The sequence below is a fragment of the Microcaecilia unicolor genome, chromosome 7 (genome assembly GCF_901765095.1).
Source record: "Microcaecilia unicolor chromosome 7, aMicUni1.1, whole genome shotgun sequence".
NCBI classification, from domain to species: Eukaryota; Metazoa; Chordata; class Amphibia; order Gymnophiona; family Siphonopidae; genus Microcaecilia; species Microcaecilia unicolor.
The window spans coordinates 241,134,735-241,206,823 of record NC_044037.1 but is presented as its reverse complement, the minus strand read 5'-3'; positions in this window follow the sequence as shown (position 1 = coordinate 241,206,823).

Sequence of the window (72,089 nt, the reverse complement as noted above, 5' to 3'; positions counted from 1 at the left end):
ACTTTCTCTGTCCCTAGAGGGCTCACAATCTAAGTTTTTGAACCTGGGGCAATGGAGGATTAAGTGACTTGCCCAAGGTTACAAGAAGCTGCAGTGGGAATTGAACCCAGGTGGTTCAAAGCCCACTGCACTAACCATTAGGCTACTCCTCCCCATACTGGATAACGCCAGTGGCGGTCAGCAAAAGGTTGATTTCTGCCAGATGAATATCAGGCCTGTAATAGTCAGGCCTGGATTTTGACATTCATAATGCAGGCAAATGCCTACAGCACCAAATTTTGAATGCTTCATTCTGCCATCTGGATATCACTTTGATCTTCAGCCAGTACCTGCAGTAACAAAGTCAGTGCAAGGCTTGTGAACTAGTACTTTGCCATAGACTCTGCAGCACTGACCCCCTCATGCAAGTGTAACTCCTGCCAGCCTAGATGTAGTCCTAGCAGAGTTATGCCTACTTAGAATATATGAACTTTGGGTTGGTGGGTCCAAGTCAGAGCCAATATCACTGAGGAGCCACTGTAAAACAATCTACATTCTCCACTATCCATTGGCACTCTATTAACTTAGCACAGGCCAGAATTTCTGGTTCTGAAACAAAAGGTTTACTTGAAGAAGCATTTACACAAAAAGGACAAAAATCTCAATGATAACAAAACATAGGTACAGGGCAAAAATAACAGCAAACAATTACCATCTCTTATTTTTCTGTCAGGACTCTCCAGATCCTAATAGACATCTCTTTTCTTTCTCTTATATGCCATCAGAGTTGGTGGTCATTGCTGTCTCTTTCTCATTACTGCCTGACTCTTCTCTTCTAGTCCTCTCTTGTTTCTTCAGGACCTGTGTCCCCTTGTGTTCTCTGTACTCTAAACTGCTTAACTAGAAATAACAGTGTGCTGGTTCCTCATTCCAGCTTACACTTCTGAGCAAGTGCAAAAGTTTCAGCCACCCTGTCACTTCTCATCACTTCTTTTCTCCTACTGGCATAATGGCTGAACTGGCCAAAAACCTTGATGCTCTTACAGAATCTGGTGTGGTGGTTGAGGTATCAGAGCTAAAGAGTCTTATCTTTGCTCTGCAGATCAATGGCTAGGGAAGCAGGAGACAGACAAAGACATTCAAACAGGGCTGGGGTGTTTCTAGCCATCTCCCACTTATTACCACACTGGCCAGGAGAGTCCTCCCTTCCTTCTGGACACTGTGGGAGTATTTCACAAATCAGAGTTCAGTATTTTAGTTGAGACACTAGAGGTCTCTGTTATCCACATACCGCAGAAGCTTAGAGGTTTCCACACACGTATTTCCTTGATAAAAGGCAGCCTTTGTGAGCTTGTGCTAGACACACAAGTTCCACCCTGACTTTGCTTTCTTTATTGGAGGTTACTGGTTGAAGATCTCCTTCAGATGAGGGAGGATATAAGAAAGAGTCAGGGGTTGAGGTTTGGACTTTCTGATCAGCTGCCTCCCAGTTCTCTGGGGGACTTCCCTCCCTCCACCGTGCATATGAGTGTTCACATTTTGGTGCGGTTGGTCTTCAACCAGTAGGTGGTAGTATAGTACTCCTTTCCTTACCAAAGAAAACTTTGGCTAACTCCTCCCTCTTGCCTGAGAAACAGTGGCGTAGCCAGACCTGAGATTTTGGGTGGGCCCAGAGCTAATATGGGTGGGCACGCACTGTCTATATAAGTATGAGCAGTGTCTCTTGGGATCCTACAAAATAATGCCTTAGAATTCATTTGATGATGGATTTCTAAGTAGTCTGCCCAAAAGCTGCCCTGCATCAGTATAATCACATACATACTTAATGGAAAAATTGATATTTTTAAATATAATTACATTATCCCACAATCGCTCCACTGCAAAATGCTATGCACAAACTTGTGCAAAAACACACTCATATCCTTACTAAACCATAACAGCACTAATTCCAAGGACAGGACGAGCTACAACCTTATGCTTGAAAAGACAGAACTGTAATTACACTAGGCTCTAAAACACCAATACACTACCTCGTGAAAAAAAAAAGCAAAACAAAAAGGGCTGCAAATACTACACGCTATCAGAATACTGCACCTTGATCACACATGAACAACACATGACACAACGGACATGACACAAGGATCTAGAAATCAAAAAATATGAAGGCAAAATACTGAACTGGAAAGTTAAGAAGTCAGACTCAGCATGCAGCAATACCAGAAAAATTGAAACTTACATGCAAAATATCACAGATGTACATTTCCAAAAGCTGACATATTCCAATTAATAAATTCTGAATAAAATACTTTTTTCTACCTTTGTAGTCTGATCTATTCGCTTTGGTCCCAGTGTCTTCTGTTTCATGCAATGTCTTCTTTCCATCTGATATTTTTTCTCTCACCATGTCCACCATCCTCTTGTGTCCTTGTGTGTCCTGTCTACCATCTGTAGCCCTGTCCCTATCCTTCCTCAACTCAGCAGTTTTCCTTCCATCCATATCCAGCATTTCTCCTCACTCCCCTCCATCCATGTGCATCTACTTCCTGTCTTCCCTCCCCTCCATCCATGAGCATCTCCTTCCTTTGTCTTTCCTTCCCTCCATCCTTGTACAACATTTTTCCTCTCTTCCCTGCCCTCCACTCCATCCACGTCCAGCATTTCTCCTCTCTTCCCTCCCCTCCATCCATGCGCATCTCCTCCCTGACTTCTCTCCCCTCCCTCCATCCAGCAACTCTCCATTCTCCCCTGCCCTCTCCTCCATCCACCCATATCCAGCAAATGTCCTCTGTCCCCTGCCCCCTCCATTCATCCATCCATGTTCAGCAAGTCTCCTTTCCTTTCCCCTGCCCTCCCCTCCATCCATCCATCCATGTCCAGCAACTCTCCATTCTCTCCTGCCCTCTCCTCCATCCACCCATATCCAGCAAATTTCCTCTCTCCCCTTTCCCCTCCATCCATGCACGCCCAGCAATTCTCCTCCTTCCCCTGCCCTCCGCTCCATGTCCAGCAACTCTCCATTCCCCTGCCTTCTCCTCAATCCAACTGCAGCAAATTTCCTCTCCCTTTTCCCCTCCATCCATGCCCAGCAATTCTCCTCCTTCCCCTGCCCTCCGCTCCATGTCCAGCAACTCTCCATTCCCCTGCCTTCTCCTCAATCCAACTGCAGCAAATTTCCTCTCTCCCCTTTCCCCTCCATCCATGCATGCCCAGCAATTCTCCTCCTTCCCCTGCCCTCCGCCATGTCCAGCAACTCTCCATTCCCCTGCCTTCTCCTCCATCCATCTCCAGCAAATATCCTCTCCCCTTTCCCCTCCATCCATGCATGCCCAGCAATTCTCCTCCTTCCCCTGCCCTCCACTCCATGTCCAGCAACTCTCCATTCCCCTGCCTTCTCCTCATCCATCTTCAGCAAATTTCCTCTCTCCCCTGTCCCCTCTAGCAATCCCTGTTGTCCAGCAATTCTCCTCTCTCCCCTGCCCATCCTGTTTCTATCCATCCCCTTCCCCATTCTATCCAGCATCTCCCTCCCCCTCTCTCCCCCTTCACAGCATTCCCATCTGTCTCAATAAAGAACCACAACGTGGATGCAGCTTGAGGCAGCTCACAGGTTTGCCTGAACGGCGATGGCTGCGCGGGGGAGTGGAATAGATAGGCTGCTGGCTCACTTCCACTCCACTCCCCAAGTCGCTGCGGCGAACGGACGGCCCTAAAAGCAGCGAGCAACCAGGCTCGTCGACTCCGTCTTTCCTTCGCTTCCTGCCCTCTCTGCGTGCGTCCCGCCTTCCTCTGATGTCATTTCCTTTCGAGCGGGCGGGACGCTGAGAGGGCAGGAAGCGAAGGAAGGACGGAGTCGACGATCCTGGTTGCTCGCTGCTTGTAGGGCCGTCCGTTCGCCGCTGCAGGTAAGAAAAAAATAACAGCAGGTCTGCGATTGGCTCGCAGACTAGGACTGGGTGGGCCTGAGCCAAGAATGGGTGGGCCTGGGCCCACCCAGGCCCACCCGTAGCTACGCCCCTGCTGAGAAATATGTATTTATTTATCTTCATTCTACTGATCCAAATTTCCTCAGCAGAACACAAAGCTAACATATGGAATATGTAATAATAGTTTAGAGGGGCATTAAAAAAAAGCCCAAGTCTGAATTGAGACATCTAGCTCATTATGTAAAAAAAAAACCCTCATCCATCATAGAGCCTCTTTCGAACAGGAAAAACATCTGGGGTTCTCTTTCGAAAATGGCTCCAAGATAGACATTTGTGCACAGAAGACATTTAAAAAGAAGAGCCATCTTCCAAACTGACACGTCCAACTTATAATTGTTAAAAAAAAAACCCAAACAAAGAAACAAACAAACAAACCAGGCACAAGAATATCTGTCTGGCATCATTTTGAGAGAACTAGCCATACAGATTTCTCTGTAGTTCAAGGGGCAGCCTAATGGTCAGTGCAATGGACTTAAAAAAATGGCACCCAGATACAATTCACACCATAACTTCTTTATTGTATTGTGAGCCCTCCAGAAACCTACTGTATATAACTGGTACACCATTACAATCACATATATTTAGGTACAGTAGGTAATTTGGTGGTTTTGGAGGATTCATGATTTTCACCACAAATGTACTAGGTAGAGTGGGATTTGGACCTGGATCCCCTTGTTCACAGTCCACTGCACTGACCACTAGGCTACTCCTGGGAGCTGCTTGCTGCTCTGTTATCATATAGCTGTAGGTATTATGGGTATACCACTTCTTATGGGGGTGGGAGGGAGACAGCATCCACTGGGGGATTAAGGACGGGTCAAGCCTTAAACCCTCTGGTCAGTCAGAGCACCGTTTTGTAACTTAGACATGAATGAAACAGGTGTAGATAAACACGTCCTTATTTTTTTGCCTTGGATGTTTCTTCCTGTTCCATTATTGCTGAAATACATCCTAATTTTGGGACCGCCATAGTCCTGCGCAAAACATGCCTCCAACCTGTCCCTTATTATTTGGACGAGGTACAGTGAAACACATCCTAATTTTGTGTTTCAAAAATCGCGATTTAGATGTTTTTGGTAGATGGATTTTTTTGGCCATTTGAGACATCTATGTGCTTTGAAAATGAGCACCTTAGTGATTAGAGAGCAGGTTGAGAACCTGGGAAACCAGCGTTCAAATCCTGCTTCTCCCACTAATGGTCTTTTTGACCTTAGGCAAATCTCTTCACCCTCCATTGCCTCAGGTACAAGCTGGATTGCAAGTCTCCTGGGACAATGAAATAACTGCTATACCTGATTATAACTCACCTTGAACTTAGATTTGGTAAAGGTAAATAATTAAATCCAAGAAAACAGATTAACTGAAATATCACCATAAAATTAACAATCACTGATAACCACCCAGGAAGATAATTACAACTTATAAGCATATGAAAAAAGATATGTTTTAACTTTCTTCGTGAAAGCTAGTATATAATTTTTCCAGATGTATTTCTATTTGTAAGCAAGTGGAGTAAATCCTACCCAAACAGGAAAAAGTAGGGATGTATGAATAGCCGACAATGGAGATGTATAGTAGTGATGAAGATACTTTATTGATGAATATCATAAATATGCAAGCAGACTTGACACGGACCCATGTTTTGGTACACAGTGCCTGCCTCAGGAGTCATGTATCTGGAGCAAAGCTTACTTGGTCACAGTATATCAAAACAAACACCAGAAGGGTGTAATAGAAGCAAAAATGTCCTGTCACAGACCTTGTAATCATTTGCTGCTATTCACCAATAAAACATCTTCAGCACTACTGTATGTCTCCGTTGTTGGCTATTTGTACATCCCTACTTTTTCCTGTTTGTTGTTTTTCCTTTCCTTTTTTTTTTTTTGCTGTATAAATCCTACCCAAACAGTCCATGTAGTGCAGGAGGCTCAAGGAAGGAGGGGGCTAACTTAAAACCACTCCCACATTTTCTGAGGTAAATTCCCCAGCCTGGCATCCCTTGGTATTTTGTGTGGGATCCTTTGATTTGAACTTTAGTTACTTCCCAACAGTCTATCTTCACTAATAGACCCTGTTCAATAAATCAAAGCATTCAAACTGGAACATATTGGCAAACTGCCAACTTCAAATACCAACAGTGCCTTGTACTGATGGTCTAGCTATGTGAGCACATTGGGCTCAGGTCTCTCCTCCCCCCCATCACTTTGAGCACATAATCTTCAGGAAATGATTTTGCAGTGCATCATTGTAAGTTGAGGATTTCTTGCAGCTCAGATGTCCATTTCCAGGCTATGTCTAGTTAGACTGAATTTGAGATAATATCGGAGAGCAACCTTTTGTCTATTTTAAAATCTCTGAACCTCTCTAAGGTGCCATTGTTCACCTGTAGTGTTGAGACAGACCCAAAACTCAGTCCTGTATTGTGCAGTGGCGTAGCTAGGGTAGTTGACACCCGGGACGGTTCATTTTTTAACACCCCCCTCCAAAATCCAGTACTAGGCATACCGAGAATACAAAACACTCAGGATCTCTAGAACAATTTTACCATACCATAAGCAGTAATTTCTACGAGTCACATAAGGAAAAGGAAGGCATCTTAAACACTACAGTGAGCACTAGAACATCAATTCGCCTATTGTAAAACGTAACCAGACAGAATAGTACAGATCGTCGATCCTGCATAGTCAATGCCAACTGAAAGCCGTGTCTTTTTCACAAACACAGATAAACCCTAAACCACTATAGAATAAGTAATCAAACTTTCGATTTAGACAAAAATTAAACTGAACCCCCAAGAAGCCAGACTGAGCATACAATGCAACACCACAGAAACAGAAAATAAAATACCACCATTTTATTGGACTAATACATTTAGCTTTTAGAGACCAAAACCTCCTTCCTCAGATCAGATCAGTACAGTATAGTGATTTTACAATATCCTAACCTGAGGAAGGGGGTTTTGTTCTCCGAAAGTTAGTCAAAATATATTAAAATTAGTCCAATAAAGATTACCTTATTTCCATGTTCACGCTATCCAAAAATACTAGGACTAGAGGGCATGAGTTGAAGCTACAGTGTGGTAAATTTAAAACGAATCGGAGAAAATTTTTCTTCACCCAACGTGTAATTAGACTCTGGAATTCGTTGCCGGAGAACGTGGTACGGGCGGTTAGCTTGACGGAGTTTAAAAAGGGGTTAGATAGATTCCTAAAGGACAAGTCCATAGACCGCTATTAAATGGACTTGGAAAAATTCCGCATTTTTAGGTATAACTTGTCTGGAATGTTTTTACGTTTGGGGAGCGTGCCAGGTGCCCTTGACCTGGATTGGCCACTGTCGGTGACAGGATGCTGGGCTAGATGGACCTTTGGTCTTTCCCAGTATGGCACTACTTATGTACTTATGTACTAATACTACTTTATCCTAAAGCAAAAAAATAAAAATATATATTTTACTTGCAGTTTGTTGTCTCTGGTTTCTGCTTTCCTCATCTTCTTTTCACTGTCTTTCTTCCATCCAGCATCTGCCTTCTCTCTCTCTCCCTGCCATCCAGTGTCTGCCCTCTCTCTCCTGTCCCCTCCATCCAAAGTCTGCCCTCTCCCCCTGCCCCTTCCATCTAGGATCTGCCTCTCTCCATGTGCATCTCCTTCCTTTGTCTTTCCTTCCCTCCATCCTTGTCCAACATTTCTCCTCTCTTTTCTCTTCCTTCCATGTGCATTTCCTTCCTGACTTTCCTCCCCTCCATCCATCCATCCATCCATGTCCAACAACTCTCCATTCTCCCCTGCACTCTCCTCCATCCACCCATATCCTTCAAATTTCCTCTCTCCCCTGCCCCCATTCATCCATCCATATCCAGCAATTCTCTTTCTATGTCGAGGAACTCCTCCATTCTCTCCTGCCGTCTCCTCCATCCACCCATATCTTTCAAATTTCCTCTCTCCCCTGCCCCCATTCATTCATCCATGTCCAGCAATTCTCCTCTCCTCTGCCCTTTCCTCCATCCATCCATATCCAGCAAATTTCCTCTCTCCCCTGCCCCTCCATCCATCCACCAGCAATTCTCCTCTCTCCCCTGCCCTCCCCTCCAGTGATCTCTTCTCTCCCCAATCCATCCCCTCCCATCCATGTCCAGCGATTCTCCCTGCCCTCCCTCAGCTCCCCCACAGCCCTCCTCTCCGTTCCTTCCTGCCCTCCCCTCCATCCATCCACCCACGTCCAGCAATTCTCATCCCCTGCCCTCCCCTCCAGTGATCTCTTCTCTCCCCCATGCCCTCCCCTTCAGCGACCTCTTCTCTCCCCCATGTCCAGCAATCTGTTCTCTCCCCCTGCTCTCCCCTCCCATCCATGTCCAGCATTCTCCTCTCTCCCCTGCCCTCTCCGTTCGTTCCTTCCCGCCCACGGCAGCCCTCCTCCTCCTCCTCTCTCCCCCCTCCTCCTCCTCCTCTCCCCCCCCCCGTATCATAACCCTTTACTTCCCGTGGTAACAGCGGCATCAGTTCCGTTACGAAGAAGGCACTGCAGGCTCCCCTCCGGCTTTAGCTTTTCCCTTCGCTCTTCACACAGTGAGTGAGTGTCCCGCCTTCGCGGAAACAGGAAAAGCGTCATCGTGAAGGCGGGACACTCACTGTGTGAAGAGCGAAGGGAGACGCTGAAGCCGGAGGGGAGCCTGCAGCCTTCTTTGTAAGTAACTGACGTTGCTGCCACTACGGGAAGTAAAAGGTTATGATACGGAGGGGGGGGGGCGGAGAGGAGGAGGAGGGTTCTACAAGGCGCCCATGGGGGGGCAGATTTTGGGTGCGGGGGGGGGGGGGTGCCTGGAAGCAGCGGGAGCGGCGGAGCACCCCCCTTGTGCTGACACCCGGGGCGGACCGCCCCCTCCGCCCCCCCTTGCTACGCCACTGGTATTGTGTGTTCTGGTTCTCTTCTATCCTCATTGAAATCAGCCACAGTTCATCTATTATTGAAAATTATGTCTTCGGATCTAGGTCTTTATGTAATTATCGCCCAGAATAAAAAAGAGAGAGAAAGAAAGAGTAGTGTTGTGTCAACTGACCAATTTTGCTGAACAATCTTGAATTCTTAGTCCTTTCAAATTTGGTTTAAGATTGGTGTCTAGTGTTGAATATTTTTTATTGAGCTCTATGATATGATCTGTCAAAGTCATGATCCACGTTCATGCTTTTTTCTAATTTGCATAGATGTTTTGTCTGCAGGGGCATTCTGCTGCATGTATGTATAAATTAACTGATAGCAAACTGCGTAATGGCCATAAATAAATATTAAAGAAAATAGGCAATGCAACTGATCCCTGCCAGACCCCATAATTGACATTCCAGTCTGAAAAAGTACCAGTCCTCTGATTTGTTGCTGAAAGACAAAATAAGTCTGAGCATAGCGTCCTTTCTCCCCCTCCCACTCCCCTCAGCAGAATAGCTGTCAAAGGGATAATAGCATGGTATGGCTGATGAAATCAGTAGTGAACTGATGCCTTGATCAAGATTCATATACAAGACATCTGTTATGGTCAATAATATTGATTTGACATTGTATCCTCTCCTAAATCTTTTTTTTGGGGGGGAATAGATCTAAAATACAGAATTCAAATAATCATGCAGCTGAAGTGATACTACCTTCTCTGTAATTTTTCTAAGAAAAGATAAATTAGATATTGACTGGAAATACTTTACAGACTGAGTGGATATTTCACCATTTACATTGGCATGTAAATTGGAAATTTTAGTTGAAAAGAAAGAGGCAATTTTTTACAGTCTACTGTCACAGCTACCTAGACAATTGGTTGCATAAAACTTATCTGTACCTCGGTTCACTGAGGTGGTGTTTTGAATATGCCAGCTCCAACATTATGCAAAAGAATTTATTATTATTATTGGGGATGATATTTAAAGGCACTAAGTGTACCCAATTAAGGGGGGAAGTTATCGAGGTAGCATGAAAGGTGAGCTTTTACCACACCTTGATTTACCATGGAAGTCAGCAACCTGCGGTATAACAATCACAGAGCTGTTGACTACCATGTTAAATGAATAACACTGCTTGCAAGCCACCTCACAAGCAGCATTATTCCTGCGGCCTGGGAGCATCGAGCCTCAAAGCTGCAACCCGATGCTCCCGAGACTAAAGGGGATGGTGCCATGCTTCCATTCCCCATTCACATCTCCCCAACCCCAAAGGACCCCAGACCATCTTAGTGAGCCAACCAGCCCTGTACCTGGTGGTCCAGTGGTCGTCGGACAGGAGCAATCCACAGTCACTCCTGCTCTACTAGTGCTGTCTCCAAAATGGCACCCCTAGTAGTAACCTTATGCTACCACCACTAGGGGTTATGTTTCTATATAATCCCTTTGAGAGCTATTCTGCAGGGGGAGAGGGAGGGAGGGGAGGAGTGATTGAGGAGTAGGGGTATGCCATTGTGGGGGATAGCAGTGGTCCCTTTAGGCGCCAGCCCAGGAGAACCAAGCTTTGAGGCCCGAAGCTCCAGGGCTGCTGGAAATAACACTGCTTGTGTAGTCAGCAACCTGTGGGACTGTTATACCGCAGAATGCTGACTCCCATGAAAAATCAAGGTGCAGTTAAAAACTCCCCTTTTACCGCACCTTGATAATAACCACCCCCCCCCCCCCCCTTAGTGATCAAACTCAGGTCACTAATTAGATGAGTGGCCTAGTGGTTAGGGTGGTGGACTTTGGTCCTGAGGAACTGAGTTCAATTCCCACTTCAAGTACAGACAGCTCCTTGTGACTCTGGGCAAGTCACTTAACCCTCCATTGCCCCAGGTACAAATAAGTACCTGTATACAATATGTAAGCCGCATTGAGCCTGCCATTAGTGGGAAAGCACGGGGTACAAATGTAACAAAAAAAGATAACAAACTGGATAAATTTAAGGCAGCAAAAAGGCTTTCCTAACTTTATCTAGTTAACAGCCTGAATATTACTGTTAATCAGATAGAATTTCTGGATTGGTGCTCAAACTGAATATTCAGAGTTGGTAGATATCCAAGAACAAATTCTGAATATCCAGTTTTATTTTAACTGCAGTGGCTGGCATTTTGCTTAGACACTGATCACTGCAGTTCAATATCAACTGAATTGTTTTCATGTATTTGATTTTCATGTCTCACTAAAAAGGTATATTAGCTTTGGGTGCAAGGACTTACGCCAGCTGAAATCTGGTGTAAACCCTGGTGCACAAGTTGGACGTGGACCCCACGATTCTGTAACACTGCGTGCATGTTTTGTGATTGCCCCTGTCCTCTCTATTCTCCTCCCATGGTCAAGCTCCCTTTTGAGTTGCACGTGATCATTGTTACAGAATAGCGCGCAGCCAGATCAATGCCCAAATCATAATTAGTGCCAATTAAGGGGGCCCAAAAAATGGCCTGCACTGGTGTAGACACATATATTTACCGTGCGCAGGTCCATTTTTCAGCATGCCTGAAAAAAAAGGTGTTTTTTTGCCAAAAATGGACATGCAGCAAAATAAAAAATCAGTGCACATCCATTTTGAGCATGAGACCTTACCACCACTATTGACTTAGCGGTAAGGTCTCACGCACTAACCGGGTAGTAATCATCAGCGCACACTGCCGATTACCGCCCAGTTGATGCCATGCAGTAGAAAATAGAAATTATTTTCTTCCGCGTGTTTTGGACGCGTGTCAAAATTAGAATTACCGCCTGGGCAGTTCTAATTTGACACGTGTTGCATATGCATAGGCGCCTATGCATCTTAGTAAATGGGCCCCTTAGTGCTTGTTAACGCCAATCATTAAGCTGTTGGAGCCCATTAACTAATTATTTTGGATGCGGATCTGGGATCCACGCCATTCATAGAAACCAGGGGTTAGTGTACAACTGCACTGAGGTATATATGTGGCCAGAGCATGTCATGGAGCATGTTATCAATCAACATGTGCAACTTATTGAATACTTTCAGTTGCACACGTTGCATGGTACATTTAGGTGTACCAACTCACTCCATCCATTGACATGTCATACGTTGGCACACCTAACTTTTGATGTGCCAATGGATTCTTTGCTTCGGTCTTCATCGAGGAAGTTGTGGGAGAGATACCGGTGCCAGAAATGGTATGCAATGCTGATGAGTCAGAGAAACTGAATCAAATCTCTGTAAACATGGAAGAGGTAATGGAGCGATTTGACAAATTGAAGAGTAGCAAATCACCTGGACCGGATGCTATACTTCCCAGAATACTGATAGAATTTAAAAAATGAAACTTACAGAGCAATTGTTAGTAATTTGTAATTTATCTTTAACATCAAGCATGGTACCAGAATGTTGGGGGGGTGGCTAATATAATGCCGATTTTTAAAAAAAGGTGATCCGGGAAATTATAGACTGGTGAGCAACAAAATTACAGAGCACATACATAAGCATGGATTAATGAGACAAAGCCAATATGGTTTTAATCAAGGGAAAGAGACTGCTGAGGGAAGATATGATAAAGGTTTATAAAATACTGAGGGGAGTAGAGTGGAACAGGTAGATGCAAATCGCTTGTTTACTCTTTCCAAAACTACTAGGACTAGGGGGCCCACAAAGAAGCTACTAAGTAGTAAATTTAATTCGAATTGGAGAAACTATTTCTTCACTAAATATGTAATTACATTTGCCAGGTACTTGTAATACTTGTGACCTGGATTGGCCACTGTTGGAAACAGGATGCTGGGCTTGATGAACCATCGGTCTGTCCCAGTATGGCAACACTTATGTATTTATGTATGTACTTATGCAAGAAACTCAGCCAGGTTGTTTAGTATAAGCATTCCTCTCGCAAATAGGGGAGATCCAGGCAAGAGCAGGACCAGTAAGGAGGGAAATGAGATAGGCCACTTTGGCCCTATCAAAAACAAAGTCTCTTGTTTGTAATTCGAATATGATTTGACATTGGTTCAAGAACCCCAGGCATGTCTTTGGATTACCATCAAAGCAAGGAGGTGGAACGATTTAGATCCCCACGCCACAGGGGACAACATCCTGTCCCGGTTCTGTGACAGGAAATGACAGGAAGCTACATCTGGCCCTTGAATATTGTCCATCCGATGGGTCAACGTTTGCACAGCCGTGGATAGCTGTTGAAGCTAGAGCGTGAGATACTGCAGTAGCTGTTGAGCAGGTGATTGTCAAGCTCATGGCCTTCACAAGCTGTTGTTTTCTTAGGGGGGGTTGGTCCTAGGACCGTAGCCAAAGTACCAACCATGGCAGGCAGGTCACTTCTCCCATGGTAATTTTTTTGCAAGTCCTGAACACTAATGAAAAATTAGCACTGGACCTAAAAAAAAAAAAGAAGGGAAAGAAAGAAAGAAAAAAAAAGAAAAGAAAAGAAATACTTGAGTCTTAAATATGGGCTTAGTGTATAGGAAAGTCCCATGTTAAAACATGCTAAGGGCTAGATTCTATATATGGTGCTTAATAAAATCCACATAGAAAACATTTCTGCCTACGCATATTCTATAAGTGGCACCTAGATTTAGGCGCGGAATATAGAATATGCTTAGTTGATATCCCAGCGCCTAAAACTACATACTTCCATTTACACCAACATAAATGTGGTGTAAATCCCGGCACGTAGATTTAGGCGCAGATGAAATAAAATCCACATAGAAAACATTTCTGCCTACGCATATTCTATAAGTGGCACCTAGATTTAGGCGCGGAATATAGAATATGCTTAGTTGATGTCCCAGCGCCTAAAACTACATACTTCCATTTACACCAACATAAATGTGGTGTAAATCCCGGCACGTAGATTTAGGCGCAGATGAAATAAAATCCACATAGAAAACATTTCTGCCTACGCATATTCTATAAGTGGCACCTAGATTTAGGCGCGGAATATAGAATATGCTTAGTTGATATCCCAGCGCCTAAAACTACATACTTCCATTTACACCAACATAAATGTGGTGTAAATCCCGGCACGTAGATTTAGGCGCAGATGGCCGTATTCTATAACAATACGCATACATTTTGAAACACCTATGAAATGCCCATTTCCCCACCCAAACCATGCCCTTTTTGCCTGCGCGCATCAAAATTTAGGCGCAGTGCATTACAGAATACATTTATGGAGTTGTGCATGTAAATTCTAATTATTGCCAATTAGTGCTCATTATTGCTTATTAAGTGTTGTTAACAACACTGATTGGCTTGTTAAGCTTGTTAACTTACATGTGTTGTTATAAAATACACTTAGATTTTGGCGCAGAACGCTAGGCACGCTATATAGAATCTAGGGGTAAGCCCATATTTTAGCAAGCTTTAGTAAAAGAGCCTCTAAATCTGGTCATCAAGGGCCAGATTCTAGATATGGTGGCAAAAAAAGCTCTATTCTATAAGCCATGCTTAAAGTTAGGCACAGTTTATAGAATAGTGCTTATGCCAGGGAGTTGTGCCTAATCTTAGGCATGGCCATTTGCACCAACTGAAACACGGTACAAATGTACATGCCTACATTAGGTGCACATCCAGTTATTCTATAACAACACGCGTTAATGTTAGGAACGCTCTTGTTACACCCATGACCCTCCTATTTCTGCACCCCCTTTTTCAGATCTCACATAAGTGTCAATTAAATCTAATTAGTGTTAATAATTGCATGTTAAATGCAGCTCCTCAGTTACGTCATTATTTGAAATCACTCCCTCCCTCTTCCATGAACCCGACAGTGTGGGATAGGCTGTTAGCTATATTGGCCTTGGATGCTCAGTTGGCAGTCCCCCTAAAATATTTTCATGCTTGTCTTAGAGAATAACTGGGGGAGTTTGACTACACCCGGCTGGCGGTTCAGTGGAACGGGGAGTTAAGGGTGGGTGTCCAAGCAGAGCAAATAAAGGCGTGCATTTTGGAGATTGCTAAAATCTTGGTGAATGTGGTGTTGCAGGAGGCGTCATATAAATTCTTTACCCGAATGTTCATTTCACCACACAGGGCGTGGAGAGCCTCTATGAGGGAAGATGACAGTTGCTCGAAATGTGGTTGCTCACCTGCTGACCTGGGACATATGTTCTGGAGCTGCCCGGGTGTATTGGAATTCTGGAAACAAATATGTTGCCAGGTGTCTCAACTGTGGGGGGGTCACCTGGCTCTGCAGACCAATGTTGTTATTTAATAAATTCCAGTTTGTACAGCTACCGCCGAGGGGGTTGAAGTCCTTCCTCAAAAAAGCCATCATGATGGGGAAGAAATCCATTCTTCATCTAAGGATAGTGGCGGAATCTCCGGGGCTGTCCCAATGGCGGTCCAGGATGATTTTTCTTTGTTCCTTGGAGCACAGAGAAGTTGGTGATTTAGCCTCACCCAGAGGAGATGCCTTTTGCCGTATGTGGGCCCCGTTTTGGGACTCGTTGACCGCAGTGGCGCGGAGTAGAATTTTAAATTCTTAGTCCCACACGACATGACACAAGACGGGGAGGGGATGGGGGAGGGGAGAATTTTGTGCTCGAATGGAGTGAAGAAACTCCAGATGGTTATTGGAAATGGTTGTTTGTCTTCTTCTTCAAGACACCTGGCTCCACTGATTTCTGTAAAGTTGTGCATTGTAGCAATAGAAGAATAATGTGTTAAGGGGAAGAAGTGGGGAGGGGAGAGTAAGGGGGGTGGGATACCTGTTTGGGGTGGAGAGGGGGGATATTAAACAGGGGGGAAAATTGTTTTTTGATGGCCAATGTTATGTCATTGTTGTTGTTCCATTTCTTCTGATTCTGGTTTTGATTGGTTGTAATTGTTCTAAGAATGATGTATGAATTATGCCATCAATAAAAAATGATTGAAACATAATTGCATGTTAAAAAGTCAATTATTGGTGTTAATTAGCTTGTTATTAAAATAAATTGCATGTGCAAATTGGGTGCATGCCCAATTTTGGGCGACTTTTACAGAATCAGGGGTAAGTATCACCACTGCATACTGCCCACACCCCCTGAAGCTGTGAGTGCCATTTCTGCAGCAGCCCCAGCCCTAGCCCTAGCCAGTCCGGGGAGTGGAAAACCTGGTTTACAGATTTATTGAAAACTTCCTTCATGACAGTGTGCACAGAGCCACCAGACTGGCCCATATTGCTCTTTTTTAAGTGTCTATTTTTGGTTATTACTGAGAATCAGAGGAGGTTTCCTCCAGCTAGCCTTCCTCCCAAGAGAAAATAAGTTTACAAAGGTACCAAAGTTGCTGTATAACAAGTGATGGCAGCTGTGGAGCTACAACAGTGATTTTGTATATATTTATATAAATTGAGGCAAGAATAAATATATTTGGGTCCATTTGCTGCTGGAGACAAACTGCAAACTGCATATGTGTTTGGTCAATGGGTATTTGTGGGTATTTCTGTGTGTGGAGTTGGGAGCATTGATGGATCCACTTTCAGGACCTTCTACTCAAAATAATTCATACGTCTTTTTTTTTCTTCAGGATGTGATGAATATTTTCTCTTCCTGGATAGCTTCCAAATATCAACTTAAACAACAGTTGCTATTTGGGTGTTTCCAGAAATGTTCCTTCCCAAAGGTCAGAATGAATTTGGATGAATCAAGTCCTCTGTGCATAATCAACACACACTGAGAATATATTTCCTGTAGCTTCTTTGATTGTAAAACCAGCATGCCAAGATTAATTTTCATTCCTGAAGCAGCTGCACATGTGGAATCATACAGAACTGGTCACAATATTTTCTATTTTCTGTATAGCTTCAAGCTTTTGAAATATAAGTCCCAGAAGGAAGCTGTAAGGGACTTTCAATAAAAAGAGTAGCATACATATGCTTGTTCAGCTTGCTGCATCATGCAAGCACACACAACAATCTGGCCTCTGTTCTGAAGATCTGTAGCTTTTTCTTCTTTCTGCTCTGATATCATGTTTTGGCTTTCTTCAGAATCTATCTAGAATACAATCCATACTTGTCCAGAAGAATATTCAACTGCTGACTCACTCTTACCCCTGTTTGATCCAACTCCTATGTCACTTTAAACTTGAGACTGTGAATGTCATCTTTGTTCTCCTTCAACCTGTTGAAAAAGCTGTGGCCAGCATACAGAAGTAAATGCCACTAACATGATAGGTTATGAATAGGTAGTTCTCTACTCCCACCACCAGCCTGACTTTTTCCCTCTCCACCTGGGTAGCAGTAGATAATGTGCCCATCTGCAGTGAGTGAGAGAGAGAGAGAGAGAGAGAGAGAGAGATGTTCAGGCTTCTTCAGAAGTCTTTTTGAGAGATTGCTATTTCTAAGGGGACAGAAGAAGTAAGGACAGAGAGAAAAGGGAAAGGGAAATGGGACTTGATATACCACCTTTCTGAGGTTTTTGTAACTACATTAAAAGCAGTTTACATATATTCAGGTATTTATTTTGTACCAGAGGCAATGGAGGGTTTATTCAGGTACTTATTTTGTACCAGGGGCAATGGAGGGTTAAGTGACTTGGCTGGAATCACAAGGAGCTGCAGTGGGAATTGAACTCAGTTCCCCAGGATCAAAGTCCACTACACTAACCACTAGGCTACTCCTCCACTCTGAGGAAGATCCCACTGCTGGAAAATTTACATAAAGTGATTGCCATTCCTCATTCCCGTTACTAGTGTCTCTTGGTGGTTTAAGAGGAAACATTCACAAGTACGGATAAATAGCAGAGTGTATCCCCAAAAGGGGTGGATATGTCTATACCTAGTAACTGACATCTGATACCAATGTACAAATGGGATGTATCCTAAGACTGATATATGGATAGAGTATAAGAATGCCTAGAGAGAGTGGTTAAGGGCTTCCTTCTGATCTTAGCCCTCTGGTGATAGGCAGGCATGAGAACAGCCTGTAATACTAGAGTGGTGCACTGGGCAGCTAGGCCTGTGGTTTTGGGACGACAAGGGCTCAAAGAGGTCTCTACATCCAAGTAAGGGCTACAAGTGTTAGTTCCTAGATTCACTGGTGCAAGGAACTGAGGGCTTTAGATGCCAGTTCCCAAGTTCACTAAAGTGTGGGTTGGAGGGTTGACTTCCCAAACCCACTAAAAGAGATGAACCCCTCAGTTGGGGCTGAAGGAGTGAGTTCTCAGACTAGTCCTGAGGAAAAGCTGCAAGTTGAAAGGTGGAGAGGCTTGCTTGTGTTTTACAGAACTGAAGGAAGAATAAGAGGAAGATTACAAGTCCGAGGAACCTGTGGAGGAAAGCTGACTGCTCATCCAATCAGTAAAGCCTAAGATGAGAAAGAAAAGAAGAAGATTCTGACTACCCTATAGTGTTTTGTTAGAAGATTGTGCCTAAAGTATCTCTTGTGTCTGATGGCCATTTTACCTTGAAAAGAAAATCAAAGTGATAAATAATATTTTTATTTATGAGACCTACCTCAATGCAGGACTTTTGTTGTATACCTGAAGAAAAGCATTGGGACATGCTAAGAAGCCCACTTCCCACAAATGTAAGGCCTTTTAAGTGACTTTAGGGCTCAGAAGCTTCATTCCCCCCCCCCCCCCCCCCCCCCCTTTCTGGTGTCCGGGTATCCAACCCCCATGCCTAGCTATACATTGTTCCAGAAATCTACCTACATTTTACCTACATAGGAACTTTCTACAGGAATGCTTGCAAAAGGAAGGCCTCACTACCACTAGGATTGACCATATGACTACAGAGGGAGAAGTTTAATAGACGCATATGAGACTGAATTTAAGAACAGTCTGTAGCTCAGTCAGAATCAAGCTCAGTCAGAACCAATATGCTTGAATGTGAGTTGCCAACTCAGGATGGAGAGAAGTTAAAGAAACCAGGGAATTCTGCTTCTGCCATGGACACTCCTTGTGATCTTAGGCAATTTACTATATTTCCCATTGATTCAGATACCTATTCAGACTATGAGCTCTTTGGGGAAGGGGCATGCTCTACCTAAATACTTATCATCACTGTTTAATGCTGCATTTGTTCAGTAACACTACAAAAATGATACATATTATTATGGTTTATAATGATACTTAATCTTTGGGCTTCCCTGTCAGCTCTTGTAATGTTCTTGCAGCCTAGGACTCCTTTGTGTCAGCCCATTCCTTTAAGTCTACCAGGAAACTAACTTCCAGAAAGGCAGGATCCTTAGCACAGAACTCAGGGGTCCTTTTACCAAGCTGCAGTAATAATGGCCCTGCACTAGTGGCGGGGGCCATTTTTGTTGCAGTGGGTAAAAATGCCTGAAAATAGCCAAGGCCACACGGTAAGATTACTTTTACTGCACGGCTATGTGAGGAGTAGCACTTACCGCCACCCATTGAGGTGGCGGTAAGGGCTCCCATGATAACATGGTGGTAACTGGGTAGTGTGCAGCATTGCGCGATTACTGCCGGGTTAGCACCATGCTAGAACATAGGCAGTTATTTTCCCTAGTGCGGCAAATGGGGGCCGGCCCAGCAGTAGTTATAGATTAGCGTTCTCCTGCATACCATTTTCTGTGTTATTATGATGACGGGAATGTACCTCACTCTTTATTCAGGGTATTTGGAGTATGATCTTAGTCTCTCAAATTTGCTGCTAATGCTTGCCATAGTACTTGCTTTGTGCTTTATTTGGAATTCTCTTCCTACTCTTATTAGAACTGAAACCAATTTTTTGTTTGCCTAAATTCATATTATGAATGATTGGTTTTGTTTCTAAACTGATTAATGAGTTCTAATTTCACAATGTATTATCATAATGGGTTTATTGTAATTTAATTTTATATTTTTATGTGATGTAACCGCATTGAATGCTTTTAGGGGAGTTATGCAGTATAAAAGAACTGAATTGATATTGATATTCTCATTATAAGATGTCATTTGTATAGGCAAGAGTTTAGGGGTCCTTTTACCAAACTGCGGTAAAAGGGGGCCAGTGCTGGCATCAGCGCATGTTTTTGACGTCTGCTGAGGCCCCATTTTACCACAGCGGGTAAAAGGCTGCCTTTTTAAAAACAGAAACGGCCATGCGACAAGTGAACCACTGCCGTGCGGCCATTTTGGGGGGGGAGGAGCACTTACTGCCATCCATTGAGGTGGCGGTAAGGGCTCCCACTATAACCCGGCACTAACCGGGCAGCACACGGCACTGCCCAATTACCGCTGGGTAAACACCAGCGCTATAAAACTAAAAATATTTTTGTAGCACTGGAAGTGGCATGCGCTGGGAGGGTGGGAACTACTACTGGGCTGCTGTGGTAGCCCAACACTAGTTCCAGATTAGTGAGCGGTAAGCCCAATGTTGGGCTTACCGCCGCTTTGTAAAAGACCCCCTTAGTGCACAAGGAAACTGTGTGTAAAGAATTACATAGATATCAGCACACTGTACAGTAAAATGCAATGCTAAGAAAGATATTAAGGGAAAGAGAAAGGGAATGAGACTTGATATACCACCTTTCTGTGTTTTTTTTTTGCAACTACATTCAAAGCGGTTTATGTGTTATATACAGGTACTTATTTTGTACCTGGGGCAATAGAGGGTTAATGACTTGGCCAGAGTCACAAGGAGCTGTAGTGGGAATCGAACCCAGTTCCCCAGGAAATCCTAATACAAAGAAATGCGTAGAACACCCAAAGGCTGAAAGCATGGTATTTGAGGCTGAGGCTTTGTCATGTGGTCTGAGGGGATAACTTGCACTATTGAAGAGTTTTATGCCACTTTCTTCTCTTTTGTGCCAGAACAACATTTTTCTTGTTTTATTGAAGGGCATGGGTAGACAATGTGTGAATATAATGAAAAAAAAAATCTGCAAAGGGCTGAGGAGCTGAAGTGATTGTATCACCAAATGTGGAGTTAATGGGAGCTGCTGCAGCTGAGAAATGATTGGCAATGCAACCAACTGCAGAAATTTACACCATATCATACCAATAATATTTATGTGCAGAATATACATTAGTATTGTAAAAAAAAAAACAATTGGAACTCAATATTTTATATACATAAGTACATAAGTAATGCCATACTGGGAAAAGACCAAAGGCCCATCAAGCCCAGCATCCTGTCCCCGACAGCGGCCAATCCAGGGAAAGGGAAGGGGCCTTTTTACCTAGCCACAGTAAAAAGTGGCCTGGGCTAGTTTTGGTGTGTGAAATTGGCCCATGCTGGGCCACTTTTTACCGCAGAGGGGAAAAGGCTTTTTAAAAAATTAGCACATGGCTATTTACTGCCTGAGCTCTTACTGCCACGTATTTAGTAGGCGGTAGGGGCTTACATGCTATTCGTGCAGTAATCAGGCCGCACGTGACAATGTGGCCACACTGCCAATGACTACCATGGGAAACTACATGTGCCAGCTTCAGGACTACCAATGTTACCCCGGTGGTAGGGCCAATTTGGCACAGGCTACCTTTAGTAAATGATGGAGGGGATATTCAGTTAACCAACCGGCATTGCCGCGCGTTTTAGTGTAAACAGAGGGACAAGTCACCTCCAAAGATTTCAGAGCTCAATTTATTTATTTATTGGGATTTAGTAACTGCCTTTATGAAGAGATTTACCCAAGGTGGTGTACAGCAGGTACAGTTTAACATAAAACCTATAATTTTGTTAACAGCATATCAATAGTAAAATGACCAAGTATAAACATAAATACGATAAATGAGGTAAACTTGAAAACAACAAATTGAAACCTAATAATAGGACTACCATGAAACAGGATCAAAAATATACACATTTTACAGCACTGAAATTCAAATAACAGAGATATAACATTATGTCAGCATAACACTAATGAAACATCTAATTTATGAACCGATCGTTAATTACAGCTCCTCATTACAGCTCTTATACATCATTTGTCCCTTTCAAGTACTAGTGAATATTAAGTGAATATGTGCTATATGCAAATAATCAAGTGAGTGCCTTTTTTTTACTAATAGTTTGATTAATACACCACTTATTTAACAGAGTCAGACAAGTTCATATTAAGGTACTTTTCCAAAATTAAATATAATAACCTATCTTCTACTTACTGACATTGGCATGTCCAACAGAGTACCCCATTTTGGTGATTCCTTCTTCAGGGGCAATTGTAATACAATGATACCCTTCTCTAAAGTCTGTATTTAAATCAAAACACCAACCATGTCTGCTCACAAATCTGACACATGGCTTAATGGCTCTGGAAAGCACCCCATCTCTACAAAAAAAAAGAAGAAAATGCATTAACATATTCCCACCTTTTACTAAGGGGGTCTTTTACTAAAGCTTAGCTCGAGTTATCTGCAGCAGGTCCCATAGGAATAAAATGGGCCCTGCTGCAGATAACTCAAGCTAAGCTTTAGTAAAAGACCCCCTCAGTTCCCACAATTCACTAATCTACAACTTGTCCTCCAGGGAGACGTATTGTGTTCCTCAGAGGCACAGTTCTTGAACTGTTGTCAAAATGTTTGGATCACTTTCTAAAAGCTTTTGTTATCCAAACACGTTCTTACGTTAATGCCGCAACTCATAGGCGGTCGGTGGCCCAACTGTTTGGAGAGGCTAAAGGGGGTGGGGTTAAGGGTGGGGCCAGGGGCGGAGCTTACCTCCATAACTGTCTGACAACACACAGAAAAAAAAATAAGTAAAAATAATAGTCACAATTAATACCTTTTATTAAATTTAAATATTAGATATGCATCATATGTCAAAGAATAAAGTGGTTGCTCAAAGCATATACTAACTACAATTGCTCAACTGCAAAACACTATGCACCACATTGTGCAAAAACACACTCAGAACCTTACTGTACCATAAATATTACACTGGGCAGAACCTAATACACCAATATACCACCCATACAGAAAATGCAGACCGTCAACAATATGAAACAAGGGATCATGATATCACAATTCTCATGTAGAGCCATTGAACATCCTTTTAGGGTGGATAGTGTTCACAATGAGCTCCTTTTATTAACGACCATATGTAGATCCTTCAAGAGGTAGTGTGTCATGATTTAGGCTCTAAAACCCTTTCTGATGTTTTGGTGCCATCTCAGTGGCACCACACAGGCCAATACAGAATCTCTCCACCACAAAACACTATACACAAACGTGTGCAAAAACACACTCATAACTTTACCAAACCATAACAGCACTAATTCCAAGGACAGGACGAGCTACAACCTTGTGCATGGAAAGGCAGCACTGTAATTACACCGGGCTCTAAAACACCTAGTGAAACAACCTAGTGAAACAAAAAAAACAAAAACAAAAAGGGCTGCAAATACTACACGCTAGCAGAATACTGCACCTTGATCACACATGAAATACACATGACACAACAGATATGAAGGCAAAATACTGAACTGGAAAGTTACCTCAAGAAGTCGGACTCAGCATGCAGCAATACTAGAAAAATTGAAACTTACATGCAAAATATCACAGATGCACATTTCCAAAAGCTGACATATTCCAATTAATAAATTCTGAATAAAAAATGTTTTCTACCTTTGCTGTCTGAGCATTTAGTTTTTCTATTAGTGTCTTCTGTTTTATGCAGTGTCTTCTTTCCATTTGATATTTTTTCTCTCACCATGTCCTTTTTCAAGATCTTATTTCCATTTTGTTTCTTCATGACGCCCAACTCCTTTCTTTTCCTTGCTCTCCTTTCCTATATCTGTCTCTGACACTGATCTTTGTTTCTCATCTATGTTTTTATCCCTCCTCCAGTCCTCAGTCTCCCTCCACTTACCTCTCTAGTCCTCCCATTTTCATGTCTCTCATTCTTTCTCAGCCTCCTATTCCCTTGTCTTTCAGCTACTTTTTAGTTCTCCATTTCCACTCTTTGTGCTCATCCTCTTTCTAGACTCATCTACATTCATCTGCCTCTCATCCCTTCACACCCCTTATCTACACTCCTACCCCACTTTTACTTCCCCATTTCTAACCTCTCACACCTCCATCAATGACTTCTCACTTTTGTTTGTCTCTTACCCTCTTAATAGCCCTCTGCCTCCTTCTTTTCATCCCTGTGTAATCAGAGGTTTAAAAAAAAAAGAGGGAAAAAAAGTTACTGTCCTTCTGATGGCTGCAATTTTTTTTGAAGGATGGCTAGCAAGAGAGAGAACCCTGGGAGCACAACTGGCTTTGGGGGTTGCTTTGTAGCTGTTTGGCTGAGGTGGAAGCCAGCAGAAGACTGTCAGCACGAAGAGAAGGTAGTGAAGGCAACAGCCACAAACCAAAAAGTGACCATGGCAGTGACGTCAATCATGAAAAAGGAATTACAGGCTCGCCTCCAGCTTCTCCCTTCACACAGTGTCCCGCCTTCGTGGAAACAGGAAATGCATCATCACAGAAGGCAGGACACTGTGTGAAGGGAGAAGCTGGAGCCGAAGGTGAGCCTGTAGTGCCTTTTTCTCCAAAGACAAGCAGGCTGATATTCTCACAAGTGGGTGACGCCACGTCGGCCCCGGAGGATTTTAAAGCAAAATCTCAAAATCTCTTTACGGCGTTCCGACGCGCGAGCGATCGTACTGCGCATGTGCGCACACCTCTTCCCGCTCGCCGTGCGGACACGCCCCTCAGTTTTTCTTTTTCCGCGTCTGAGGAGACACGGAGTTCGTTAGGGCTTCGTGTTTTCTTCAGGTCTTCGGAGTTAAATCTCTTTTTTATTTTTTCATTATGTACTTTTCATGGCAGGCTCATTGTGGCTTATATATACAGGTATTTTTTGTACCTGAGGCAAGAAAAAATTTAAGTAATTGCCAGAGTCACAAGGGGCTGTGCCTGAACAAAGCATTAAGCTTCTCTTTTCTTTTTTCTTGAAAGTGCTGGCATATTGTTATGTGTGGGCTCTCTCTAGCCAGCAAACTAAACAAGCCCACATTTTTATGATCCATTTTTTAAAACTTTACAAACGGCTCTCCAGAGCTGTGACAGCCTGCTCCAGCACACCACTGTCTTTAAGCCTCACAAGTGATAAAAGGTGTATGTCACAGGAAAAACCAGGAACCTAAGCAGGTGCATCCCTGGTCAGCCACTGAATGGGCAACCTGGTGACACAATATCAGTGGTGTAACCTTTGAAGTGAGTCTCCACCCGCCTCGGCGCCTCCTGCTCTGCAGGTCATTCGGGCGCATCGGAGGATGTGTCTTGGGCCGGATCATCTCCCTGTGAAGCGCAAGTAGTGTCTCAAAGAAACGAGACGTATTCTACTCTGCCAGGGATGCCCAAAGGAGATCATTCTGGAGTCCGACAGAGACCGATGCACGCTGGGTATAGTTATGCATCGAATAGGTCTCCACCTGCCTCGGCGCCTCCTGCTTGGCAGGTCATTCGGGCGCATCGGCGGATGTGTCTTGGGCCGGATCATCTCCCTGTGAAGCGCAAGTAGTGTCTCAAAGTAACGAGACGTATTCTACTCTGCCAGGGATGCCCAAAGGAGATGCCCAGAGCTTTGCTCCCTCGGTTATGGAGGTATCCGGGCTTCAGACATCAGTCGGTGCCGAGAGCGTTGCTCCCTCTGTTATGGAGGTATCCTGGCATTGGACGTCGATGCACCGGTACGTCGGTACCAGGTATCATCGGTACCATGGGTCCCGTCGGCACCGGGTATCATCGGTACCATGGGTGCCGTCGATGCCGAGTGTCATCGGTGCCATGGGTGCTGTCGGTACCGGGTATCATCGGTGCCATGAGTGCCGTCGGTACCGAGTATCATCGGTGCCATGGGTACTGTCGGTACCGAATATCATCGGTGCGTCGGTACCGAGGAGTATCAATACCAGGAACATTGGTACCATGGTCGGTGTCATGGGTCCCGTCGATACCGGGTATCATCGGTACCATGGGTCCCGTCGGCACCGGGTATCATCGGTACCAAGGGTGCCGTCGATGCCGACCATGGGTACTGTCGGTACCGAATATCATCGGTGCGTCGGTACCGAGGAGTATCGATGCCAACTACATTGGTACCATGGTCGGTGTCATGGGTCCCGTCGGTACCGGGTATCATCGGTACCATGGGTCCCGTCGGCACCGGGTATCATCGGTACCATGGGTGCCGTTGATGCCGAGTGTCATCGGTGCCATGGGTGCTGTCGGTACCGGGAATCACGGGCACCATCGGCACCAGGTATCATGGGCACCATCGACTATCGGTACCAGGTATCATCGCCCATCGGTACCGAGTATCATGACTGCCATCGGTACCATACTATCAGGTATCGTCGGTACCGTGGATACATGGGTATCAGGTATCATGGATGCCGTCGGCACATGAGTACCATCGATACCAGATATCATGACCAGGTACCATCGGTGCCATGGGTGCCATTGGTACCAGGTGTCATGAGCACCGTCGGTGCCACGTGTACCATCGGTACCGTCGGTGCTGTTGGTGTCGGATATCAGGGGTACCATTGGTACCACATGTCATGGTTACCATCGGTACCAGGTATCATGGGTACCATCGGTACCGGATACCATGACTATCATCGGTACCAAGTACCATGGGTACCATTGGTACCGGGGTCCATCGGTACCATGTGTATCATCGGTACCGTCGGTGCCATGGTCTAGCAGTCTGGTTTCGATTCCCTTGCATTTCCAGACTTTGTCCTTGGCTTCGGGACCATGGGTACCATTGGATGCCATGGGTGCTACCGCCTCCTGCGGCATCTGGCTTTTCACCTGGTCTCCTTCACCGATGCTGCCTCTGGTATGGGTGTTCGTACCCTACTGGGGCAACTTCTCGACCCATATTAGCCTCCATATCGGACGTGTTTGGATCTGTGCTGCTCTGTTTGAGTAGTTAGTTCAGTTCAATGATGGTCATCTGACATTACAGTGGAGATTGTGAATCCCAATGCCCAGATGCTAGAGGTCCTGGACTACTATCTTCACCTGAGTCTTCTGCACTCAGAACAGATAGGAGTTCTAAGAACTTACTTTGGCGCCCCCAGGGCCAGAGCATACATCCTTAGCCTCTTTTGGAGAATGGCGTACCAGGCTGGCATGATCGCATCCCAAATCAAGTCTTGTCAGATCTTTACGAGCATTCCCACCGGAATAGGCTAGACTTTTTCACCAAGTGGTCAGGTAGCACACGGTGTGTCGCAGGTTCCTGTCCAAGGGCATTTTCGACACTTGTAATGTAACACCTAGATTTCTGCTCTAGGTACAGTGACAGACTCTCATGACTGTGTGCCTCTCTCCTGGAGGAGGAGACTCAGCAGAAAACTATAGATATGCTGTACATACACTTCCTCATCTTGGAAGTTCTTTAGAGAGAGGAGTAGTTTTCCTTGTGCCTTAAGGGGTCGTACCTATACTCCTACTTCTCGACAGCCGGTTCGGGCTATGCCTCAGCACGCTCGTTCTAGTCAGCGGCGTGCACCTAATCAGGCCCCTGCAGCTATTCCCCAGGAAACAGAGGGGTTTTTGACTGGCTCCAATTCAGTATAGCCACTAAAAAAAAAAAAAAAAAAAAAAAAATGTCCGTACCGGCCATTCTGCCTGTCGGGGGGGGGGAAGTTTACATTTTCTCCACCAAAGGTGACTTCTTTATCCTCCAACCGGTAGGGTTTTTCAACTAGTCCGGTTAGGATACATTCTCAATCTGGAATCAAACCCTCCACATTGTTCATTGGAAGCTTAATCCTTTAGCTTCCATCAAAAGTGAGTACTTGCAGAGGAACTCTCTGCTTTTCTCAGCGCCAATGCAGTCGAGCCCGTTCCACCAGGGCAAGAAGGGTTGAGATTCTATTCCAGGTCTTTCTTTGTGGGTTGCGTCCCATCATAGACATAAGGGGCCTAAACAGATTTGGTTCAGGATGCTTTCCCTGGGCATCCTTCTTCCCATACTTCAGGAAAACGATTGGTTATGCTCTCTGGATTTACAGGATACTTATACTCTCTTTGCATCCAGAGTATGTTTTTTCCTAGTGCCTGGCTGTTGTTGCAGCGTATCTTCATGGACTGGGAGTGCATGTGTTCCCTTAACACGATGATTGCCCGTCTCAACAGATTACAGCACAGTACATATTGAGACTTCTAGACACATGGCTTCCGCAGTTCATGTAACTCCCATGGCACTTTCGCACATGACATCCGCTCAGTGCATCCTAGCTTCCCAGTGGTATCAAGTTTAGGGTATCTAGAGGATGTAACCCGACTGTTCACCAGTCTTCGGTATTCCCCTCAGAGGTGGTTAATTCTCTCTATTTTGATTCTGAGGCATCTTACTCAGTCAAAAGCTGCTGACGAAGGTTGCATCCCTCCTGGCTATCCAACCAAATTATTTTAATTCAACCAAACAATCGGGTTGTGATGTACTCGATAACAAAGGAGTACTGGATCTTGCCCTCTGAGTTAGGATGCCATGCAGATGTAGCGGTGGGCCCGCAATGCGGCATGTTTTCTCCAAGCCACTTATCTAATTGGTGTAAACAGCAGTCTGGCCGACAGGCTGAGCAGGATAATGCTACAGTTGAGCATGCCTATAGTTCGAAAGACCCCTCAGTGGATCTTTTTGCTACTTAGTCCAATCGCAAAGTCCCTCAGTTCTGTTCCAGGCTGCAGGTTCACGGCAGGCTACCATCGGATGCCTTTCTCCTTCTTTGGGAGACAGGTTTTCTGTATGCGTATCCTCCCATACATCTGGTGGAAAAGACTTTGCTGTTTCTCAAGCAAGATTGTGGAGCCATGATTCTGATTGCTCTTTTCTAGCTGCGTCAGATAGGATTCCCTCTTCTTCTGGAGTTGGAATGTTTTCCAGCTCTCATTACGCAGAACGAGGGGGCACTTCTGCATCCCAACCTCAAATCTCTGGCTCACACGGTCTGGATGTTGAGAGTGGGGTTTCGTTGAGTTTTCCAGAGTGTCTCCCGACTCTTGCTTGCTTTCAGAAAAGATTTCACAAAGAGGTGTTATTCTTTTTCATGGAAGAGGTTTGCCGTCTAGTGTGACAGCAAGGCCCTAGATCCTGCATCTTGTCTTATACAGACCTTGCTTGAGTTCTTTCTACACCTGTCTGAGTCTGGTCTCAAGACCAACTCTGTCAGTATTCATCTTTGTGCAATAGAGCTTATCATCAACGTGTGAAAGGTCAGCCTTTAGCTGTCCACTTCACGAGAGGTTTATCTCTCCCCCAATATTGAGAGAATTCCTTGTATGTGTCTAGGGGAGATTATTTCTGTTGGGCTTACCACCCACAATAATTTTGACAGTTGGCTCTTATGCTTCGGTCAGAGTTCCTATCACTCCTTATCCAGTATCTTGGGGTCCCAATGTCGTTTTCATCCAGCTGCTGCAAGCTCAATTCGGGCCACTGGATTCCTGCCATCTGAAGTATTGGACCTGGAAGGTCGTTTTCCTTAGTGGCTGTTCCTTCAACTCGTAAGGTCGGTGAGCTTCGGTCTCTAGTAGCTCAAGCGCCTTACCTTACTTCTCATCTTAACAGAGTAGTTCTCTGCATGCAGACAAAGTTCTTACTGGCGCTGGTATCAGAGTACCAGCTGATCCAGTCAGTTGTCTTACCAACATTCTTTCTCCCTCATCTTACAAGCCCTGGCGAAAGCAAGCTCCGCACTTTTTGCGTGAAGCAGACGAGCTCCCTCGGACGGTCCGCCCAGTTGTTTATTTCTTTTAATGCCAGTTGCTGTCGGAAACTGCATAATTTCTTCTTGGATAGCAGAGTGCATCTCCTTCATTTTTGTCCAAGCTGGACTGACTCTAGAAGGCCATGTCACGGCTCACAAAATTAGAGCCATGGCTAAGTCGGTGGCTCATCTAAGATCAGTCACTATTGAAGAGATCTGCAAAGCTGCGGTGTGGTCATCAGTCCACACATTTTCATCTTACTACTGCCTTCAGCAATAGCCGACTCGTCAGTCGGTTTGGGCAGTCGGGGCTGCAGAACTTCTTTGGGGTTTAGAATCCAACTCCAACCCTCCTAAGCCCATTTTTGTTCTGTTCCAGGCTACACTCATTTAGATATTTCTTCTTTTCAGGTCAATTTTATTCTGGCCTCGCCGTTGCGAGACTCAATTGACCACTGTTTGTTGTGTAAGCCTGGAAGCTAGGGATACCCCACTTGTGAGAATATCAGCCTGCTTGTCTTTGGAGAAAGAGTAGTTACTTACCTGTAACAGGTGTTCTCCGAAGACAGCAGGCTGCATATTCTCACAAACCCTCCCACCTTCCCCTTTTGGAGTTGTCTCCTCCATCTTTTGGATTTAACTGAGGGGCGTGTCCGCACGGCGAGCGGGAAGAGGTGTGCGCACATGCGCAGTACGATCGCTCGCGCGTCGGAACGCCGTAAAGAGATTTTGAGATTTTGCTTTAAAATCCTCCGGGGCCGACGTGGCGTCACCCACTTGTGAGAATATGCAGCCTGCTGTCTTCGGAGAACACCTGTTACAGGTAAGTAACTACTCTTTCTTGATTGACGTCGCTGCCACGGAAAGTAAAAGGTCAAAACGCGCACGCGCGGGGGGGGGGGGGAGGAGGAGGAGGGCTGCCGATCGGGAAGCAGGTGATGCGGCGAGAGTGGGAAGGAAGGAGGGAGAGCTATCTGACAAAAGCGCTGCGTTTGTGAGGGCAGCAGCCAAAGGAAGTCCACAATTGGGCTGGGGAGGCTTAGCCTCCCCAAGCCTCTTATACGGGGCGCCTATGACGCAACTCACTTTCTTCATAAAATACAGAAATACAGAATTTGCACATTACAGACATTCTGGTTATGATGGACACTGAGGCATTATATACAGACATTCTCAAAATGAGGCTTTGAAAATTGTGGAAAATACTCTCAACCAACATTCTGATTTGATACAGGTCTCCACAACGTTTCTTATGGCCTTGATAGAATTAGCTATAACTAAGAATTATTTCAACTTTGATGGCAAGTTTTACTTTCAGTGCCAAGGAGTGGCAAATGTATTTGTTTCTCATTTTGAACAAGAACTAGTTTATCCAGTGACTTAATTTTCTTCCATTAAATTGTGGGTCAATGATAGTAGTCATAGTAGGAGGTGAGGCGTTATAGCCCCTCCCAGGCAGCTGAGGTTTATTTTCTTAAGTATTCTTTAGTCCAGTATTCTGATTGCTCATAGTCAATAATAGCAAAATTTAATATTGTGTAGTCATAGTAACATAGTAGATGATGGCAGAGAAACACCTGTACGGTCCATCCAGTCTGCCCAACAAGATAAACTCATATGTGCTACTTTATGTGTATAAATGGCCTTGATTTTCAGGGCACAGACCGTAGAGGTCTGCCCAGCACTAGCCCCGCCTCCCGACCACTAGCCCCACCTCCCACCACCGGCTCTGCCACCCAATCTTCGCTAAGCTTCTGAGGATCTATTCCTTCTGAACAGGATTCCTTTATGTTTATCCCACGCATTTTTGAATTCCGTTACCGTTTTCATCTCCACCACCTCCCGCGGGAGGGCATTCCAAGTATCCACCACTCTCTCCGTGAAAAAATACTTCCTGACATTTTTCTTGAGTCTGCCCCCCTTCAATCTCATTTCATGTCCTCTAGTTCTATTGCTTTTCCATCTCCGGAAAAGGTTCGTTTGCGGATTAATACCTTTCAAATATTTGAACATCTGTATCATATCACCCCTGTTTCTCCTTTTCTCCAGGGTATACATGTTCAGGTCAGCAAGTCTCTCCTCATACATCATGTAACGCAAATCCCATACCATTTTTGTAGTTTTTCTTTGCACTGCTTCAATTCTTTTTACATCCTTAGCAAGATACGGCCTCCAAAACTGAACACAATACTCCAAGTGGGGCCTTACCAGCGACTTGTAAAGGGGCATCAACACATCCTTTCTTCTGCTGGTCACACCTCTCTCTATACAGCCTAGTAATCTTCTGGCTACGGCCACCGCCTACACTATTTCATTACCTTCAGATCCTCAGATACTATCACCCCAGGATTCAGATTTATAGATGACATATTTTTCATTTGGTTTTCCACAGACAGCAGCTTACTGATTTTTTTTTTTTTTTTAATGGTTAGATACATTGGATGCTCATTTACATTTTACAATATCCTATAGCTTTACCAACGTCTCTTTTTTTGATATACTGGTTGAAAAAGTTAGGACCTATTTACACATGACAGTGTACCATAAGGACATGGAGAAGAATAACTACTTGAGCTATAATAGCTTTTACCCTAAACAATTAAGGAAAGCTATACCTATAGGCCAGTACCTTCCGATTCATAGGATATGTACCACTGTTTCTGAATTTAAAAAACAAGCTGACATTTTAAGTCACACAGGGCCCCTTTTACTAAGCCACGAAGGCGCCTTTGTGTGCCCAACGTGCACCAAAATGGACTTACCACACGACTACCGCGTGACTCTTGCGGTAATTTCATTTTTGGTGCGCATCCGCTACGTGCGACTGAAAAATATTTTTTATTTTCTGGCACACATAGCGGAAGCTTGCCAAGTGGCATCTGATGTGCATAGTTCATTACTGTCCAAATTCTTTACCGCTAGGTCTATGGCTGGCGGTAAGGGCTCAGATGCAAAACAGACGCATGGCAATTTTGATTTTGCTGCATGTCCATTTTTTGGGAAAAAAGGGCCTTTTTTTACAGGTGCGCTGAAAAATGATTCTATGCGCGCCCAAAACCCACACCTACACTACCGCAGGCTATTTTTTAGCATGCCTTTGTAAAAGGACCCCACATTTTGGCAAGGGTTTATCCATATAATACTGCTCACAAGGCATACCTAAGAGCATTATATGCAAACCCTTACTTGTTATTACAGGATAAGCCACGAGAACCACTTGACAAACAAGTATGTGTTTTATGATCATACTCTCATTTGGTCCCAGCCATAGCACAAAGTTATCAGCACTGGCACATTTTGCTATTACATGACATCTTTCAGGAGGGTCCATATATTGCTTATTCAAGGGGGAGAGGGGGGGAAATATAGGCAATTATTTAGTATCCTCGAGTTTTTCATCTCAGCCAAGTGAATTGGTGACAGTAAAAGGACAGCGTGCTTGTCTGACATTGCTGCCTGGATGTCTCAACGCCACCTGAAATTAAATATGACCAAAACCGAGCTTCTCATTTTCCCCCCCAAACCCACCTCCCCGCTCCCCCCGTTTTCTATTTCTGTTGATGGCTCTCTCATTCTCCCTGTCTCCTCAGCTCGAAACCTTGGGGTCATCTTTGACTCTTCTCTCTCCTTCTCTGCTCATATCCAGCAGACCGCCAAGACCTGTCGTTTCTTTCTTTACAACATCCGTAAAATCCGCCCCTTTCTTTCCGAGCACTCTACCAAAACCCTCATCCACACCCTTGTCACCTCTCGTTTAGACTACTGCAATCTGCTTCTTGCTGGCCTCCCACTTAGTCACCTCTCCCCTCTCCAGTCGGTTCAAAACTCTGCTGCCCGTCTCATCTTCCGCCAGGGTCGCTTTACTCATACTACCCCTCTCCTCAAGACCCTTCACTGGCTCCCTATCCGTTTTCGCATCCTGTTCAAACTTCTTCTACTAACCTATAAATGTACTCACTCTGCTGCTCCCCAGTATCTCTCCACACTCGTCCTTCCCTACACCCCTTCCCGTGCACTCCGCTCCATGGATAAATCCTACTTATCTGTTCCCTTCTCCACTACTGCCAACTCCAGACTTCGCGCCTTCTGTCTCGCTGCACCCTACGCCTGGAATAAACTTCCTGAGCCCCTACGTCTTGCCCCATCCTTGGCCACCTTTAAATCTAGACTGAAAACCCACCTCTTTAACATTGCTTTTGTCTCGTAACCACTTGTAACCACTCGCCTCCACCTACCCTCCTCTCTTCCTTCCCGTTCACATTAATTGATTTGATTTGCTTACTTTATTTATTTTTTGTCTATTAGATTGTAAGCTCTTTGAGCAGGGACTGTCTTTCTTCTATGTTTGTACAGCGCTGCGTATGCCTTGTAGCGCTATAGAAATGCTAAATAGTAGTAGTAGACGTAATCCACGTGGACAAGGTAGCGTTTGTGCTACTTCAACATGTACTCAGTGGCAACATCCAAAGGGGCCCTTTTACTAAGCTGCGTAGGCACCTATGGGCACCCAACACATGTTAATTTGGAGTTACCGCCTGGCTACCACGTGTCCCTTGCAGTAATTTTATTTTTTGACGCATGTCTGCTATGCGCACCGGAAAATAATTTGTATTTTCTGGCGAGCAACAGAAACCAGGCAGTAATTGCCATTCTACGTGCGTAGATGATTACTGCATGGTTACCACATGAGACCTTCCTGCTACATCAATGGCTGGCAGTAAGGTCTCAGACCCAAAATGGACGTGCGCCAATTTTTATTTTGCCACACGTCCATTTTCGGCAAAAATGTTAAAAAGGCCTTTTTTACAGGTGCACTGAAAAATGGATCTGCGTGTGCCCAAAACACGTGCCTACACTAGCGCAACCCATTTTCGGCGCACCTTAGTAAAAGGATCCCTAAGACTCATAAGATCAATAAATAGTTCTTTGCTACTACATTCATTTCTAGTATATGTCATCATGTGTCCCTGCAGAAATCTTTATGTGTGAAGTACTACTAGACCTATACAACTCAGACTTAATGAACATCATAGACATTTGAATGCACAAATCTTGACAGCTCCTTTGGTTGCCCATTGTCTTGAATATAATCATCGGTTTATTCAAGTGTTTTGGTTTGTTATAGAACATATTCTTACCACCTGTCAAGGTGACAGAATTACTCGCTTGACATGAAGGGAACGATTTTGGATATATGAACTTCAAACTGTTACTATACAGGGATTGAATAGAATGGTCAGCTTTTGTTTGAAGGGTATTGTTCATAAACCTTTTAAACTGGTGTGACATCATCATGTTGATGTGTTTTCTTCTTTTTTTTGTTTTGTAGAGATGGGGTATTGGCCAGAGCCGTTAAGCCATGAGTCAGGATTTGTGAGCAGTCATGGTTGGCGTTTTGATTTAAGTATAGGCTTTAGAGAAGGGTGTCATTGTATTACAATTGTCCGTTAAGAAGGAATCACCAAAATGGGGTACTCTGTTGGACAATGCCAATGTCAGTAAGCAGAAGTAAGTTATATTTAATTTTGGGAAAAGTTAATATGAACTTGTGTGACTCTGTTAAATAAGTGGTCTATTAATCAGACTATTAGTAAAAAAGAGACTAACTTAGGGTGATTAATTACATATAGCACGCATTCACTATTACTTGGAGGGACAAATAATGTATAAGCTGTTATGAGGAGTCGTAATTAATGGTCAATTCATAAATTGATCTCTCAAGTCATTGGAATGACTTGGTTAACTGAATATCACCTCCTTTATTTACTAATTTAGTGTTCTTTTTCACTAATTAAAATATTGAGTTGGGATTTGTTTTTCACAATACAGATTTAGGTTTATCTCTCCTACAGTGGGGTTATTATTTTGACAGAATATACAGTCAGCATTCCAGATACACACATCTGATGCACATTATGGAGGTAGTTATTATGGTGTGTTATGGCCCTAATGCATGTTATTTTCTCCTTAAAGTGTGGTATAGGTCAATAACACACATTATATTACCATCACACATGTTAATATTAGGTACCACGGGCTATATAATAAGATGAAGAGCATGCAAATGCATGCTAAATGGCTCATTACTATATAAATAAAAAATATTATTTCTAGAAAAACACTACCTTCAAAAAGCTGGCAAAGGGAGAGTGGGGGTGAGCCAAGGCTTTGCTGCAGGCACCTGCTGGGAAGCTCAGAGGCTCCTCTGATGTGGAAGAGAGACCCAGTTACAAATTTTAAGAGTCCCTGCCGTGGTGCACCGGGGGAGCTGGGAGTGAGCTGCGACTTTGCTGCAGGCACCTGCTGGGACACCTAGGGGCTCCTCTTACATGGGAGAGAGGCCCAGTTGCCAGATTTAAGAGGCGATCCCTGCTGCGGTGCACCGGGGGGAGCTGGGGGTGGGCTGCGGATTTGCTGCAGGTGTCTTCTGGGATTCCCAAAGGCTGTTCTGACGTGGTAGAGAGGCCCAGTTGCCACCATTTAAGGGGTGGCCCCTGCCACAGTGCACCGGGGGAGCTGGGGGTGGGCTGCAGGTGTCTGCTGGGATGCCTAGAGACTCCTTTGATGGGAGAGAGAGGCCCAGTTAGCACCATTTAAGAGGCAGTGACATAGAATTGTTCCTGCCCATAGAAGACAGGAGTATGAAGGCGGGGATCCAGAGATCTAAGAGTATCCAGAAAGGTACAGGGGGGGCCATGAACATTTGTGGAGGTCCACCATGGAGAGAGAGAGAGAAAGTCAGGTAGACAGGTGAAAAATGGTGTTAAAAATAAAACTGGAGTCAAATAAAAGATCAATCTGCCCAATATTTAGCGCTATTTAAGCAGTCAGAACAGATGCTGACTGGTTAAATAGCACTTAACCAGTTATCTGCAGATATTCAGTGGGGGATAACCAATTATCCTCTGCTGAATATCCGTGGTTAGCGGCTAGTAGTAGTTTTTGGAATTCCAGAATCTTGCTACTTTTTGGGATTCTGCATAGAATCTTGCTGCTCTTTGTCCATATCCCTTATTTGTCCTGTTCGTCTGTTCTGATTAGATTGTAAACTCTGTCGAGCAGGGACTGTCTCTTCATGTTCAAGTGTACAGCGCTGCGTACGTCTAGTAGCGCTATAGAAATAATAAGTAGTAGTAGCAGTAATTTCCTAGGGGAGCCCTTACCATCTCTTATTTAAGAGGTGGTAAGGGCTCCTGCACTAACCCAGCAGTGCATGGGGTTGCCCGATTACCACCACGTGAGCCCCCGGTGCGAAAAAAAACCCCTCTATTTTTTTGAGCACCAGAAATGGCGCACAACACACACCAGTACTACCACCAGGCTCCTGCAGTAGCCCGGCAGTAGGGCCCATTTGCCACACGCTATCGCCACGGTAGCCCTACCGCGGCATAGTAAAAGAGCCCCTTAGTTTTTTTGTTTCATTTCATTTTATAAATAAAATAGGAAATATTAACAGTAGACACGTAATGCTTGGCCAGGCACTTAGATCAAGATAGAGAGGCATTTTCAATATGACATCCAAATCTGATTTTGGTCATTTTGCGAGAAACATCCAGCAATCCAGTGCCAAACATGGTAATTTTCGAACTAAAAAAAAACGTCTTATCTTTTTATTTGAAAATTGCCCTATTTTAGATATTTTTGTGCTCAGTGCGTCTTTCTATAAGGGCCATTTTCAAACAAAATATGTCCAAGGGAAAAACACACAAAAACAAGCCATTGGGATGTCTGGGGGCCAGCAGTCTTACTAGACTGTCCACAAATATATCCCAGCAGAACAGTGGGGCAGCCTAGGGAGCAGTGCAGTGAACTTCAGACATAGGAAACAACTTTTCAAAATTATTGAGGGTGCTAAATCCAGTGGAAATAACCCCTCCCTGGACACATACAAGGAATTTTCTCAATATTGGGGGTGCTCAAGTACCCACAGCACCCACAGAGTTGGCTCCTATGACTTCAGATAAAAGGTCCAAGGTACTCATCACATCATAACCCCCTTATATTATATGTTGAGCTCTCCAGGAATAGCAAAACAAATGCACTATTCCCATCTGTACACACTACAATAGCTCTTATGCCTGCAGGTGTCACCTATATATGGGTTTAGTAGGTATTTTGTGTTTTTTTTTTGGGGGGGGGGGGGTGCTAACACTTTCCACCACAAGTGTACCAGTCAGAGTGGGATATGGGCCGTGTCCCCCTCTCTACAGTTCACTGCACCAACCACTGGGCTACTCCAGAGACTAGCTTGCTGCTTTAAGAGGAATGGCCATTATATCTGTAATCCAAACTATTCATACGTATCCAACATCCCAACATCTTGATAGGTCAGCTATATTGACTTCTTAATTTTTCAAAACTTATTTATATTTGTCCGAAGAAAGATGGATTAAAAAGATAAGTTAAATAAAGTAGTTCAAATATAAATAAGTTTTGAAAAATTAAGAAGTCAATATAGCTGACCTATCAAGATGTTGGGATGTTGCTAATGTTGCCATAAAAAACAACAGTTTACTGGCAACGAACATCGCTGAGGTCAATGAAAAAGAATAAATGAAATGTGATTTGATGGTTATTTAAATTTTTGTTGTTTTAAGAGGGGACTTGTTTGGATAAGCTGTATGAGTACACTCTAGTTGGATACATAGGAATAGTTTGGATTATATTTTAGTGGTATCCAAAATTTTTTTCTAAAAGTGACCATTTGTTGGAGCATTATATCTGTAAGTCATAGAGCCTGGTATGCACTGTCACTTTCACCTGGAGGAGAATCAGTGAGCATTGGGGGATTAAGGGGAGGGTCTTGCCTTTATCCTTCCAGTGGTCATTTGGTCAGTTTGGGCAATTTTTTAGCACTTGAAACAGGTCTAATCAAAAACATCCATAAACTTGTGAAATACACACTGAAGATATGATTGGATGGGCCTGGCCAAAATCAAATATGTATGCTTTTTCATTTTCTTCATGTTTCTCTCTCTCTTTATGCTGGACTTGATTGAAAGTCATGATATAATTGGGATTCCCAAATGTTCCTTTATTTAATATTGTCAATGTGTATGTTGCAATGATTTGCATTTTCTTGTAATGCAAATGGAATGTTTAAAATGTGACATTTTCAATTTAAAACAAAATACCCTGTAGTATTATCACAACGGAATAAAGGGTTGCAAAACTGGTGACAGCATGGATTATTTATAGAGAGAGAGAAAGCATTGACAAAGGACTGATATAAATAAAGATAAAACAGATTGTTTCCTCATCGCCATCATAGTGCCAGGGAACCTCTCTCTTCATGCCAATGCTGGGAAACTGCATTTGAAGAACCACCAACAGGTCTGCTCTTACAAAGACGTGCAATGAATATTCAGTGAATAAATTCAATCCAAAGTACACGTATAAATCTTCAATCAGGAGGAGGTACAAAAATATCTTAACACATCAAAACCTTACTCCACAGTATTCAAAAATATAATTCAAAGAATATAATTATTGGATCCATCAGAATCGCATAATTCAGCCCTCAGAGAGTAACTTAGCCATTTGACAATAGGGAGGATATGTAATTGTCATTGATCCTACAGTGTGTGTGTGTATATATATATATATATATATATATATATATATATATATATATATATATATACACACACTTTATCAAAAATAACAATTAATTTTTTCTTGGAAGTTTTTTTTAAGTATCAGGTATATGTGAAAATACAAAGCAGGAAACCCATCTTACCGCGGGAATAAACCTGAATGAAGAGAGACCTTGAGACAGCCTCTGGGCGAAATGTGAATTCATGTCGGTGTGATACAAAAAAAGAAAAAAACTATTAAGAAAAAGATATGTTATTTTGGATAAAGTGTGGATATATATACACCAGTGGCGTAGGAAGGGGGGGCGGGAGGGGCAGTTCGCCCCGGTGGCACGCGCTTGGGAGGTGCCGGCCCTGCTGGTTCCCTGCTTCCTCTGCCCCGGAGCAGGTTACTTCCTGTTCCGGGGCAGAGAGAGCAGGGAACCAGCGGGGCCGACGCAGCTCCGAGTGACGTGCACTCGGGGCGGATCGGCCCTCCCGCAGGTAAGAATGCGGTCCGGGGGGGGGTTCGCAGTCCGGAGGGGGGGTGCGCCGCAGAGGGGGGGGTCTCGCCATGCTGCACCCGGGGGGGGGGGGGGTGTGCAGCGGCGACCCGCCCCGGGTGCCATTAGCCCTCGCTACGGCATTGATATACACTGCTGCGTCAATGACGATTACATATTCTCCCTATTGTCAAATGGCTAAGTTACTGCCTGAGGGTTGAATTATGTGATTCTGATGGATCCAATAATACTTTATTATATTCTTTCAATTATATTTTTGAATACTGTAGAGTAAGATGTTGATGTGTTATGAATATTCATTGGGCACATTTGCATACATGTGGTCTAAGAATCCAACTGATTTGTATGTTTTGGCTATTCTGAAAATAAATGAGGTTAGCAATGGGCTCCATTTTTAAGGGCATGTTGCATATACGGACACGTAGTCCTTCCTCTTTAAGGGAAATAAGAACTCCAGGCCCTTGTATGCAATAAAGCAATGGAAGGAATGGCTCTGACTGTCCTGAAAAAAAACCATTGAAGCCAGTTGGCAACATTATGTCTGCAACAATTTGTTTTGGCTACCTGGGGGGGGGGGCGGGGGGGGCATGGTTTGCTGGCCCTAGTTTGTTGTGGTTTGCAAATTATGAATGCAATTTTAAAACAGCATTTGAGACATATTTATGAGACAGATGCAGAACAATTATTTGAACAAGCGGAGGAATGCAGCCTGGAAAAATATGGAAAGCACTTCCTGCATGCTTTCCACTAATAATCACTAATGATATAAAATATGAATGCTTCTAAGTAACCCAGAAACTGAAATCTTCCAAATGAATACAAAGAGTTGTATTGCTGCTGCTGCTGCTGCTGCAAGGCAATAAGTTTTTCACATCATATGTAGGAATACGCTTTGAAGAAGGCTTACAAAACTGTTCAAAGCCTCTCCTGCCTTCCTCTCCTTCCAGGAGGAGCCAGTGCTGATTTAGCAGTTCCTGGGTGTGTTTTATATTCTTTTTCAGTGTCTACTGGAAAAGTGATCCTGGAGGTTTGCCCTGATCAGATTTATGAGATGAGTTTTTCTGCTTAGCAGTTAGATGTTGCCCCCTAGTGCAAAATAGTATGTAAGACTCTTTTTTTATCCACTTGCATCATTGCTATAAAATCAGTGACTTTCAAAAGAATTTTTATCATTATTTGTCCAAGTTGAAAACATCTACATATATATATTTGACTATTCACTGGTCTATGCCTATAGTATGTCTATAGCTATATATATATATATATATATATATATATATATATATATATATATATATATAAGATCTGAGGCTAATTCTGCTTGTCTGCCTGTAGCAGTCAGAGTTTTAATAAAATGCTGACTGCCGCAGGCTGAATATTGATTTATACATCTATGGGGCATAATCAGGCCTCGCGGTGGGAGGGTGCCAGAGCCCGAGGTTGTGGGGGGGGCACATTTTGGTCTGATACTCAGTTTCACTAAAAGGAGCGTGACGGACGCGAAGGGAAGACAGAGCAGGGCAGGCAATGTGGTGGCGTCGGAGACTGGCGCTGGACAAGGCTTCAGCTGGTAGGGGTCCCCAACCCCCACCAGCAAAATCAGGGTCCCAGAGGAAAATTGGGGGGCCCAGGCCCCCATGGCCCCACGTAGCTACGCCACTGCTAAATGTCTATCTATATCTATATATAAATCTCCTCATCTATATATAGACCTATCTATCTATATATTTATTTAGAGCTACATATAGATATTGATATCTGCATACACAGTGGTGGCCCTACCATTAGGCTACCTGAGGAGGGGGCCACAGGCAGCATTCTTGTGAGGTGGCATCACCCCCCCCACCCTTCCCAACCCCTTCCCTGAAATTACCTTTTTTTTTTCTTTTCTTGTTTTTCAAAAGAAGGCGGTAGCAGCGAATCCCATAGGCTGCCCTGCCGCCGGTCCCGGCCCCTTCTCTCTACTGCAGGTGGCCTTCCTCCAAGGAAACAGGAAATTAGATCAGAGAAGTAGGCCACCCACAGTAGAGAGGAGCTGGGACTGGTGTTAGGGCGCCTATGGGAGTTGCTATATTTACAGGGGGAGGGGGGGAGGGAGGAAGGAGGGATTAGAAGGGGTGGTTCCAGATGTTCTGGGGGGTTGCAAGGGAGGGAGGGGGATCATAGAACTTCATGCCAGGACCCATAAATTACAAAGAGAAAGCAGGAAAAACCTCTAAGTCCAAAGGAAAGATCCAGAAAAGTAGAGGATGACTACAGCAGTGCATCCAGTCACAGTGCACCTATGCTTCCTGATGTGGCAGGACTTTGTTTTTATGTCATATCTGTCTCCTTATGCGATACATCTCTTTCTAGCAACAGAATTAACCCATTATTCTTTACAGTATGTGTATCAGACCCCTGATGCAGGTGGACTAAGTGCTGAAACACGACCCAGTGTCAGGTCTTTATTTGGTGCTTCTCCAACCAAGTATGGAAGTCATGAGTCATCCTCTACTTTTCTGGACCTTTCCTTAGGACCTGTAAATTAACCAGCGCCAGTTTATATTTATTTATTTATGCATTCTTGTGTCCCACTATTATCCAAAAACAAGTTTTGGTTCAAAGTGGCTTACAATTTACATTTTGGTGGAGTTACAATAGTGTTGTGCAATGTGGAGAGGGCATCTATAGTCCGTGTGGTACCCAGCTGACTTTGCCACAAAGTTAGGACAGCCTTTTTTCTGTCCTTACTTTATGCTGTTGCACAGCCGGTTAGCAGACTGAAAATCTCTGCTGACCTGCTAGCTTTCTACACCACCCTAACTCTGCCCCCAGACCTCCTACAAACTAGCTAGTTTTGGCATGGGTGGTTAGAGGGCACTGTCTGGTTAAATGCCACAGAATATCCCTGATTAGCCCTGGATAAGCAATTTAAACAGCCAGGAACCTCTTCTGGCCATTTAAATCACTTTGAATATCTACCCCATAGATATTAATATTAATAATCTCTCTTTCATGAAAGAAAAAACGTATCTTCTCATCTCCTTATAGTCACTTTCAATCATTATACTATCTCATTTAGGGTTCCTTTTACTAAAATGCACTAAATTTTGCAGTTAACCATGGCTTAATGTAGGATTTTACTGCACAGAAGATACAAATTTTACATGGTACTTTTTGAGGACGTTCTCACTGTTTTTATTGCAGGTCATGCATTAGTGCATGGTCCTGTCTTGGGAGAAGGTTAACTCTGCATTTGCCAGTTAGCACACGGTAAGTGTAACACACTAGTTAGGTAACGCTTCCATGCCCACTCTCCATCCATGCTACACTCCCTGACAGAAAAAAATCTGAAGATGTTAGTAATGTGCAGTTTAACGCACTGAAACAGGCAAGTTACTGCAAAACCTCTTATCACAGTGGCACAGTAACCTGTTTCCACATAGTAACATAGTGCATGATGGCAGATAAAGACCTGTACGGTCCATCCAGTCTGTCCAACAAGATAAACTCATTATACATGGTATGCAATACTTTATATGTATACCCGAGTTTGATTTGTCCTTGCCATTTTCAGGGCACAAAAATATGCATCACTAGAAGTAAACTGACAATATTTTCCATGAATAAATCATCAGTGACACACTTTCTGGTCTGGCGGATGCTGTGAGTCATGGGAGGATTTGTTGTACCTGGCTTTCCTCTGCTGTTCTGCTGTCAAGACTCAAAGCTTCACCTCTGTGGCTAGTTCCATTCTGCCCTACCTGGCGATGCTGTTCACTGCCTCTTGGCCACCAGACCACACCCTGCCTGGTTATCATGTGCCACCTCTCAACCACTGGACGTTAGCCTCCCTAAAGCCATCACTCTGCTGCCTCTCAGCCTTTGGGTTCCACTTTGCCTTGGGCCATTTCATCTTTCTGGCATCTTGAAAACTTTATTGGGAAGAGTTTCCATCACCAGGAGCTGCAGTCCTGCTAGATCCATAGTTCAATAGTTCTAGCTTTTATTGATTCCAGCCCTCAGTGATTCTAGTTAACTAAACTCATAGGTAGCAACTATTTCATATCCAAAGAATTTTCCTGTGTATCTTATTTACATGAGCTTGGGTTTAGGGTTTCCCAATAGATTTTCCTAAAACAAGCAGGACTACAAGTTAGTACATGAAATGGGCTGATTTTGCCTGTTTCTGGAAACAGATGAATCGGAAAGCCTTTCACACATCCAGCTATGCTTTGCCCCCTGATTACCTGCTTCTGGTTACAACTATTTAACCTCTAGAGGTATAGGCAAACACCTGAACAACAGAGATCTAATCCCTGCAGGTGTATTTGGGAATTGGATCCAGCAGAGACAAGCTGGCATCCTGTTAGTACATGTGGGTGATAACAGAAAAACTATGACATCTGTCTTTTATTATTGCAAAAGAGCCCCTACAATTGACTAAAGTAATATAAAACTCTCACAAACTACAATGTATTCAGTCCTAAACCCCTATCATATTGTATCAATGACCTTTTTAGTGAAGGACAGGATAGGAAGATATAATAAAGCATAATAAAGCAATAGAACTGCACTGCATGGTTTACACATTAAGAAGGAGGCTCTCTGGGTTAATCTGGAAAGAGGGATTACTATATATATAGAGAGAGAAAGAGAGAAAGAGAGAGAGATTTATTTATTGCATTTGTATCCCACATTTTCCCACCTATTTGCAGGCTCAATGTGGCTTACAGAGTTTTGTTATGACATAGTCATTACAGGATGTCAGATACAATTCGTAATGTACAAAGATTAAGAAAGGGTATCTATCTATCTATCTATGGCTTAACACCGTCTAGTAATCTGTTGGTTTAATTTATGGATGCTTCATTGGTTTATGGGCCCTGACAGGTTACTAATACTAATATGGCTGATTCTCTTTTTTTTAATTTTATGTTTATTTTTATTGAATAATGTTATTATATATGACACAAAAATAGTGTACAAGAACATGCAAAAAATGTAATATATGAAAGCAATATAATAATATCAATATCATAATCTGCAACATGTCCACATCATGAGGAAGCCTAAACTACATCTGGGGGCCCTTTTACAGAGCCCAACACAGGCTTACTGCTCACTCTTCCAGGACTACTGCTGGCCCAACACGGCCGCTGGTGGTAGTCCCGCCCCGAGCATGCGCCATTTCCAGGGAAAAAGAAAACCCCCTGAAATGACATGCATGGCAGTAACCCGGCAGTAATCAGGCATCACGGCATGCTGCTCGGTTACCGCAAGGTTAGTGCTCCCCTTTGCATGGCCATATGGTAACAGTTCTCTCACTACTGCGGTAAAAAGGGACTTGGCACTTGGGAAAAACAGACCCTGCTGCTAGCGCAGGGCCCTTTTCCCCATAGCTTGGTAAAAGGACCCCCTAGTGAGGTAAAAAAGAAAAAAGAACAAGAAAAATAATATATATATATATTTATATAACATATATATATATAACAGGGGAATGAGCATAGCTATAATATATAATAGTTTAGTTTATAAATTTAAACAATACATAACCAAGCAATCATTGCTTGTTAAGCAAAAGTATGATAATGAGAAATAATCAAAATAAGAGAAAACCTCTAACATCACATCACTAAAGACCTCAGTGAGAGATCTTGTACAGGGCATTAACAAGAAATTCCAGTCTTTAACAGAGAAGAAGCAATGAAAAGCCATCCAAGTGTGAAGGTTAGTCCCAAGAAGTAATTTATCATGCAGCTCTAGCTAAGTCAGGATGGAGTAGAAGCAGAAAGAACCTCCAACCTCTTAGTAGCTGAAAAGGAAGATAACAGAGAGAATATAAAGGAAACATTTAACAGATCTATATTTTCTAACACATTTACAGGGAAATTTGAGAGAGAAAAGTGTGCCAAACTGTAGTACTCCTGGCTGTAATAAAAGACATTTTTGACAGTTTCTCTGAGTATCTTTTGTCACATCCAGAAACATCCTAATCTTGGAATTTATAAAGAAACCTTTAAAAAAAAAAAATCTGCAGTAGCCAGTCTCTATCTGATTTTAATGCTCAGGAAAAAAGCAAGGTTGCAGTAGACATCAATTCTGTATCAGAAGTTTCCAATATATCAGAAACATTCAAAAGATCTAAAGAAATTCCAGCTTTAGAAGCATCTCCAACTTTTTTCTTAGCAGCAGACAAATAAAAAAGCTTTGAAACTGGAGGAAGGGCATTCACTTCTAGGTTCAAAATTCAGCCAAACATCTGTGAAACAGTTCTTGGGGTGATCTCAAGGGCAAACATGGAAAATTAATCAGATGTAAATTATTTGACCTAGCCTCATTCTTCAAAGCCTCCACCTTTACTCAAAAGGCAGAATTATATTTAACCAATGCTGCCTCCAACATTTGCATAGATTAAATCTTAACTTCACATTTACCAACCACCGCTTTGTATGTGAAACTTCCACTTGTTAAGCTTAATCTGACATTGCTCAACCTTAGGGATACCTATTAAGTAGGTGGAAAAGGCTCACATGTGAACCATGTGTTAATTGATTGCTGAGCGGCAATGTAGCTGCACTGATTAGTGCTGGGAACACCTGATTTCTACCCCCCAAACATGCCCCTGGCACTGAAAAATACAATCCATTTTTTAGCGCCGGGAAAGCATTCACAGATACCTGAACTACCACAGGGAGCCTGAGTGCATTTTGGCTCATGGGAAGCACATGGTAGTGCTTACCTCCACTTAGTAAAAGGACCCCAAAATCACAAAATAAATATAGACAGACACAGTAAGGAGGAGATGTTTAGCACTACAATATTAAGCAAGGACAACTGTAAAATCAGAGACACAGAAGGATAGCAGATCACAGATTACAGTAGACTGCCACCCATCCCTTCTTAATAATATTCATATTCATTTGTAAAGGTCTCCAAGGAAAACATTAAATCTCTGAGTTTAATTTACATGAAAAGCTTGTTGAAATAGCAATGTTTTAATAGTTATTTTAAATTTCTGCATTGAAGTCTCCAAGCAGATTTCCAGTGGTAATGAATTCCATAACTGTGGCACAAAATTCATCTAACCACAGTTGCTTATGTGAAGGCATTTCATAAGAACATAAGAATAGCCATACTGGATTAGACCAATGGTCCATCTTGCCCAGTATCCTGTTTCCAACAGTAGCTAAGCCAGGTCACAAGTACCTGGCAGAAACCCAAATAGTATTAACATTCCATGCTACCAATCTCAGGGCAAGCAATGGCTTCCCCATGTCTATCTCAATAGCAGACTATGGATTTTTCCTCCAGGAACTTGTCCAAACCTTTTTTAAACCCAGATGCGCTAACCACTGTTACCACATTCTCCAGTAATGAGTTCCAGAGCTTAACTATTCATTGAGTGAAAAAATATTTCCTCCCATTTGTTTTAAAAGTATTTCCATGTAATTTCCTTGAGTATCCCCTAGTCTTTGTACTTTTTGAAAGACTAAAACATTGATTCACTTCTACTCGTTCTACACCACTCAAGATTTTGTAGACATCACTCATATCTCCCCTCGGCTATCTCTTTTCCAAGAGCCCTGACCTCTTTAGCCTTTCCTTATATGAGATGAACATAAAGATTGTGAAAGCCAGTAAAGAATGAGCAGACTATGGAGGTATACTGGAATTTCGGTGTAAAAGGCACAATGAGCAATCATTCAAATCATAGGCGCCCCGTATAAGAGGCTTGGGGAAGCTAAGCCTCCCCAGCCCAATCGTGGACTTCCCTTGGCTGCTAGCCTGGTGGGGTGCAGGGGGAGCGGTCGCTCCCCCAAACAGATCTTTAAAAGAGATGGTGCCTAAGCGCCAAATGCTGCCTCCTCCCTCTCCCGCGCGAGTCTTGCATCTCCCCCCCGCTCTCACCCATCCGCATGGTCACTGTGGCCTGAGGTGTTCTCTCTCCGATGTCACACCGGCGATTCACATAGCCAGCCTTAATCTGCCTGCGTCGGAGCCTCTCGCTCAGACGTGTCCCACCTCTGCGTAAGACAGGAAGTTGCATTAGAGGAGGCGGGACGCGTCTGAGGGAGAGGCTCCGACGCAGGCAGATTAAGGCTGGCTATGTGAATCGCTGGTGTCGGAGGGAGAAAGCCTCAGGCTTTAAAAACGAGCGACCAGGCGGATGGGTGAGAGACAAGACCCCGGGGGGGGGGGGGGGAGAAAGCGGAAGCTAAATAGTAGTAGTAGTAGTAAAGTTACGGATAGCTGGAGGGGGCAGGGGAGAGAAGAGTCGCTGGTGGGCAGGGAGGGCAGGGGGAGAGCAGGGTTGCTGGACATGGGTGGATGGAGGGGAGGGCAGGGTTGCTGGACATGGGTGGATGGAGGGGGGGCAGGGGGAGAGGAGGGTTGCTGGACAGGGGTGGATTTAGGGGGGGCAGGGGAGAGAAGAGAATCACTGGGGATAGATGGATGGATGGATGGAGGGAGGGAGGGCAGGGGAGAGGAGAGTTGCTGGATATGGGTGGATGGAGGGGAGAGGAAGGTTGCTGGACATGGGTGGATGGAGGGGACGGCAGGGGGGAGGAGAGGGTTGCTGGGTGGGTGGATGGAGAGGAGGGCAGGGGAGCAAAGAGAATCGCTGGGTGGGTGTGGATGGCTGGAGGGGGCAGGGGAGAGGAGAGTTGCTGGACATAGATGGAGGAGAGGGAAGGGAGAGAGAAGAAATGCTGGACATGGATGGAGGGGGAGGGAGGAGTGAGGAAGGAGATGAGATGAGGGAAAAGGAAGAGAATAGAAAAACTGCACATGGATGAAGAAAATAGGCAGAAGTTGGATCCACTGGACAGTCAAGTCTGCGGAGGACCCAGCTTTTACTTACGGATGTAGGACAAGAAATGAAGAAGAAAGGCGGAAAGTAAAGAAATAAATGGAAAGGAAGCCCTGGAAACGGAGTTAAGAGGCCAGCATGATCAGAAAAACAAAGTCACCAGATAACAAAGGTAGAAAAGATCATTTTATTTTCATTATAGTGTTTGGAATATGTCCACTTTGAGAATCAGGTGCTCAACATTAAAAGTTTATATTTATTTATTTACTTATTTATGGCATTTTATCCCACATTAAACATGAATTAGGGTGTTTTGTGGCTGTACATGAGAATTGTGATATTATGATCCCTTGTTTCATATTGTTGACGGTCTGCATTTTCCGTATGGGTGGTATATTACTACTACTACTACTACTATGTAGCATTTTTATAGCGCTACAAGGCATACGCAGCGCTGCACAAACATAGAAGAAAGACAATCCCTGCTTAAAGAGCTTACAATCTAATAGACAAAAATAAAGTAAGCGAATCAAATCAATTAATGTGTACAGGAAGGAGGTGAGGAGGGTAGGTGGAGGCGAGTGGTTACAAGTGGTTACGAGTCAAAAGCAATGTTAAAGAGGTGGGCTTTCAGTCTAGATTTAAAGGTAGCCAAGGATGGGGCAAGACGTAGGGGCTCAGGAAGTTTATTCCAGGCGTAGGGTGAAGCGAGACACAGGGCGCAAAGTGTGGAGTTGGCAGTAGTGGAGAAGGGAACAGATTGCCCCAGGTACAAATAAGTACCTGTATATGTAAGCCGCATTGAGCCTGCCATGAGTGGGAAAGCACGGGGTACAATATAACTAAAATAAAATAAATAAGAACGATTTATCCATGGAGCGGAGTGCACGGGAAGGGGTGTAGGGAAGGACGAGTGTGGAGAGATACTGGGGAGCAGCAGAGTGAGTACATTTATAGGTTAGTAGAAGAAGTTTGAACAGGATGTGAAAACGGATAGGGAGCCAGTGAAGCGACTTGAGGAGAGGGGTAGAATGAGTAAAGCGACCCTGTCGGAAGACGAGACGGGCAGCAGAGTTTTGAACCGATTGGAGAGGGGAGAGGTGACTAAGTGGGAGGCCAGCAAGAAGCGGATTGCAGTAGTCTAAATGAGAGGTGACAAGGGTATGGATGAGGGTTTTGGTAGAGTGCTTGGAAAGAAAGGGGCGGATTTTACGGATTTTGTAAAGAAAGAAACGACAGGTCTTGGCGATCTGCTGGATATGAGCAGAGAAGGAGAGAGAAGAGTCAAAGATGACCCCAAGGTTTTGAGCTGAGGAGACAGGGAGAATGAGAGAGCCATCAACAGAAATAGAAAACGGGGGGAGCGGGGAGGTGGGTTTGGTGGGGGGGGGGGGGGGGGGGGAATGAGAAGCTCGGTTTTGGTCATGTTTAATTTCAGGTGGCGTTGAGACATCCAGACAGCAATGTCAGACAAGCACACTGAAACTTTGGTTTGGATGCAAGGTGAGATATCAGGGGTAGAAAGGTACATTTGGGAGTCATCAGCATAGAGATGGTAGGAAAAGCCATGGGATGAGATTAATGAACCAAGGGAAGAAGTGTAGATAGAAAAGAGGAGGGGACCAAGAACAGAACCCTGAGGTACGCCGACAGGCAGAGGTATAGAAGTAGAAGAGGATCCACCAGCGTGAACACTGAAGGTGCGGAGGGAGAGGTAGGAAGAGAACCAGGAAAGGACAGAGCCCTGGAATCCAAGTGAGGATAAGATATCGAGGACTATGCTGTGATTGACAGTGTATTAGGTTCTACCCAGTGTAATATTTATGGTACAGTAAGGTTCTGAGTGTGTTTTTGCACAAAGTTGTGCATAGAGTTTTGCAGTTGAGCAAATGTGGTTAGTATATGCTTTGAGCAACCACTTTATTCTTTGACATATGATACATATCTAATATCTAAATTTAATAAAAGGTATTAATTGTGACTTTTATTTTTATGTATTTTTTTTTCTGTGTGTTATCAGACAATTATGGATTTAAGCTAGCGCTTATCTAATCAATATATTCCTGGAAGGTAAGGCCTGGAAATCTCTTAACATGATATCATGTTTTGCTCTGCTGTGTCAAGGCAAGACTCCTGTTTAAAAAAAAAAATCTCATTCAATATCTGACATTTTTCAGGGTTTATCAGCATTCTGGCACTTTTCTACTATTGTCTATGACAGTGGTTCCCAAACCTGGTCCTGGAGGCACCCTACCAGTCAGGTTTTCAGGATATCCACAATGAATATTCATGAGAGAGATTTATATACAGTGGAGGCAGTGCATTTTATTTATTTATTTGTTACATTTGTATACCATATTTTCCCACCTATTTGCAGGCTCAATATGGCTTACATAGTACCGTAATGGCGTTCGCCAGTTCCGGTATGAACAAATACAGGGTGTTATTGTGATAGAATAAGGTTCATTTATGGTAGAAATTTAGGTGAACTTAGGGAGGAAGAGGGGAGTTGGGATGAGTCCATTACGATCTTTGGTTTTGTTGTGTTGCAGGTTCTCAGGCTTTTATGATGGGTCGGTGGGATATGCTTTTCTGAATAGGTAAGTTTTTAGTTCTTTCCGAAAGTTTAGGTGGTCGTACGTTGTTTTTACTATTTTTGGCAATGCGTTCCATAGTTGTGCACTTAGATAGGAGAAGCTGGATGCATACGTTGATTTGTATTTGAGTCCTATGCTGCTTGGGTAGTGAAGATTTAAGTAAGTTTGTGCTGATCTTGTTGTGTTTCTGGTTGGCAGGTCTATGAGGTCTGTCATGTATCCTGGGGCTTCGCCGTAGATGATTTTGTGAACCAGGGTGCAGATTTTGAAAGTAATACGTTTTTTTATTGGGAACCAGTGCAGTTTTTCTCGGAGGGGTTTGGCACTTTCAATACACGTTTTCCCAAATATAAGCCTGGCTGCTGTGTTTTGGGCAGTCTGAAGTTTCTTTATAATTTGTTCTTTGCAACCCGCATAGATTCCATTGCAGTAGTCTGTATGGCTTAGCACCATTGATTGTATCAAGTTATGGAATATTTCCCTCGGCAAGAATGGTTTCACACATTTAAGTTTCCACATTGAGTGAAACATTTTCTTTATGGTCGATTTTGCTTGGTTCTCTGGTGAGAGGTTCTGGTCTATTGTTACTCCGAGAATTTTCAGGCTGTCTGCGATAGGAAGGGTGTAGCCTGGGGTGTTTATGTTTGTGTTGTGGCATGCAAATTTATTCATTGTGGATATCCTGAATATCCTGGGGTTTGTATTTTTGTTTACTAAGCTGCGTTAGGCTCTAATGCAGCAAAAAGTGGCCTGATGCAGGACGTGTTAAAGCATCACACCTTAGCTTTTGCACAGTAAATAATTTTTTTGGAATTGTTTTTTTAAGGGGGTATGTCAGGGGCAGAGAGTGGGTATTTCTGACCTAACTAGTTATTGCATCTGTTACTATGTGCTAAGGGTCTGATTCTATATATGGTGCCTAAAATTAATGCATACTAGGAAATTATGCCTAAGCGTGTTCTAAATACCACGTGTAGATTTACGCATGACATTTAGATTACACTTAGGCATCGTTAATGCGACTGAATCTATGTGCATCCATTTATGCCATTGAAAAGCTGGTCTAAATCCCTGTGCATAGATTTTACGTGAACTGGCCCATATTTTATAATGCACAAAGATTTTGGAATGCCCACAAAATGTCCATTTCCATGCCCCCCCCCCCCCCAACCATGCTCCTTTTTGCCTGTGCACATTAGAATTTATATGCAGTATATTACAGAATATGTTTAGCAATGTAGGTGCGTAAATTCTAATTTTTGCCAATTAGTGCTTGTTATTACTTGTTAAGAGTTGTTAACGCTTAACAGCTTGTTAAAACAATTAATCTACATGTTTAGTTATAAAATACACCTAGATTTATACGCAGAATCGCGCATAACTCTAGGCACGCTATATAGAATCCGGGGGTAAACGGTTAGTACAAGGATAATGCGGGAGCCTTTACCACCTACAAAATAGGCAGCGATAAGTGCTGCTGCATAATTTTTTTTAATGGTTGCGCACTAATGGCAGCATTAGCAAACAGCCAAAAATGAAAATAATGGAAAAAAGGCATTTTTACAGCTGCAGTACGAATGGCCTTGGTGCACAGGAAAGACCTGCTTAAGGGTGCGCTAAGGCCATTTCTTACTGCAGCTTAGTAAAAGGACACCTAAATTAACAAGCTCAAGGATTCATAGGGACAATGACCTTTAACAGTAGCCCCACAAGGATTAAATAATGAAATCAATCAATTTGTTTTTCTATAATGTACCTTTAAGCTATCTAGTTCTTATTTATCTTTTAAGTTTACTTCTAGTTCCATGATATATCAACATTAATTCTGTATTTTGGAGTTCAGGCCAGCTGGCCATTTTAGAGAACACTTTTAACCAATACAGTATTGATTTCTTTTACTTTATAAATATATGTATTGCTTGAGGGTTGGTTTTTGCTTTTTTTTTTGCACTCTACCTTCAAAATCACAGATGGCATATTCATCAGACACTGTGGTATGATTTCTGAAACATATTTGTTTTATATATACAATGCTTAATTGTGGAAAGTATAACATCCAATTATATGTGTGTGTGTGTGTGTAGGGGGGGGGGGGTGTTATTCTGGGAGTACGGGTGGTAGGATCATGTTTGTTGACTTTAATTATCAAATGTCTTATTGTGGAGAACATATGGACCCGGAAGTTATTTGAAAGACTAAAGGTTCACCTAAACTATTAGGACCATTGAATTGACCCTGCTCATGGCACAAGACCTTTAATACCACATTCTTGCCAGCTCACAGGCTAAAAAGAGGAAGATTCCTCATGCTGCACTTCCATGGGTTTGCTTGAGCTGGAAGAAGGTAGAGGTAAGCTAGCACTGACTCACACAGGCTAGATTAAGATAGAAGCATGCCTGGGTTTACTGACATAAACCAGAAGAAGGACATGGTATTCAACTGTCCTCCCGCCATCTGGCACAGATCTAGGGCTGGTGGCATCAGATCAATGGGAGGGTGCTGAAATTTGGAGAGGAAAGGAAAGATAGAAGTCATTTTCAAAAATAAAATAAAAGTGAGCCCATCCACAAAGTTTTTGCAGGACCCCTTAAATACTGTTTTAATGAAATTTACTAACAAAAGACAACAGTTTACAGGAAATGCTGCTGTGGCATCCAGGCACTGTTTTGGGCAGAAGATTAATTAACTGGTGATGTTGCTGGTGTCCTTGTTTAGTGCTATAAGAACTCTGCTCTTCCGTGGAATGCGGCCACGGATATATGGCTGTGGGCACGTGCCTGAAGGAGCATGACCAAAGGGGCAGATCCTGCCCCTTAGGACCCCTTTGAAGCCAACTGAGGAGCAAAGAGAATGATTCTTTACTTTCTTTTACCATATAGGGAAGCATAAGGTCCCATGGATTGGCATATTCAGCATTTAGGTGGACCTTACTTAGTTGGAACTGTGAGTAACAACTCCTCTCATTTCCTTGTCTTTGGGTGGCCGAACTCTACCCCCCCCCCCCCCAACCCTTACCATCTGGGGGAAGAATACCACAACCTAGTAATGGAGGTTGTGTATCTCAGGGAGGAACTTTGTGTTCTCGGGAGTCCTCCCCTAATTTGACTGCTGCATTACCGATACCTATCCCTCTTAAATTTGTTGCTGCCTCCACTAATTCAAACTCTTTGGCTACAGTTAAACCAGATTTTTCTAATACAGAAGGAATTTCCTTAACTGATATTGGCTCTGCAGTGTTTAGAATGGAGAAAGTCGTTCATGATAATCTGTCTTTATTATCTAAATTCTCTGAAGATACTGCTTTGAAAATAGCTGAGCAAGATACCAGGATTGGTTCAGTGGAACAGCAAGTACTCAAACTTGACTTGCAAACTAAAACTATTCATGATACAATCTCCACTGTTACTAAAAATAATATGTTGCTGCATATGTAGATGGAATTACTGGAAAATTCAGCAAGGGCACATAATTTAAGACCCATAAACTTTCCTTTGACATACTATCTGTCTGCTATAGAGTTGGTTAAAATGAATTTGCTTGTTGTATTGCATTTTCCTAACTTTGATACTTTTGATAATTGAAAATGCCTATTACTTGCCTAGGGGTACTAGTAAAGTTGCAGAGGAGGGAAGAGTAGATGAAATTGTCTCTCCGGATAGTTTGGATTTGTCATAATTTCTGTAATCTTTATTGGTTACTTTGAATTCAGAGGAGCAAAAGTTGGAATTTTGAGGTCATATTTTCTTGAAAAGAATTTACCTTTTTGTGGTCAGGCAGTTACTTTATTCCCAGATGTCTCTAGGCCTACCCAATTTCATAGGAAAGCTTTCCTACAACTTACATTTAAGATATTGGCAATTGGTGCCTCCTTCTTTCTTAAATTTCCTTGCAAATGTCTAGTTGACTTTGAGAATAATCATTATTTAATAGATAAACTATTTAAGGGTAATTCAGATAATATGGGGTTACCTACCTCTTGACTGCCTTAATGGTAGTATGGGACTGAGAATAGGTTAGATCAGTTCATAATGGATTGTTTTGATGCCTGTAATTTGCCAGCAATAATTTTGCCTTTATTCTGTACCTTTAAACTGTTGATGTGGACTTGAAGAATTTATATATCTTTTATTTTGTGAAATTTTATTTTCCTTCTTTTTCCTGTATTTTTAGTGTCTATTATGATAAAATCCTAATTAAAAAACAACAATAAGCTGTCAGGATCAAAAGCAGCATATATTTATTTATTTTTTCTTTCAACTTTATATACTGCTTTACATAAAAACCACAAATCAGTTAACACTATAAATTAGATGGGAAATGTGATGTTGCATGCAATTAGAATTTAAGGCAAATGGACTGCTGAGTACACTAGAGAACCCATAGGTACATGTTCTGTGCTTGTAGAGTGCATTGCTACTCCTTCTTTGGATGATTCAAGAAAAACTGTTAAATCCAAGCTATCTTCTGATATTAGGGAAAAAACATCAGCTCCTTCTCCTGTCTCTTTTTTCTTAAAAGATAGCAAATAGAAAACGCTCGATATTTGACTGTGATGGCACTTTCAAAACTTCTATCATTTGTCTCTTAAACATCTCCTCAGTTTATATCCCTGAAATCTTAGGAACTTTCTTAGCATAGATTCCTCCAATGAGCTATATTTTCAAAATTTTCCAATTTTAAGTCCACAATTGTCATACCTTTGTCTAGGGAGGTTGTAAGAGCAAACATAGATTTAGACTCAGTAACCAAGGTTTGAACAGTATCTGTACCACAGATAGCTGTGATTCTTGTGAATCCACTCTCTGCTCCAAGGCAGATAAAATGGTCAGAAGACTTGAGCTGTGAGAGATTGCCCTAATGCAACAATAATGTTCCAAATCTCCTCCAATGTAAACACAGCAGGTCTTACTGGTGAGAGCAATGCAACACTGGACCTGGCTTCAGGCACACCAGGAAGAGATTCAAACCCTTCTTGGGTTGCAGCAGCTATCAGTTGTATTTCACTGCTTACAGGAAAGCTTTCTGCTTCCTTCAAACCACCACATTTCTATGTGGTGGTTCCCGTAGGATCCTCAACTGCTGGCTGGCAGATTGATGGAAGTACTGCCTCTGGGCTCATTGGGATCCCCTTGACAGCCCTTTCCCAGCTGGATCCATCAGCGGGTCTTGTACATCTGGAAACAGTGAAACGCTGCTATCCAAGAGTAGGGAGGCAGATGCTCCTGCCTCCTGAACTCATAGTGGATCCCCAATAGATGTCAATGCAGCAAAATCCTCAAGTGCAGTTTGAACAAATCGGGGTGTTGAGGTAGAAGCCACCAAAGTCTTAGGGGAAAACCATCCCACAGTGCTTCTTAGGCATATTAGAGGCAATACAAGAGGAACTGCAAAATGTGCTTTCTCTCTAAGGCGCCATCTTGTCTCTCCCACATCTGCCCTTCTTCAGTCCTCTAGGACCACTCCCGACTCTAGAGAAGCATTGAAAAGATCAGACAACAAAGCCGCCAGAACTTCCCTACTTTCCTTCAGTGCCCTCAAATGAATCCCATCTGGCTCTATCGCTTTGTCTACCTTTAGTTTAGCTAGCTCCTCATGAGCACAATCTTCTGAAATTTGGTCAAGGTCTACTACATATCCTTTATTATTAGCATTTGTCTTCTGTGACAAAAGCGTAGCCAGGTTTTGATGTCAGGGGGAGCAGACTTTTTATAAAATAGACGCTGGTGCAAGGCTGAAGTGTCAATTTACATAAGCACTATTTCATTCAAAATTCGTTTGGGGGAAGCAACCACTCTCCTTGCACCTACCTACACCTCTGTTCTGTGATTCTACTCCCAGCTCTTTGTCTGTGAACACAGAACAGAAATATTTGTTGAACAATTCTGCTTTATCCTTATCAGCTCCTTTAGGTATTCCCCCATCTTGGCAAAATTAGTTTTTTTAAAAGTCTAAAACTTTCAACTTTGATTAAACCTCTCCCAATACATATCTTAATTTTGAACCACACCATCCGGTGATCACTAGATGCCAAATGATCACCTACTGTAACATCAGAAACACTCTTCCATTTATGAACATCAGGTCCAGTATGGCTCCATCTCGTGTGTGTTCCATTACCAACTGCTGGAACAGCTCTCCATGTAGAGAATCCAAGATCTCTTTACTTCTAGATAAGCTCGCAACAGGGATGCCCCAATCTACATCCAGCATGTTGAAATTACCTATTAATATCACTTCTTCTTTCATTGCATTCATGTGAATGGCTTCAATTAACTCCTGGTCTACTTCTTACTACTACTACTTAACATTTCTAGAGCGCTACTAGGGTTACGCAGCGCTGTACAAATTAACAACTAAGGACGGTCCCTGCTCAGAAGAGCTTACAATCTAAAGGACAAAATGCCAAGTTGGGGTAGTCTAGATTTCCTGAGTAGAGGTGTTGTGATTAGGTGCCGAAAGCGACATTGAAGAGGTGGGCTTTGAGCAATGATTTGAAGATGGGTAGGGAGGGGGCCTGGCGTATGGGCTCAGGAAGTTTGTTCCAAGCATAGGGTGAGGAGAGGCAGAAAGGGCGGAGCCTAGAGTTGGCGGTGGTGGAGAAGGATACTGAAAGGAGAGATTTGTCTTGAGAGCGGAGGTTACGGGTAGGGACGTAAGGGGAGAAGAGGGTAGAGAGGTAAGGAGGGGCTGCAGATCGAGTGCATTTGTAGGTTAGTAGGAGAAGCTTGAACTGTATGCGGTATCTGATCGGAAGCCAGTGAAGTGACTTGAGGAGAGGGGTGATATGAGTATATCAGTCAAGGCGGAAGATAAGACGTGCGGCAGAGTTCTGAATGGACTGAAGGGGGGATAGATGGCTAAGTGGGAGGCCGGTGAGGAGTAGGTTGCAGTAGTCAAGGTGAGAGGTAATGAGAGAGTGGATGAGAGTTCGGGTGGTGTACGCCTGATAGCGCTATACTTCTTCTGTCTGTGAAAGAGGCCTATATATATCACACCAATTTAAATACATCGTCCATTCGCTCTTTCCAGATTAACCCACAGTGCCTCTCTATGGATCCTCTTCCACATAAACACCATCCACAAGCTTCTGTTTCTTGTTTCTCTCTCCTCCTTTGGCTTGTGGATCAAGCTCCAGAGTTCACTCTTCTTTTTGGTAGTCAGGCAGAGAAGTGGGTAAAACCTCAGACTTTCACATGCATGTCACACAAGGACAACAACTTAAACTCATGAAGTTCTTTGCACTGGACATAAACCAACTGGGCCCAAAGATTTTAGTTGAGCCCCTAACTAAAAGACATTCCATCACTCAGAAATTCATATGGCAAATCCTAAGGGGTCTCTGTTGTTTCCCCTGATAGGCCCCATTATTGTACATTATTGTACAGGAGAAGCACATAACAAATGCAGAAGGGGGACAAATCTGGGTCTTGGAGGACAGCTCTTCATAAAAGGCTATTGTTTTTGCTAACTTCAGATTAAAATAACCCTTTATAGGGAATTTTTCAGTTTACCCATGAGAATTTTATATCTGCAGATGTGCAAGCTCATTTTCAAAGGTGACCAGAGAGTTTGCAGACACATACTGATCAACAAAAAGTATGCATGAGGAGTTAAAATAAAACTTACCACATATATTTTTCTGAGACACTCTCAGTGCTCCCCTAGCACTTACCCCTTTTCCCCACAGGGGAAATGTATGATAGAAACAGGGTGACTATTTACATTTGGAAAAGGGCAATTTTCAGAAGATGTGTTTCTGTGGATAGATTGTAAGCTCTTTGAATAGGGACTGTCTCTGTGTGTCTCATGTTCAGTGCTGCGTACGCCTGATAGCGCTATACAAATGTTATTAGTAGTAGTAGTAAAATGTTATTTACATAAGTACATAAGTACATAAGTAGTGCCATACTGGGAAAGACCAAAGGTCCATCTAGCCCAGCATCCTGTCACCGACAGTGGCCAATCCAGGTCAAGGGCACCTGGCACGCTCCCCAAACGTAAAAACATTCCAGACAAGTTATACCTAAAAATGCGGAATTTTTCCAAGTCCATTTAATAGCGGTCTATGGACTTGTCCTTTAGGAATCTATCTAACCCCTTTTTAAACTCCGTCAAGCTAACCGCCCGTACCACGTTCTCCGGCAACGAATTCCAGAGTCTAATTACACGTTGGGTGAAGAAAAATTTTCTCTGATTCGTTTTAAATTTACCACACTGTAGCTTCAACTCATGCCCTCTAGTCCTAGTATTTTTGGATAGCGTGAACAGTCGCTTCACATCCACCCGATCCATTCCACTCATTATTTTATACACTTCTATCATATCTCCCCTCAGTCGTCTCTTCTCCAAGCTGAAAAGCCCTAGCCTTCTCAGCCTCTCTTCATAGGAAAGTCGTCCCATCCCCACTATCATTTTCGTCGCCCTTCGCTGTACCTTTTCCAATTCTACTATATCTTTTTGAGATACGGAGACCAGTACTGAACACAATACTCCAGGTGCGGTCGCACCATGGAGCGATACAACGGCATTATAACATCCGCACACCTGGACTCCATACCCTTCCTAATAACACCCAACATTCTATTCGCTTTCCTAGCCGCAGCAGCACACTGAGCAGAAGGTTTCAGCGTATCATCGACGACGACACCCAGATCCCTTTCTTGATCCGTAACTCCTAACGTGGAACCTTGCAAGACGTAGCTATAATTCGGGTTCCTCTTACCCACATGCATCACTTTGCACTTGTCAACATTGAACTTCATCTGCCACTTGCACGCCCATTCTCCCAGTCTCGCAAGGTCCTCCTGTAATCGTTCACATTCCTCCTGCGACTTGACGACCCTGAATAATTTTGTGTCATCGGCGAATTTAATTACCTCACTAGTTATTCCCATCTCTAGGTCATTTATAAATACATTAAAAAGCAACGGACCCAGCACAGACCCCTGCGGGACCCCACTAACTACCCTCCTCCACTGAGAATACTGGCCACGCAATCCTACTCTCTGCTTCCTATCTTTCAACCAGTTCTTAATCCATAATAATACCCCTACCTCCGATTCCATGACTCTGCAATTTCTTCAGGAGTCTTTCGTGCGGCACTTTGTCAAACGCCTTCTGAAAATCCAGATATACAATATCAACCGGCTCCCCATTGTCCACATGTTTGCTTACCCCCTCAAAAAAATGCATTAGATTGGTGAGGCAAGACTTCCCTTCACTAAATCCGTGCTGACTTTGTCTCATCAGTCCATGTTTTTGTATGCTCTGCAATTTTATTCTTAATAATAGCCTCCACCATCTTGCCCGGCACCGACGTCAGACTCCACCGGTCTATAATTTCCCGGATCTCCTCTGGAACCCTTCTTAAAATCGGAGTAAGTAACATTGGCTACCCTCCAGTCTTCGGTACTACACTCGATTTTAGGGACAGATTGCATATTTCTAACAGTAGCTCCGCAAGTTCATTTTTTAGTTCTATTAATACTCTGGGAGAATACCATCAGGGTCCCGGTGATTTTACTACTCTTCAGCTTGCTGAACTGACCCATTACATCCTCCAAGGTTACAGAGAATTTGTTTAGTTTCTCCGACTCCCCCACTTCAAATATTCTTCCGGCACCGGTGTCCCCCCCAAATCCTCCTCGGTGAAGACCGAAGCAAAGAATTCATTTAATTTCTCCGCTACGGCTTTGTCCTCCTTGATCGCCCCTTTAACACCATTTTTGTCCAGCGGCCCAACCGACTCTTTGGCTGGTTTCCTGCTTTTAATGTATCTAAAAAATTTTTACTATGTATTTTTGCTTCCAACGCTAATTTCTTCTCAAAGTCCTTTTTTTGCCCTCCTTATCTCCGCTTTGCATTTGGCTTGGCATTCCTTATGATCTATCCTGTTACTTTCAGTTGGTTCTCTTCTCCACTTTCTGAAGGATTGTTTTTTGGCTCTAATGATTTCCTTTATCTTACTGTTTAGCCACGCCGGCTGACGTTTAGTCTTTTTTCCCTTTTTTCTAATACGTGGAATATATTTGTCCTGAACCTCCAGGATGGTGTTTTTAAACAGCATCCACGCCTGATGCAAGTTTTTTACTCTGCGAGCTGCTCCTTTCAGTCTTTTTTTTCACCATTTTTCTCATTTGTCGTAATCACCTTTTCTATAGTTAAACGCTAGCGTACTTGATTTCCTAGTTTCACTTCCTTCAATGCCAATATCAAAACCGATCATATTATGATCACTGTTATCAAGCGGCCCTCGTATCGTTACCCCCTGCACTAGATCATGAGCACCACTAAGGACTAAGTCTAGTATTTTTCCTTCTCTTGTCGGCTCCTGAACTAGCTGTTCCATGAAGCTGTCCTTGATTTCATCAAGAAATCTTATGTCCCTTGCGTGTACAGATGTTACATTAACCCAGTCTATATGCGGGTAATTGAAATCCCCCATTATTATTGTGTTGCCCAGTTTGTTTGCGTCCCTGATTTCCTTTAACATTTCCGCATCCGTCTGTTCGTCCTGGCCAGGCGGACGGTAGTACACTCCTATCACTATCCTTTTCCCCTTTGCACATGGAATTTCAATCCACAGTGATTCCAAGGAGTGTTTTGTTTCCTGCAGAATTTTCAATCTATTTGATTCAAGGCTCTCGTTAATATACAATGCTACCCCTCCACCAATCCGATTCACCCTATCACTACGATATAATTTGTACCCCGGTATGACAGTGTCCCACTGGTTATCCTCCTTCCACCAGGTCTCAGAGATGCCTATTATATCTAATTTTTCATTTAGTGCAATATATTCTAACTCCCCCATCTTATTTCTTAGGCTCCTGGCATTCGCATATAGACATTTCAAACTATGTTTGTTGTTCCTAAGTACATCATGCTTAGTACTTGACAGTATTAATTGGCAATCTTTTGTCTGATTTTTATTGTTATTTAAAGATACCCGATCTACTACAGTCTCTTTTGCAACCTATGGAAAACCCTATACAAAGTTGACACATTATATCAATGTCCCTATTCTGACATAAAGGAAACCAACTGAGTGGAGGAGTGGCCTAATAGTTAGTGCAGTGGGTTACAGACTTGGGGAGCCAGGTTCAATTCCCTATGCAGCTCTATGTGACCTGAGCAAGTCACTTAGCCTTCCATTGTCCCAGGTACAATATGGTACTAGAGTATGACCCCCATTAGGTACAGTGCCAGTTCATGAAAAAGAAAAAAAGATTATTAACCACTTAGGTGCCTAGCACTTCCACCAGCTGCCTTCCAGGTGCTTTGGAGGACATACAGCCGATCTGCATATCCTCACAGCCTAGTCCGGGGTGACTCCCAGGTCCACACCGATCCACCCAGGGCCTTCACTCCAGGTTCTATGCGCCAAAACATTTTCTTTAAACTGTTTTTAGTTTCTCTTTGCTATTTCTTATGGCTCCAGTACAGTTTTCTCTTCTTGGTACTTTCTCCTCCCAATCTCTTTCTCCATCTGAAACCACCTTCTGCTTTCATCATCTCACCATCCCTTTTGTCTTCTCCCATCTTCTCAGCTCTCAACCTTCAACATTTCCTTCCTTTCATTCAACAATCTCCATTCTGTCTGAGTACATCTTGACTTTGTTGCTGTCATCATGCTTCTCCCACTCTTCCACTGTACTCTCTTGCTCCTTCTCCTGCTTTTCTGGTGGGATATCAATCCCAGTCCTGGTCCTCCACATCAGCTCTCATCTATTCATGCAGGTCACACAGTGATGTATCCAGTCTAATTCTGTTCCTCTCCCTCTCCCCTTCTTCTCTGCCTTTCTCATGTGCTCTGTGGAATGCCCGCTCTGTCTGCAACAAAGTTTCCTACATCCACTTTAACTTGTGGACAAACGGGCTGTAAAGATATATACTTATCATTTTTGTTTCCTAATGTTAAATAATGCCGATTGCATATCCACTTTAAGTGGTGATGTATGGAAATTTAAATAAATAATAAAAAAAAAAATTCCTATATCCACGACCTCTTTATCTCTCATAATCTCCATCTGCTTATCCTAACTGAGACTTGGCTTTGCTCTGAAGACTCTGCTTCAGCTGCGGCCCTGTGTCATGGAGATACCCTTTTCTCCTATGCTCCTTGCCCAGTTGGCTGCAGAGGTGCGGAGGGCTACTACTCTCAACCCTCTTCTAGATTTCAGCCTCTCTTCTTCCACCTCAATCTCACTGTTTTTCTTCCTTCGGAGTCCACTCCATCTGTCTATTCACTCCTCTACCTCTCTGAGTAGCAGTCATTTATTGACTCCCTGATAAGTCCCTTTCTTCCTTTCTCACTGGCTTTAACTCCTGGCTTTTCTTCTTTCTTGAACCTTATCCTCCTTCCCTCATTTTGAGGATTTTAACATTCATGCTGTTGATCCTCTGACTCTTATGCTTCTCATTTTCTTGCTTTAGCATCCTCTGTCAATCTTCAACTGTGCTCCACACCCCTACCTCACCAGAATAGCCACTGTCTTGATCTTATCTTCTTCTCCAACTGCTCACTCTCCATTTTCTGCACCTCAGCTCTTCCCTTTTCTGACCATCATCTGATAACTTTCACACTTAAACACCCTCCCTCCCAGTCCCGTCCAATCTCCACAATACATTTAGAAATCTTCAGGCTATTGACTCTTCTACTCTGTCCTCCAGTGTTTCAAACGTCTTCTCAACCACTATGTTATCTGTCAATGAGGCTGTCTCTTCCTATAATACTATTCTCTCCTCTGCTCTGGATACTCTCACTCCTCCCATTCCCCGTTCTGAACTCTCTCCTCAAAGTGCCTTCACCTCCAACTCCTCCTTCACTTTCTCCCCAGACTCTAGCTGAGTACTTTCATGATAAGGTTCACAAGATTAACCTTGAATTCTCAACCAAATCACCATCACCTCTCCTTCCCTCAGTCCATTCTCTCAACCCTCTTTTAACCCCTGCCTCCTTTTCTTCCTTTTTCTGAAATCACTGAAGAGGAAACGGCACATTTTCTTTCATCCTCCAAACTGACCTGTTCCTCTGATCCTATTCCCACCCATCTACTTAGCACTATCTCTCCTACTGTCATCCCTTTTATCTGTCATATCCTCAATCTTTCACTTTCCACTGCTATTGTTTCTGATGCCTTCAAACATGCCGTAGTTACACCATTCCTCAAAAAACCTTCATTGGACCCAACCTGTCCTTCCAACTATTGCCCCATCTCCCTCCTCCCTTTCCTATCCAAGATATTGGAACGTGCTGTTCACCGCCGTCGTCTTGACTTTCTTTCATCTCAAGCTATTCTTGATCCACTTCAATCTGGCTTTCACCCTCTTCTTTCAACTGAGACAGCGCTTACTAAAGTCTCCAATGACCTGTTCCTGGCCAGATCCAGAGGTCTCTAATCTATCCTCATCCTTCTCGATCTATCTGCTACTTTTGACATTGTTGATCACCGCCTACTACTTGATATGCTGTCCTCACTTGGATTTCAGGGCTCTGTTCTTTCCTGGTTTTCTTCTTCTCTCTCCCATCACACTTTTAGTGTATATGCTGGTGGATCCTCCTCTACTTCTATCCCACTACCAGTTGGGCTCTGTCTTGGGACCTCTTCTTTTCTCCATCTATACTTCTTCCCTTGGTCCTCTGATCTCCTCCCATGGTTTTCAGTATCACCTTTATGCTGATGACTCCCAGATCTACCTTTCCACACCAGACATTTCAGCAGGAATCCAGGCCCAAGTATTAGCCTGCCTGTCTGACACTGTTGCCTGAATATCTCACTGCCATCTGAAACTAAACATGACCAAGACTGAGCTTCTTATCTTTCTCCCTAAACCCATCTCTCCTCTTCCCCCATTCTCTATCTCTGTGGATAACACTCTCATCCTCCTTGTCTCATCAGCTCATAAGCTTGAGGTTATCTTTGACTCCTCTCTCTCTCTCTTTCTCTGCATATATCCAACAGACTGCTAAAACCTGTCATTTCTTTCTCTATATTACCAAAATTCATCCTTTCCTTTCTGAGCACACTACCAAAACCCTTATCCACACCCTATCACCTCTCGCTTAGACTATTGCAACTTGCTTCTCACAGGTCTCCCACAAAGCCATCTCTCTCCCCTTCAATCTTTTCAAAATTCTGCTGCATGACTTTTACTCTGCCACTGTTGCTACGCTCGTATTAGCCCTCTCCTCAAGTCACTTCATTTACACCCCACCCGTTTCCACATACAGTTCAAACTCCTCTTATTGACTTACAAATTCACTCACTCTGCAGCTCCTCAGTACCTCTCCACTCAAATCCTTCCCTACACGCCTCCATCCATTGGGTAAATCTCTCTTATCTGTACCCTTCTCTTTCACTGCCAACTCTAGACTCCGTTCCTTTCATCTTGCTGCACCATATGCCTGGAATAGACTTCTTGAGTCAGTACATTAAACTCCATCTCTGGCCATCTTCAAATCTAGGCTAAAAGCCCATCTTTTTGATGCTGCTTTAACTCCTAACTCCTATTCACTTTTACAGTACCTATGTATGTTTTATCATTCCCACCTTAGTAATTCCCTTATCCCTTATTTGTCCTATTTGTCCTGATTAGTTTGTATGTTATTTCAAGCAGGACTGTCTCTTCATGTTCAAGTGTACAATGCTGCTGCATACATCTACTAGAGCTACAGAAATAAGTAGTAGTAGTAGGTATAAGTGGTATATAAATAAATAAATTGGCAGGGTCTTAGGCCAACACCTGATTATAATACTGATAACCTACTGAACCACTATGTAAATTGTCTAGAGCTCAGGTTTGGACAGGTGAGTAATGAAACCTGAAAATCCAAACACATCTGCTAAGATTTCATGATACTGTACTACTACCAAAGCATAGAAGTGGCACAGTACAAAATGTATTTATTATGAAGCTCTTATGCTTTTGCTCATAAATATGATAAATACATTGCGATCGTTTTGGCTCTGGACTATATTACATTCAAACAGAACTTTTGTAAATGCCACAGGGAATATTAACATTAATATTAAAATGTTTTCCACAACAGCTGTTATATTTGACATGTTTTTCAATGCATTCTGCAAGTAATATAGGCAAAGAAACATATGCTCATATTTAATAATGTTCAAAAAAAAAGCACTTTGCACACTATCAGAAAAGAAATGGTTCCTGCACGGAATGACCTTTCTTTTAATTAAAGCAGCAGTACAGCAAAGAACAGTTTAATACTTCTGTTGCCAGTTAGAATGGATTCATTTATTCATTTTCCCTTTTTCCCACTGTACTCCTGCAGATAAATAAGTATAAGCCGTTTTTGAAAGGTTTCCTACCACCCTGCTCAGTAAATCTGAATTCTGGTGGTCTGCTGGTTGAGCCTTGGGAACTCTTCTAAAGTACTTCAATTCTGATCATAGAACAAAAATGCCAAAAAAAAGAGCAATTTCCAAAGGTATTTCCAAGCCCAAAGCAGGTTTTCTGTGAGAGAATGGGCACTGTGAATGTTGTCTCTTCTATCTTTGAGTAAAATCATACATAGCCACATAGTGTCACTCCACACAAGCAGGTATTCCTGTGGGTGGGGCTGGATGTGTTCATTCTCCTATTCCATTCTCAAACAGACATTTTTCCTTTAAAAAGTAGTGTGAAGTGTGGGTGTACAGTGGTGGAAATAAGTATTTGATCCCTTGCTGATTTTGTAAGTTTGCCCACTGACAAAGACATGAGCAGCCCATAATTGAAGGGTAGGTTATTGGTAACAGTGAGAGATAGAACATCACAAATTAAATCCGGAAAATCACATTGTGGAAAGTATATGAATTTATTTGCATTCTGCAGAGGGAAATAAGTATTTAATCCCTCTGGCAAACAAGACCTAATACTTGGTGGCAAAACCCTTGTTGGCAAGCACAGCGGTCAGACGTCTTCTGTAGTTGATGATGAGGTTTGCACACATGTCAGGAGGAATTTTGGTCCACTCCTCTTTGCAGATCATCTCTAAATCATTAAGAGTTCTGGGCTGTCGCTTGGCAACTCGCAGCTTCAGCTCCCTCCATAAGTTTTCAATGGGATTAAGGTCTGGTGACTGGCTAGGCCACTCCATGACCCTAATGTGCTTCTTCCTGAGCCACTCCTTTGTTGCCTTGGCTGTATGTTTTGGGTCATTGTCGTGCTGGAAGACCCAGCCACGACCCATTTTTAAGGCCCTGGCGGAGGGAAGGAGGTTGTCACTCAGAATTGTACGGTACATGGCCCCATCCATTCTCCCATTGATGCGGTGAAGTAGTCCTGTGCCCTTAGCAGAGAAACACCCCCAAAACATAACATTTCCACCTCCATGCTTGACAGTGGGGACGGTGTTCTTTGGGTCATAGGCAGCATTTCTCTTCCTCCAAACACGGCGAGTTGAGTTCATGCCAAAGAGCTCAATTTTTGTCTCATCTGACCACAGCACCTTCTCCCAATCACTCTCGGCATCATCCAGGTGTTCACTGGCAAACTTCAGACGGGCCGTCACATGTGCCTTCCGGAGCAGGGGGACCTTGCGGGCACTGCAGGATTGCAATCCGTTATGTCGTAATGTGTTACCAATGGTTTTCGTGGTGACAGTGGTCCCAGATGCCTTGAGATCATTGACAAGTTCCCCCCTTGTAGTTGTAGGCTGATTTCTAACCTTCCTCATGATCAAGGATACCCCACGAGGTGAGATTTTGCGTGGAGCCCCAGATCTTTGTCGATTGACAGTCATTTTGTACTTCTTCCATTTTCTTACTATGGCACCAACAGTTGTCTCCTTCTCGCCCAGCGTCTTACTGATGGTTTTGTAGCCCACTCCAGCCTTGTGCAGGTGTATGATCTTGTCCCTGACATCCTTAGACAGCTCCTTGCTCTTGGCCATTTTGTAGAGGTTAGAGTCTGACTGATTCACTGAGTCTGTGGACAGGTGTCTTTCATACAGGTGACCATTGCCGACAGCTGTCTGTCATGCAGGTAACGAGTTGATTTGGAGCATCTACCTGGTCTGTAGGGGCCAGATCTCTTACTGGTTGGTGGGGGATCAAATACTTATTTCCCTCTGCAGAATGCAAATAAATTTATATACTTTCCACAATGTGATTTTCCGGATTTAATTTGTGATGTGCTATCTCTCACTGTTACCAATAACCTACCCTTCAATTATGGGCTGCTCATGTCTTTGTCAGTGGGCAAACTTACAAAATCAGCAAGGGATCAAATACTTATTTCCACCACTGTATTTTTTTTTATTTTTGTTACATTTGTACTCCGCGCTTTTCCACTCATGGCAAGCTCAATGCGGCTTACATGGGGCAATGGAGGGTTAAGTGACTTGCCCAGAGTTACAAGGAGCTGCCTGTGCCTGAAATGGGAATTGAACTCAGTTCCTCAGGACCAAAGTCCACCACCCTAACCACTAGGCCACTCCACACAAATTATCTGCAGATTTTACCCTTGTGTGCACAGTATGAAAGTCTCCCCCACCCCCCCCAAAAGAGGACAATTTTCAAAGGAATTTTACTGGGTTAATAAATTGTTACCTAGCTAGGATCCCTTGGATGAAAATGGACCCTAATAAGGGGTAAACAAAAAACCAACAAAAGTGGAGAAGCTAGATCTGCTACGTGGATAAAAATAAAAGAACAGCAAAAAAGTAGCGAGATCAACACGACACTTCCAAGACACCGTGGAGGCGAGGAATCAAAATGCTTTATTAAAAGAAAGTTAAAAAGACTCGACACGGAGTCATGTTTCGGCGAAAAATACCTGCTTCAGGAGTCTGCCTCAGCGTTTCTTGCTTAGCACCACTGCGGTTGACTTTTCTTCCAGTTTTATTTGTCTTTTTAAGCTTATGCTTGTCGCATTTACCTGTCATTAGCCTTTTTAAAGGCTTGATTTGGCTTCCTTGCTTATGGTGTTCCATTCATTGGCTTACACAGACTCCTGAAGCAGGCGTTTTTCGCTGAAACACAGCTCCATGTCTAGTCTTTTTAACTTTCTTTTAATAAAGCATTTTGATTACTCGCCTCCACGGTGTCTTGGAAGTGTCGTGTTGATCTCGCTACTTTTTTGCTGCCCTAATAAAGGGTCACATTTATAAGGCCTTTTTCACATGTATGCGACCTCTTATAAAATACTGACCAGTATAAAAGTACATATTTTGGCATGATGGCATACGGTAATATGGTGAATAAAAAGAGTTTAAAAGAACACTTCAAACTGCCGGCACTAGGGATTTTCTCAATCTTTTGCTCCCTCGCCCCAAGCAAGGCTTGGGGTGAGGGAGCAAAGGATTGAGGAAATCCCTAATGCCGGCAGTTTGAAATTTAAGTGTTCTTTCAAACTCTTTATATTCACCATATTACCGTATTATCATATAGTTGTGCTACAATGCAACATTGCTAGTGAAATTTATTAATGTATTAATGTGTGAAGCAGGGGCGTATCTGCGTGCGGCCACAGGGGCCTGGGCCCCCGCAGATTTCGCCCTGGCCCCCCTCCCGCCGCCAGCCCTCCCCCGCTGCCGTTTCTTACTTTTGCATCCGCTTCCTCCTGTGCCTTTAAAAATATTTCTTCAGCTGGCGGGGGACCCCAACCCCCGACAGCCAACCCGAGATGACAACTTGCAGGTTCTTCCTCCGCCGTGGCCAACATGCTGGAGTTGAAAGCGTCTGAATCCAGTTCATTTGCTATCCCAGTAAAACAGCACATGTACAGAACACTGTTCTATCCTATTACAGAACTTGCTCTGTTCTTAACACTCGGGATGTACACTAAATCAAATTTTCATGCATAAAATTTACAAATTAGGGCACATAAATTTGATTTGCATGCATTAAAAATGTGTTATACCTCTTAAATTTTATATGCATTAATTTCTGAAATAAACTCAAAAAGTCCAAACATCCCAAAAATCTGAAAATGGTCCAAAAAATGAACTGAAAATTCTACACATGTACACCCCTACTAACCACTTATTTCCATCATCTCCATTATTAGTGTCTTCACATTTTTTTTTTTAGCATTAGAGAGCCCACAATCCTAAGAATATTTTGGTTTATCAAGACCTTTTCCTTTAGTATTTAGTTTCGTTCTGTGAAGTCGTTTTACTATCCTATGGAAAAAGTAGTCTTACGCAGGTCTTTGCAGCACACCAAGACCATTTTTCCACAGCAATAAAAATTGCTGTTTTCGATTTTTTTTTAGTTAATGGCCAGCACTAATGTTGCCATTAGCAAGCAACCACTTTTTAAAAATTTGGGGCCCTGTTTACTAAGGTGTGCTGTCGTTTTTACCTAATGCTTAGCGCGCAATAGAAACACTAGAGCGTCTCTAGCGAAGTTTAGTAAACAGGGCCCTTATTTATTTATGTGATTTTTGAAAACAATTTAACATCAAGTATACATACCTTGAACAGAAACTAGAAATTAATAAGAAAGAAATATGGAATTTATAGAGGGGCATAATCGAACAAAAACGTCTATCTCCATGGGCGTTTATCTCCGAGAACGGGTCCGTGAAGGGGTGGACCAAACTGTATTTTTGAAAAAAATAGACGTCCATGTTTTATCTGACAATTTGTGAGCTGGGCGTTTTTGTTTTTCAGCGATAATGGAAAATGAAAGCGCCCAGCTCAAAAACGAATAAATCCAAGGCATTTGTTCATGGGAGAGGCCAGGATTCGTAGTGCACTGGTCCCCCTCACATGCCAGGACACCAACCGGGCACCCCAGGGGGCACTTTTACAAAAACAAAAAAAAATGTAAAAGAGCTCCCAGGTACATAGCACCCTTCCCTTGTGTGTTGAGCCCCCCAAATCCCCCTCAAAACCCACTGCCCACAAGTCTACACCATTACTATAGCCCTAAGGGGTGAAGGGGGACACCTACATGTGGGTACAGTGGGTTTGGGGGGGGGGGGTTGGACGACTAAGCATTAAGCAGCACAATTGTAACAGGTAGGGGGGATGGGCCTGGGTCCAACTGCCTGAAGTCCACTGCACCCCCTAACAACTGCTCTAGGGACCTGCATACTGCTGCCAGGGAGGTGGGTATGACATATGAGGGTGAAAATAAAATGTTGTGAAACATTATTTTTTGTGGTGGGATGGGGTTAGTGACCACTGGGGGAGTCAGGGGAGGTCAACCCCGATTCCCTCTGGTGGTAATCTGGTCATTTAGGGCACTTTTGGGGGCCTTATTCGTGAAAAAACAGGGTCCAGGAAAAGTGCCCTAAATTCTAGCTACAAACGCATACTTTTTTTCCATTATCGGTGAAAGGCACCCATCTCTGTTCGGGTGATAACCATGCCCCAGTCCCGCCTTCACCACGCCTCCGACATGCCCCCGTCAACTTTGTACGCTTCCGCGAAGGAGTGCAGTTGAAAACGTCCAAGTTCGGCTTTCGATTATACCGCGTTATTTGTTTTTGTGAGATAAACGTCCATCTCCCGATTTAGGTCGGAACTTGGGCGTTTTTCTCATTCGATTATAAGCAGGATAGTATCCTTTCAAAGAAATCAAACCTAAATCTCGGGTCCACAAATCAGAGAGGAAAGCAAAATAGCCTAAGAAATTTTAAAGGGAATATAAGACATATTTAAATAAATATTTGTAAAGAAAAGAGGGTGAAATGCCTATTTTATTTATTTATTACATTTGTATCCTACATTTTCCCACCTATTTGCAGGCTCAATGTGGCTTACATAGTGCCGGAGAGCTGTTTACAGACTCCGGCGTAAACAAATACAAGGTGATATTGTGGAAGGATAAGGTTCATGTGGTAGGACCACATGAAGGTATCGTACAGCAGAAGAGTTGTGTGATGGCCATTACGAACTTTTGTGTTGTTGTGTCGCTGAGATCAGGCATTTATGTTGGGTCGGTAGGGTATGCCTTTTTAAACAGATGGGTCTTAAGTGATTTCCTGAAGTGTAAGTGGTCGTATATGGTTTTCAAGTCTTTTGGTAGTGCGTTCCATAGTTGTGTGCTGATGTATGAAAAACTAGATGCGTAAGTTGATTTGTATTTGAGTCCTTTGTAGCTTGGGAAGTGGGGATTTAGTTACATATTTATCTAACAGAGAG